The sequence below is a fragment of the Gordionus sp. m RMFG-2023 genome, chromosome 5 (genome assembly GCF_954871325.1).
Source record: "Gordionus sp. m RMFG-2023 chromosome 5, tfGorSpeb1-WG-v2, whole genome shotgun sequence".
In the NCBI taxonomy this organism is placed as follows: Eukaryota; Metazoa; Nematomorpha; class Gordioida; order Chordodea; family Parachordodidae; genus Gordionus; species Gordionus sp. m RMFG-2023.
The window spans coordinates 14,488,181-14,547,717 of NC_088779.1; the positions used below are offsets into that span (position 1 = coordinate 14,488,181).

At 28.1% G+C, this 59,537-nt stretch overlaps 2 protein-coding genes across 4 annotated transcripts; one reads left to right on the forward strand and one right to left on the reverse strand.

The window, feature by feature from the left end:
• Positions 1-2,952: 2,952 nt before the first annotated feature.
• On the forward strand, positions 2,953-38,173 carry LOC135929752 (hydroxysteroid dehydrogenase-like protein 2). The gene is made up of 7 exons (XM_065466457.1): positions 2,953-3,326; positions 3,370-3,468; positions 24,489-24,603; positions 24,646-24,746; positions 29,980-30,078; positions 37,045-37,247; positions 37,304-38,173. The coding sequence occupies exons 1-7, from the start codon at positions 3,164-3,166 to the stop codon at positions 37,337-37,339; spliced, it is 816 nt and encodes a 271-aa protein (XP_065322529.1). The 5' UTR covers positions 2,953-3,163; the 3' UTR covers positions 37,340-38,173.
• A 6,594-nt stretch (positions 38,174-44,767) lies between these two features.
• Positions 44,768-51,913, reverse strand: LOC135929756 (uncharacterized). 3 transcript variants are annotated; one of them, XM_065466464.1, is made up of 6 exons: positions 51,771-51,913; positions 51,656-51,725; positions 47,787-47,927; positions 47,638-47,742; positions 47,432-47,596; positions 44,768-45,375 (listed from the first exon to the last, which is right to left on the reverse strand). In XM_065466464.1, exons 3-6 carry the CDS (start codon positions 47,904-47,906, stop codon positions 45,343-45,345), a joined length of 423 nt encoding a protein of 140 aa, XP_065322536.1. In that variant the 5' UTR covers positions 47,907-47,927; positions 51,656-51,725; positions 51,771-51,913; the 3' UTR covers positions 44,768-45,342. The 3 variants fall into 3 exon arrangements, with proteins under 3 accessions (XP_065322536.1, XP_065322534.1, XP_065322535.1); XM_065466462.1 differs by having other exon boundaries at positions 51,576-51,725; XM_065466463.1 differs by lacking the exon at positions 47,787-47,927 and having other exon boundaries at positions 51,576-51,725.
• Positions 51,914-59,537: the final 7,624 nt, after the last annotated feature.

Here is a 59,537-nt window from a genome sequence, read left to right on the forward strand (position 1 = left end):
GGCATCATTCTAGCAGGTGACTTCAATGCTTCGGTAGGTAAATCTAAGAACTCTTCCTGCCTTGGAAACGCCACATTAATACAAAGCACGAACCCCAACGGTAAAAGGTTAATAGAAATCTGCGAGTTTTTCAACTTGAAAATTGGTAATACTTTCTTCAATCACCCAACTCATCCCATCATGACTTACAAGAGCCCTTCCTTTGGCACTACCTCACAGATAGATTTCTTTATAATTTCCACTAAGATTTTCAAATGGGTGAAAGACATCAGGGTAATCAGTAAACTTAACCTTACACTTTTTACTGATCATTATCCACTGGGCTGTGAACTCAAAATTAACAACAGTATCTTCCCAAACCACACTAGACAGAGCAGTCTCACCACTGTAAAATACATTGCTAGAAAAGACTTGGCACAACTAAATGACTTAGAGGTGAAAGAAGAGTTCGTCTCTAAATTAACATCATGGAGAAACTCAGCAAATGGCATGATAAACCCAAACCTGACCTGGAAGGACATTAAGCAGAATGTATTAGGTAGTATAACATCATGCTTAAGACCACGCACCAAGCGCAGAGAGTGGCTCACCCCTTCAACAATACAAATAATTAAGAATCTTACAACAAATATATCCCACCATCAATTCGCAAGACATCACAGGAGGTTCATTACCCACCGCATAAGAGCTGACAAAAGACTGTTCATTGCTAACTTATCGAATTCTATCCAATTCAATTTTGATAATAATAATATTTATAAGGCCTTCCAATCTCTAAAACTACTAACCACCTTTAAAACCAATCCTTTACCAAGACTACAATTAAACAACAAGATTATAACTGACCCTAAGGAACAATTAGACTTATGGATAGACCACTACATGAACCTCTACAAAACGAGATGGCCTAGACCTAGATGTGACTACCCCTTCCAATCACCCAATCAGAATTTGAACAAGTCTGATATAGTCGGTGCCATCAAATGTCTAAAAATGCATAAAGCAGCTGGAACGGATGGAATTTTTGCAGAACTCTGGAAGATAGAGGTAGACCTAAGTGCCAACTTACTACTTCCCCTCTTTAGGGAGATTTGGAATACGGGCAAGTTTCCTGATGAATGGATGACATCAATCATACTAAACTTCCCTAAAAATAAGTCCCCAAACTGCCTTAAAGATTACAGAGGTATTGCACTAATTCCAGTCACACTAAAAATGTTCACATACATCATATCAGTCAGGATTAAACCAATCATTAACAGATTCCTTTCTAATGCTATTACATCATACAGGAAGGGCAGAAATACTACGGAGTTGACCATGGCACTTAAGGTCATTCTGGAAAAGGCCAGAATGCATAAATCCCCCATTTTTGCCCTGATGATTGATTTAAGTCAAGCCTTTGACTCCATAATTCAGAATAAGATATGGCCCTTGCTGGAAAACATTGGAATAGATAAACATCTGATAGCGCTAATTAAGATAATTTACGACAATCATAGAGTAGTTCCTCAGCATTTAAATATGAAGTCGCAACCTTTTAAAGCAAATAGAGGCCTCAAACAAGGATGCATCCTTTCACCGATTATTTTTAATGTAATAATGAATGATATCCTAAATAAATCTTTTAAACAGGAATATGCACTCAACACATATTACAGTGAGCAACAACACCTCAATGATATGCACAACTCTTTAAACTTTCTATGTTATGCTGACGACGTATGTATTCTAGCCAACTCAGAATACAAATTAAGAAATATTTTATCATTATTTGTCAACAACTGTGATGGATATGGTCTAAGAGTAAACTACACAAAAACCAAACTAATCACCTCAAATACTGACGCGAGTCACTTAAACCCCTTTAACTTTGAGGGTAATACGATAGAATTAGTGTCTGATTTTAAATACCTAGGAACCAGGATAACGTCATTAGGCCTCACCTTTTTAGACACGAATTCGAGAACGAAGAATGCGAGACTCCGCTATCATCAACTGTCGAAGTTATGGTCATCCAACCAAATATCAACTAATTTAAAAATAAGACTCTTCAAATCCCTAATTGTACCCATTTTTACCTACGGCCTGGAGACTTGGCAAGACTCAAAAAGTAACATCAGCACAATTCAAACTTTTATAAACAAATGCCTTAGAAGAATCACCAAAACGTATTACCCATACAACACATCAAATACAACGCTCTGGAATAGATGCGACATCCTACCAATCAATCGTCTCATACCCATGAGGAGACTAGAATTACTAGGCCATAGCTTAAGACACTCGCAGGAAAATATGATATTCTCGTCCTTGAAATGGTGCCCTGACGGTAGGAGGAAAACCCCTAAATACTATTGGTTGGCGAAATGTTTGAAAGATATGGACCTGATTAACCTCTCGTTTGCAGATTTCATGGCACTTAGCAAAAACAAGAAACACCTAAAGGAACATTTACAATACATGCTAAAATATGGCCTAAATTAATATCGCAACCGTTTTTCACCTTTACGTTCTTGCAATAAATGGAACAAGTGTATTTGATAATGATAATAACCTGAACAACAACAACATAACCTAACTTCCTCTAATAACCCACGACCTTCCTTTCTGGACACACGATATCGGCGACGATAACGATAACAATTACGAAAATATTAGCTGTATAACAGGCAATGGGAAGATAAACTGGCTATAATAATAACGCAATAATCGGACGAACCCAAATACCATTGGCACAGAACATATAAGATCTACGGGACATACAATATTTTGGCACACCGAACAACAAACAAGAAAGAGACTCTACATGCAAACTTAACATAAACTCTCAATACTTAACAAGATATAAGGGTTATTTTTTTTGTTGCCTCACTAAATACCACTTAAGGACGCAGGTACATTTTTTTATATGACATTATTTCTTATTTTTTCCTTAACACTATTCTGCCGGAAACGGAACTAATACATCACCATTATTGTACTTCTTCCTTCTTCACTTTGCTAACGGGCTACATAGTGGTACCGTCCACTATAATAAAACGGGTAGACATCATGTATGGGATCTATATACTAGTGAAAATACATGATGCACGCTTCAACTCCTGGTTTGCAATTTCTGGCCTGGTAATGAATGAATGAATGAATTTCAATATTTATTAAAATGTATAAAAATTTTACCATTTTAATAACTGGAGCTTCTCGAGGCATTGGTGAAGAGATTGCTCTTAAATTTGCAAAAGAAAAATGCAAAATTATTTTATTAGCAAAAACATTAGATTTTCATCCAAAATTGCAAGGTTCATTAAATTCAGTTGCAGAAAAAAGTATATCTATAAATTTAATAGATTTTAATACAAAATTAATTAGTCAGAAGCCTAGGAAGTGACTGCTTACCTTTACAAACTGATATTCGAGATGAATTACAAGTTAAAAATAGTATTGAAAAAGCCATAAATAAATTTGGAGGTACAAAGTTAATCTATAATTGAAATCTTATAGGACTCCTCTGGCATGTCTTTAGATACAATTTTTAATAAAATTATATTTTTTTATAAAAAAAAGTTTACTATAAAGAAACTAATTTATGAAAAAAGTAGTCACAATATTTTATCAACTATTAATCCTTCTCAATTCAGGTGGGGGTATATGTCTCCCTACATCTTTTAAATTAGCAATAAAACAGTTATTCATGGATCATAACAAATATCTGTTCAGAAGAGAATAGCAGTTCTCTTTAAAAAATAATTTCAGTTTAATTGAATTAGGACCCTGCATCAAATATATTTTTCAGGTTCAGCCCTATCTGAGTAATTTTAAAATTGTCAGACCAATCTGATTCTTGAAATTTTTCCCCAAAGATTTGACCCTGGTCCAATTCAATATTTTTTTTTTATTGTTCTGTTGAAAAAACAATATATTTATACAAAATCATAAAAATTATGTGCATTTAAGGGTAATAAACAATTTTGTGGTTATTCTGAAAATAGTTTAACAAAAAAATTTTAAAAAAAATTAAGGTTCTAATTTGATCTGGCCTGAAATAAATTTTAAAATCAAAGTTTGAATTTGATAGCCCAAGAAAATGTTTATCCAAGTTTGACCAACTCAAGTTCAAAGTGACTGGACTTTCTGTTTATGTGGGACTCAATTATAACCCAAATTAAACTTTTTACATTATTAGAAATATATAAAGTGAAGCATATTTTAAATTTTTTTATCACTATTAGCAGTGATTTATCACTTTAAAATTTGGAGGGGTTGCTATAATGTTTTATATATTGTGATTAAATTCTTTATTTATATTATATTTTAAAAATAATGCTACAAATTAGGTCTTATCAATATCTTTTCAAATATAAATATGAATTAAAAGAATTTCCATAAATTTTTTTTTCTTTAGGCTGCATTCTTTTCCATATTTTGATATATTGATCTAGAATCCACTCCAATATCATAGGACCAATAATATTTATGAACATGAACATTTGCTCGTTTATCTGTCATGATTAACTTATAAGATGAAATCCTCTTTCACAATCTACACTATTCTAAGACAAGGTATCGACACAGTTAAGGAATTTTTTGCAATTTTCTTTAAAAAAGCCTTCATTGACATATTGTTGAATCCTAGCAATTGTTTTATATTAATTTGATTTGTATCTTTGGCAGATATTTTTTATTTACTTCTCGCCAGATTTTTTCATCTAGGTTCTTAGGCCAATTTTCTTTATGAATAAAGAATATATTGGTAAAATTTAATAAAAAAAAATTAGTTTTATTAAAATTATTCAAGTCACTTTGTATTAGTTTTCAATACTGTCCATTAAAAGGGACTGTATGATGATTTCTAGGGAATTTAATCTGTCTATTTTTAATTTTACCAATTTTGGGATTTTTTAATAGTAAATTTTTAAATAAAAGCTTAAATTCTGAATCTTCTAAATAATTTGAGTTAAAAATATAAATCAAATACAAGAAATAAATAAGGATAAAAAATTGAAATTATTTATTGAATAATTATCTTGACAATATTTTTAGGTCAAATTATTTGTTTATTCATAAATATTATAATTATTTTTAACTCATGATTTCATTTTTTTTAACCCTTTCGCTCCCAGCAAGATCATATGTCATCAAAAGATTACCTCAACATGTATTAAATCACATATGTAGATATTGAGAAGGATGAGGATTTTGAAAATGTCACAATAGCTGATCTAAATAACCTATGATATTTTACCAGGTTAGTTATTGAAGATAATGATAGTATCCCAAATAATAGGGAAACCCTTTGGCCAAATATGGAATTATATAAATATAATATACAGAATTTAAACAAGAATCCCCCCCCCCCCATAAATTTTGCTTTCGAATTTTAAAAAACTTATAGATGATAATATTTTTAACAATTTAGTAGAGAAAATTAATATTTATTCTTAATTATTTGGAAAATAAACAAATACTAATGAAATTACAAAATTCCTTGGAATTCAACTTTACATGGGCTGTTAAATTTCCATCAATAAGGCAACATTGGGCACTAGAGACAGTAAGTCCTCAAGTTCCTCAATACATGACAAGAATTAGATTCTTGGAACTGAGAAAATACTAAGGGTTCAGCCTAATTACGATATATCATGTTGTCCGCTTACTTGGATTACTTTTTGTTCTATCGATAGCTCCCTGTAAAATTCTAGTGTTTTAAGTACAATGAATATGTCCATAGAACATAATGTTTCGGCCAACAAATGTAGTGGTTGAGAGAATTTAGAGAATAAAATAAATAAATTAACTACTAATACTTTATTAATTGATATAAATACTAATTACATAATCATAATTAAAATAAGAAATTAAAATAATATAAAAAAAATTAAAAGATTAAAAATTAAGTTCGTAAAATCATAATTAATAACAAGTAAAATATACTCGATTATATATACTTATCTATCCTATTCATTTACATCGTCTTTACTCAAATATTCTAATAATTCGTTTCTTTTTTCTATTTATCAGTCGATTTGAATATTACTTTTTTTATTTATTTCAAAATAAATTTACATATTACAACACCCTTACACTTAAATTAGGCCCCACATCCTGCCAAATACCAATATTCGAGCATGTATCCAATTACTGTTTTATTTCCTTTGCTCACTTACATCACCGATAGATTCTGTTTCTTTTCTTAATCTGTTATTGATGAGCTCTTAGCACTGACAACTTGATTAACATACGATACACGATTGCTAGTCAACGATTATCGATACTATCTTAAATTCTCCTGATAAATTAATTTGGTCTTTTGCTCGTTTCTAACATTCTCTTGTAACTAATGATCATTGCTTTATCTCGGTCAACGATGTGCGATACTTGATCTACGATTAACGATTGTTTTCCCGAATTCTTGTTTTTAAGATTATCGATTTTGTATCCTATACTAAAGTTTTGATAAGCAATTGGCGATAATTGGTCAACGATTAACGATTCATCCTGGTCTTGACCACTTGTTCTACCTAGTCGCTTGTCAATATCTCAACTTCGTCTTAAGATCTCTTATACGATAAATATTTGTTTTATCTTTTGATCTCAAATAAAAATTCGATCTCTACGTGAGCTCGATTGCGGCATAAAATTTCTAATGACGAAAAGCCGTTTTTCTATATGAAGATTTTTGGTTAATCCACAACCTAATATTCTATAAAATGATTACTTGTACCTATAATGATCTCTTGTGACGAATACTTTTTAGCTAAACGACTAATTCTACGAATTACGACCATTAATATTGATACCATTGTTTTATTGCTCTCATTCTTTGTCTTAGTGTCGATAGTCATTTCATTCATCTCCTTCCCTCTTTATTTAGAATTTCTTTTCAGAGTTAATTAGACTGAATTGTAATTGCCCTGTCGCCTCCTCTCTCCAACACCATTGTAAAATTTTTTAATTTTTAGGATTGGGAAATTAGAACCGTTGTCAAATAAAGAAAAGTTACAACTAAATTATGATCCTAAATTTTCATTAAGCACTTAAATATAAAGTGAAAACATAATCAAAATAAAAGATAAAGAAAATTAATAAAAATTAAAAATTAAGTTCGTAAAATCATAAATAACACGTAAAATATCCTCGATTATATATACTTTTCTATCCTATTCATTTACATCGTCTTTACTCAAATAATCTAATAATTCATTTCGTTTTTCTATTTAACAGTCGATTTGAATATTACTTTTTTTTTATTTCAAAATAAATTTACATATTACAACACTCCCAAATCGGATTTAAGACAAAATTATACTAATTTTATTCATATCTTCAAATATTATTTAACACAAGATTATTATAAAATTTAAAGCGAATTATAATTTCGTGAACACCAAAAAAAATGAATTGAAAAAAATAATATAAGAATTGAAATTTACAATTTCGTTTCCCTTTTATAGGGAAGCGCATATAATTTTTAAATATCTAAAAATAACAAAAAAAATTAAATACATTTTCATAATGATTACGCTAAATTTAATTATTATATCTAAAAATAAAATATCAAAAAAAATCTAAATACACTTTCATGATGGTTTTGCTAAATTTAATTATTATAATAAACACGAAGATATATATCAGAGACCTGCAGAGGTACCATTTGCACGGCCCGGCCCGGTTTTAAATTTTTTAGGCCCGGCCCGGATATTTTTTGTCACAACGACAAGATTGTGCATCAAAACCTAAATATAAAAATAGAAAACAAATATATATAAAAAGGAAATTAATAATAATTAGAAATCACGAAATCCTAAAATCAGCTTTAATTCTTTATTCAAAATTATAATAGTAAACATCATAAAAAAATAAAATAAAATTAAAAAATTAAAAGTAAATTTTAGTTAAAATAATAATCCCTTTTCCGCCTCATAATTTCTCCATTATATATCCTTTTTCTTTAATCAACATTTACATAGTCTCCCTAGCGAATAATAAAAAGTTCTACATCCCACTTGTTAAAACTGTTAAAGTATGAAAAAATCTACAAATCTCACGCGTTTTTTTCTCATTTACATAGACGGGGATATTTTAATAAAACATTATTTTTGTTTACAATTTGCATAATGCATTTTTTTTGTAAAGTAAAACTGCAACACCCTTCCACTTAAGTTAGACCCACCAATCTGCGAATAATCCATCTTCTTTCGATCTCGACTTATTCTTCTTAATTTTTGCTGTCTTCTAAGTTCTAACGAAGGCTTTGTCGCTTGAAATTTTTGAATTCTATCTGTCGCTTGTCACCCTGTGAAACGATCAGCTTTTTATCTCTGTAGGCCACTGACGAACTTGATAAAGGCTTGTTTTCCACGATCCACGCTTGATGAACGATTATCGATGCCATCCAGTTTCATCGTAACTTGTTTTCTATCATTCTCTTGTAATCCACGATTAGCCTTTTATCTCGATAAACGATTGGTCTGCGATAAACGATGGTTTTCACGAATTCTTGTTCCTATGATTGTTGATTTTCGTATCTTAGACTAAAGTCTCGGTAATAATTGGCTATTATTGGTCCGCGATTAACGATTGCAGCATAACGTCTTGACCATCTTATCAAATCGCTTGTTTTCTACTTTTTCTTGTAATTGATTGGTTGCTGCCTCTAATTCTTGTAATCGTATCTATCTTTTAGACTTCCGGGTCTTCTACGACAGTCTGCCTTTGCTGAGATATCGACTTAATCTTAAGGTTTCAGGTAATCACATCTAATCTACTTCTACCTAAAATAATCTATTTAAATAACTTCTGAAATATTTTATCACTTTTTATATTTATTCTACAACATAAACTATCTAATCATATACTAATAAAATATATACATATACCAACTTTATCCTAATGTCTACATTTATCTCCTCTAAACTAATTCTGCCTTTAATAAATGGTGTAAATTATACTAAATCTTAAATTTATAATACGTAGCAAAAATATCTATAATAAATTATATAAATATATCAAATTCTATCACCCCTTTCCCCTTAATGAAGCCTAGACCCATATTTCCATTGAAAAATATACTTGTACTCATCCTTTAGCTATTGATCCTATCTTCTTTTCAGCCATGTCTATCCTAAATTTATATCTAAAAATACTTATCTACTATATATCAAAATCTTTCTTTTACTCAAGTTTTTTTTTTTAAAAAAAAACTGCTGAAATATATAAATCTCTTTTCATACATACGTTGTTGAGAAATCAATGACCTAATCATAAAAGTTTTCATACTTACGTTTATGAACAACCTCTTAATTCTAATCACTATGGCTTTCACCCCACGTCTTTGAATAACTTATGAACTCTAATCATTATAATTTTTCGCACAACCGTTGTTGAAAACTGATATGTATATTTCTAACGCATGTTTTTCTTTCTGTTATTATTAGAATAATGTTGCATAATTGATCTCAAATCTTATTTATGATTCAAAAAAAATAAATATCCGATCTCAAATTGAGCTCGATTGCGGCATAAATTTTCTAATGACGAAAAGCCGATTCTCTCTATGAAGATTTTTTGGTTAATCTACAACCTAATATACTAATTCACATTAATCCTTGAGGCTGTTTTATCTCTCGCAGCCCTTAAAATAAAAGTTAAACGTAAATCTTCAATAAGAATAAAATCAACTATTTCCTAACAATAAAGTTATATTCTAATCTTATTCACCGAATTTTTTAATTATTATATCTCAGCAACCTATTAGTTAAATATTAACTTTCGCAATTTATGTTTCTATTTCTTTGTCAAAGTTATTTCTAATGATCACTTGCTAATAATTCTAAAATCTAAAATATCATAGTCTTTATTAGTTTCAAAATTCCATTGGTTTTTAGTTTACCAGTAACTTCTAAATATAAAATTCCTAATGTCTTTAATTTTAGATTTTATATTCCTACATAAACATAATCTTAACAACATAATTTTTCCTTTTCATCTTTATTTACATATTTTTCTTACGTTCTTCTGGAATTTTTTTTTTTGTATTAGAATACAGTTTGACACATCTCCTTGTTGTCCCACCGGTCACAGACTGAAGGTTGTTAAGGGCCGGTCTCCTCCGCTCTTCGGCACCATTGTCACAACGACAAGATTGTCATTGTGCATCAAAACCTAAATATAAAAATAGAAAACAAATATATATATAAAAAGGAAATTAATAATAATTAGAAATCACGAAATCCTAAAATCAGCTTTAATTCTTTATTCAAAATTATAATAGTAAACATCATAAAAAAATAAAATAAAATTAAAAAATTAAAAGTAAATTTTAGTTAAAATAATAATCCCTTTTCCGCCTCATAATTTCTCCATTATATATCTTTTTTCTTTAATCAACATTTACATAGTCTCCCTAGCGAATAATAAAAAGTTCTACATCCCACTTGTTAAAACTGTTAAAGTATGAAAAAATCTACAAATCTCACGCGTTTTTTTCTCATTTACATAGACGGGGATATTTTAATAAAACATTATTTTTGTTTACAATTTGCATAATGCATTTTTTTTGTAAAGTAAAACTGCAACATTTTTTAAAAAAAAATTTTTACTGCCCGTCCCGGCCCGGATTTAAAAATTTCAGGCCCGGCTCGGAATTTTTTAAAATTATATTCGACCTGGTATATACAAAAATTCACCTATGAGGTATTTTACCATATTTTTCAGCGAGTATTATCGCTTATTATAAAAAATGCATGTAAAAAGCTAATATTTTGAGAATATTATATTGAATTTATAAAAATTATAAAACTGTTATTTATAAAAATGGATATTTTGAGCATATACTATATTTTATATTGCATTTATAAAAATAAAACTAATATTCATAAAAATGGTAATAATATTTGTCATATACTATATTTTATATTACATTTAAAAAAAATAAAACTAATATTTAATTTATAAAAATGGAAAATATTTTGAGAATATAATATATTGTATTTAATTTATAAAATAAAAATAAATCGCTATTTAAAAAAATGCATGTATAATAAATAGTATTTTGAAAATATAATCTAATTGCACAATATTAATATAATTTATTTTATAATATAAATTTTTAACAAAAGAAGATAATTGTATTATATAATATTGTAAAAAAAAATAATGAAAAATGTTGGATTAAAAACTTTCATGACTCAAGGTAAATATAATAAATGCAATAAATATTTGACAGTTTGCAAAGTAAAAAACCAGCATGATTGACGAAACCCTATACTCAAGAAAGATATTAAAAATTCACAAATTATCATGAAGAAAGAGAAGCATATCTACCTTGGTTGAAGATTACTTCTTCTTTCTTCAAGAATTCTCCCAGTAGTGGAAAATTTCCGCTCACGGCTAAAACTTAAAGCAGGAATTGCCAATTTTGCTAAAATTGGAAATTCGCTTTGATGAGCCGCCCACCACTCTAACAAATTATCCACCTTAAATGTTTTATCTATTATTTATGTAATTATAATATTCATCATCGGGTATTGACATATTACCAGAATTACCATCGCCCCATTTGTCATAATACGATTCAGTTTGTTTAACAACAGTCGTAATTTGACTGGTCGATGGTATTTCATTTACTTCTTGAGCCTCTTGTAATTTAATATAATCTTTTATATAGTTTTCCGTCATTTTGCGATCTGTCCCTGACTACATACGTAATTGCTTGAATTTGGGACAGAGAAAAAGAGAAATAAAATGATACTTGTAAAACAAATTTTTCAATTAAAAAATGCTTTATATTAAGTAAAATCAATTTTATTTCTCCTTTTCGCTTTGAAAGGTATTACAAACTTTAAGAAGTGATATTCCTTTATTTGATTGTTTTGGTAAAATATATTCTAAAAATTTAGATATGAATTATAAAAAAATATATTAATAATACTTGAATATTGGGGCTTATTTAAGATATTCCTTTATTTGATTGTTTTGGTAAAATATGTTGTAAAAATTTAGATATGAATTATAAAAAAATATATTAATACTTTGAATAAATTTGCAGGAAATTAATAATTAGATCGATCTGTGGGTTGTTAGGTAGTGTTAACCATCACCCAATATTATATTAATCATAACTATAATATAATATAATCTTATAACTATTAACTCATAATGTAAAAATTTTTATAAAAAATATTAAGGCCCGGCCCGGGTTTAACAATCTTAGGCCCGGCCCGGCCGGATATATTTTAAAAAAAATTTTTAGGCCCGGCCCGGATATGTTTAAAAAAAAATTTTAAGGCCCGGCCCGGATATATTTAAAAAATTTAAAATCCGGGCCGGGTTTAGGGCCGGGCCTGCAGGTCTCCGATATATATATACAAGACTCATTATTATTTTCAAAAATCATTAAATATGTATTGACGCCTTTCTTTTCCCAATGATTGACTTACTCATGACATCTCCCCCCCTATATCTGTCCTTGGGGACCCCAGTAACTGCCTATACTCATCTGGCTCCATCTGCAACTCCAACAACCCCTCCGACCTCCCTGGACCACGACCTTTTGCGTCTCGTCTTCTTTTTACCCCCTTCTCGACTCCCTGCACTTGCTCATATGTTGCCCTCGGACACCACCTTCGAATATGCCCCGGTTGCCCACACCCGTAACATAGATTCGAATCCTCCGCCTTCCCCATTATTCTATCATTAATTCCATTTGACAGCCGATTCCTTTTCCACCACCGTATTCCTCCTCCGCTACAGTATTCCTTATATAATTAATTTTTTTCCTTTTTTTTTTTACAAAAACTCAGAAAAACAACATTACTATATATATATATATTTTTTTTTTACGGTTAATCATACTTATGGAGTATTTTTATTTCATCCATGTATATTATTTTTTTTTTCTTTAGACATTATTTATCTCTATTTGATTCTTACTTAACGCAAGGTCTTTACCCCAATGAAGCTTTCAATACAATATAAATGATATACATTTTATAAAATAAAGTACCTGATTTTTTTTTACAATTTGGATTTACCTATACAATTTAATATTTAAACCAACGAAAAATTTTCCCCTTTTTTTATTTTTCCTATGAATTTACAATTTAATTCAAAAGGGACTAATTCATATACAATCAACTAATTATGAAACCAGAAAAATAAACAAAAATTTTTTTTTACAATTTGAATTTACCTATACAATTTAATATTTAAACCAAAGATAATTTTTCCCTTTTTACTACAAACTTATTTTTTTTTAAACATCCCCTTTACCATCCTCGGTGAGACAACCCCTTGACCCTCATCCGTGACCTTGACCCCATTTAAAAAAAATTTTTTTATTTATGTCCATCCGGCCCTAGCTTCATTGCTGCTCCGGGTCTACCCCTCTACGTAATTGGTCTTGATGCCGCATTCCCACTTTTCCATCCTAAAACCGGACCCTACTCAACTTCTTCCCCACGTTTTCCATCACTACTCCGGACTGCACTTTTTCCTTTCCCCATATACTCGGGCCCACACTGTTTGTCCCACTGTGAACTTCACTGTACTCTCATTTCGTTCCATCTCTGGACTATTGACCCCGGTTTTAAAGCATCTAACCTAATCCTCGTTCTGCGTCCTAAAAATTTCTCTGACGGCGACATCTCCTCTCCCTTCCTACTATTATTATAGTACGCCAGAGATACCCATACCTCTCCTTTCCCATACTTTGCCTTTCTTAACCAATTCTTCACTATTCCAACCATCCGCTCCGCCTGTCCATTGGAGCTCGGATGATAGGGAGGAGCTATAATATGCTTAATCTCATTTTCTCTGCAAAATCTTTCAAACTCCGCACTGCCAAACGCCGGTCCGTCATCCGAAACTATCACTTTCGCTACTCCGAACTTCGCCCATAAATTTTTCAACTTCCTAACCACAATTTTCGTGGTCAATCCGACCACATCTTAAACTCCACCCATTTAGAATACGCATCTACCACGAGAAAATACTCCTTCCTTTCAAATTCAAAGAAATCCACATGGATTCTTTTCCAGGGTCCTGATGCTTTCGGCCACGTACTTCCTTTATCCCTTGCTGACATATTACCCTAAGTATTGCACACTACGCATTTCCTCGCCAGCCTCTCAATCTCCTCATTCATCCCCGGCAACCATACAAATTCTCGCCTCCATTGTTTCATCCTTTCCACTCCCTGATGTCTCTCATGCAGCATTACCATTACTGCCTCTCTCAGTTTACACGGTACCACCGCTCTTCCCTCGCACTACACAATCGTCCATCACGGTCAATTCCTTGCCAACATTTTTATAAACTCTATCGCCTTCTTTCCAGGGTTATCGACCCATTATACCTTCCTTTATCCTACATAAATCTATGTTCTTTATCGTCGCAATCTGAATTTCTTCCCAATTTACCGGGCCACGTTTTAAAATTCTTGTCATCGCCCTCATCATGGCCATCTCCTTTTTTTCCTCCATTGTCCCACTTTTGTCTTCAACCTCCTCTCCGGCCCCACATCTTGACAAAATGTCTGGCAAGTAGTTCTCTCGTCCTCTTCGCTATTTTATCGTCAAATCAAAATTTCCTACCAACAACAATTACCTCTGCAACCGCGGAGACATAATTAACTCTTTGTTATCCTTCTTGAATAAATGTATCAAAGGTTTGTGATCCATATATACAATAAACCTTCGCCCAATCAAATATTCCCGGCACTTGGTCAGTCCAAAAATCACGGCCAAAGCCTCCTGTTCGATTACAGAGTCGTCTCCGCATCCCAGAATATCCTGGAGAAAAATAATACCGGCCTCTCTATTCCATCTATCTCATGTAACAACGCCCCTCCTACTCCTTTCCTGGACGCATCCACCGCTAGAATCACCTCCAACTCATTGTTGAAACATACCAAAATGGGCTCCTCTCCGATTCTCTTCTTCAGACCTTCAAACGCAGCATCCTGCTAATCTCCCCACTCAAATCTTACTCCTGTCTTCAGCAGTTTATACAACGGCGCTGCTATTTCTGCAAAATCTTTGACAAATCATAATTCATTCCCACAAAAGATTGTACCTCTGCCTTGCATTTCGGCCTTACCATACTTCCAATTCCAATCATATTTTTATCTAGTGGTCTCACTTCTACTCCATTAATCCGATGCCCCAATTATACAACCTCCATTACTCCTAAGACACTTTTCTCTCTACTCGCCCGTAATCTTTTTTCCCGGATCCTACTTCTCCCAATCTTCTATTGTGCTGCTCTGGCGTAACCCCCGTTATTAATACATCATCCATATAATAAAACACTGCCTCCAATCCCTTAAAAACTGCCGCCATCGTCCGTTGAAATATAGGCGCCGATACACTCAAACCAAATGGCAACCTTCTAAAAGCAAATAGGCCCTTCGGCGTTGTTATAGTTAACAACCTCTGCCTCTCCTTTTTCACCCGTAATTGTGAATACTTCGAAAAATCCACTTTCGAAAAATATCTGCTCCCCTTTAAACTGGCCAATATCTCCTCTATCCTGGGTAACGGATACTTCACCTCCACCACACATGGATTCAACGTTAACCGGAAATCCGCACACAACCTTAACTTCCCATTGGCCTTCTTTACGGGTACCAAAGACGTCGCCCATCGGACTCACGTTACCCTCCTTTACCCACCGATCCAACTCTTTCTCTACTTCCTGCCTCCATTCAAAAAGTACTCTACGCACAGCACAATATTTTATATCCCTCCTTCATCCGTATATCCACTTCATAGTCCTTCAAACAACCCAACTCTTCATCAAAAATTTCCTCATACTCTTGGGCTAATCTCTCTACTCCTTTCACAAATTCCAACTCTCCCATAGAATCCTCTGGTCTATTTACTTCTCTTCCTTGTTCTTGCAACTCCTCTCCTTTTAATTCTCCATTTTCTATACCTCGCATCCGCGGTCCAACTATTTCCTTTGTTACTGTTGAACATCCCATTTCCCTATTCATCAACATTTGACCTTCTCTCACCGCCTCTACACGATCCTCCATTGTCATCCCTTCACTTTCTCCCCAAAACATGGATATCACCATTTCTCCTGTAAATTTCTTCATCCTCCTCGACCATCTTTATAATATTTTCCCAGATGCCTTCTTTGACGGCCAGAAATACTCCCCACGGCGCAAATATTCCCCAAAAATTATACTCCGACTCAACACTCGTAATCCAGTCCCATCCAGGGTTGCCAGGTCAAAATTTTCAAATTGCGGGAGAAATTTAGTATTATGAGGGAGAAATATAAAAATTGCTAAAAAAATTTTTTGCGGGCTATCCGTCTATTTATAATTAATTTATATAAATACAAAGTCGGTAACTATTTTTCAAAATAAAATAACATCTTAATTTATTAAAATATATTAATTTATAAAAAAACCAACGATCTTTTTTAAATATAATAGAATGTAAACAAGATAAAATTTTATAAAAAAAACGATTTTAATTTTACAATTAAAAATATATTATTTGCGAATGTCCCGCAAAACTACCGCAATTGGAAAATCTACCATGTGTGAGTATAACATTATAGGGATAGGGGCTTAATTATCAATTATCAGGTTTAAATACATAATAAGGTACTCCAAAAAGAAATAATACAGATGCAACTACAGTGTTGTGATGATTTAAAGAAACATATTGACGATTAAATTAAAACCCATCCATATAAAATTATAATCTTTGCAAAAATAATTAAAATAACAAAAGGAATAATAAAAGAAATTTCAATAATGCTTTGTCTATATTTTAATTATTTTTGCAAAGATTATAATTTTATATGGATGGGTTTTAATTCGTCAATATGTTTCATTAAATCATCACAACACTGTATCTTGTAGTACAATGTTCACAGAGATACTTATCATCACAATGTTAGTAGAATCTTTTTCTTATAATATTTAACGACTCTAATATAAATGAAAACTATACTTGTAGAACAAAAATGAACAAGGCTATCATCAATGTTTTAGGATATAAATCCAGGAGGTCAATTCCTTGATCCTCCGCTATTTCTACAAAATTAAGGCCTTTCAATAAAAGTATTAAATTTATTCCCCTTAAATAGTGAAAAATCCAAAGACATAGCTAACCATATAATGGTAAATATAGCAAATTCGAGATTATCAATAAATTGCATGTCAGCTTTCTGATTTGATAATGCCTCAGTGTAAACAGAGTGTATTTATAGAATTGAGTCAGCACAATGTTGGTTGAAATATGTTCCTAATACCTGCCATCGTAGTATTTTAAAATTTTATAAACCGTTAAAATAATATTTCTTAAATAAAGATTATAAAAGCTGTCTTAACATTTTGAAATTTTTTTTCAATAATGAATGGCAGAGGTATATTTAGGAATGATTTCGCATGTAGGAAATCTACTACATGCTGTTAATGTGTAGTTGCAATTAGAAGAAACTTAACAAAGATTCACAAAATTATGATGCAGATGTGTTCATCTTTAAGTTAATAATTGACAATAAATTTTATGGCGTGATTAAAACTTAATTATATTTTATTTGAGATTTAAATAATAGAACTAAATTTACCGTCGTTATAGAGATATTTATAAAATTCCTGGCATGACATATTATATATTTGTTTAACCATTAGCTCGGCCTCTAATGTTGTCAAAGCAATCCGATTTCTCTCCTTTTTCCAGGCAGTCCTGATCAGGCTAAAAATGCGCTCGGATGAGGCAATAGAATGAGATAAGGAGAAGACATACTCGCATATTTTTTTCCTAGCATGGGGATTTATCGTTATTACGAAAAAATTCTACCCATTTCTCCTCTGCTTTTAGACCATCTAACTAAGTATTTTGACGAATCATAAAAAATAGAGAGAATTACAATCTCCTCAAAAAATTCATCAATGTCTTTCGGTATTTTTAATATATTTATTAAATTATAAAAACCATCAATTGATGGTTTCTGTTCCAAGGTCATAATATTTATACATTTGTAAATAGAGTTATTAAAATCAAATTTTGATTGTAAATATTCTAAAATTGTCTTAATAAAAATATCTGCTTCATTTAAGTATTAATTAGAGTATTATTTGAACATTTTAATATAATATTTTTTAGCAATAGCGCCTTAAATTTATCATCAATTTTTAACTGTAGAGATGAACAGAGCTGTAGCATGATTTTGTGAATCTTTTTTAATAAAGAATATTCTGATTGCAACTGAATATTAACGGCATGAAGAAAATTTCATACATGTGAAACGAATCCCAATCTGCCATTTCATACTCAAAAAAATTTTTCAAAATTTTAGGACAGCTTTTAAAATCTCAATTTATGAAGTATTTTTTTAAGGTAAAATTTTAAAATTCTATCGATGGCAGGTATTAATGATAACCACCTGATAGGTATATATCGCAACAACTCACACCATTCCAAGTCAGACCACTTCACAACTCTTTTAATTCATTAACTCTTTTAATTCATTAACTCTTTTAATTCATTAACTCTTTTAATTCATTAACTCTTTTAGTTGATAAACTAAATTCTTTAAAACATTTCATCACAATTATTTCGACATCCACAGATAGTACATTCATTGCCTTGCAAGAATTATGTAGTATATGATATATATAGCCTTGGTATTAATTCATTATTGTGCTGCCCCAATTCGGTAACTTTGGTTTTTACCAGGCATTATCAGCGCAGAAAGCTGACATGTAAATCATTGATAACCCTGAATTAGCTATATTTACCATTATGTGGCTTGCTACATTGTTGGATTTTTCACTATCCGAGGAAAAAATTTTAACAGTTTTATTGAAATGTTTTTATTCGTGTTGAAATAGCGAAGGATCGAGGGAAATGTTTTAATATTTCCCTTATTAGATGCATCTGTTAGAATTGCATATAGATGCCCAACTTTCAAATCGTCTAGAATTGACCTTTAGGATTCAGATACTAAAACACTTGTGCTAGCCTTGCTCATTTTTGTTCTGCCACAAGTAAGGTTTGCACTTATATTGGAGTCTTTAAATATCATTCGAAAAAGATTCGACCCACATTGTGATGATATAGCTCTGTGAAAAAAAATTTCGGGATTGCGGTAGGTTTTTGCGGGAAATTTCCAATTGCGGTAGTTTTGCGGGAGAGAGATGTCAGCGTGTAAACTAAAAAATTGCGGGAGTCTCCCGCTGATGGGGGGAGAGACATGGCAACCCAGGTCCCATCCCATCACTGGCTCTACTCTTCTATTAACTATCCACAAATCCAAAACTTGGCATCCGTCACTCCCTACATAGCCTATTTTCACTTTTCCCATCATCTCCATCTCGGATCCATCAAATTGCCTCACTTGAATCCTCTCCCGAATTATTGTACTATTCGGCCATAGTCTTCTAAAATCTTTATATCCCATTACCGAAATAGCCGCTCCCGTATCAAACAACATGGATATCATTTTTACATTTATATTAAACCACACTTTCGGACTCGGAAAATATACCTGTTCCTCTCTACCCTCCTCCCGCAACATTATCATAACCATCTCTCGCCCCTCTGTTCTTCCCTCCTTGGCCTGTATTCTCTTTTCCCCACAACCATATAGTCATCCCCTGTCGCAAACCGGGGCATATTCGAAGGTGATGTCCGAGAGCAACATATGAGCAAGTGCAGGGAGTCGAGAAGGGGGTGAAAAGAAGACGAGGCGCAGAAGGTCGTGGTCCAGGGATTTCTTCTACTACAACTTCCAGTAACCACAGTGCTCTTCTCTTTTTGTTTTCGGTTTGGTCACGGCACCAACTATCACGTTGTCCGCTTACTTGGATTACTTTTAGTTCTATCGATAGCTTCAAAATCGGATTTAACCCAAAATTATACTAATTTTAATCATATCTTCAAATATTATTTAACACAATATTATAAAATTTAAAGCGAATTATAATTTCGTGAACACCAAAAAAAATGAATTGAAAAAAAATATATATGAATTAAAATTCTAATTTTTAAATATCTAAAAATAAAATATAAAAAAAAATTTAAATACATTTTCATAATGATTTCGCTAAATTTAATTATTATATCTAAAAATAAAATATCAAAAAAAATCTAAATACACTTTCATGATGATTTTGCTAAATTTGATTATTATAATAAACTCGAAGATATATATATATATATATATACAAGACTCATTATTATTTTCAAAAATCATTAAATATGTATTGACGCCTTTCTTTTCCGAATAATTGACTTACTCATGACACGATAAACTTTTCAAACTAAGACCATTTATAGTGAACTTGAGAAAAATTAAATTGGAGGAGAAATTATCCATCGACGAAATGATAGTCCTCTCCAGAGGACGATGTGAATTTAAGCAATATATCGCCCAAAACCGCATAAATGGGGAATTTAAATTATCACCTTATGTGGATCATCTGGAATGCTATATAATTTCGAGATATATTTAGGAAAATCCACAAATATAAAATTAGCGGAGATATTATTATTCAACTAAACTGTTCCCCGATATAAAAATCATAAAATTTAGCTTTATCATATCGGGGACCCTTCGATCTAATCGATTAACGGAATGCCAGCTGGTTGATGACAAAATCTTTAAAAAAAGAAAGATGGTTCATTATAAGGTGATTATAATAAAATTTTCTTAAAATAAATAAACTTTTTTGTATATTTAAAACTACTTTGGTGGAAACGACAAGAAAGAGATATGCCAAAGCTATCAAGATTAGCAAGAAAAAATTGGCAATTACTGCAGCTTCTTCTGAATGAGGATTTAGCATTGGAAGGTTTTTAGAACAAAGAAGAACGTATTTGAATCCAGAAAATGTTGATTCATTATTTTTTTGCATTATAATTACATATTATCAATTTTATATTTATATTTTTTTCATAAATATTTTGTTTAATATAGTAATTTCCTAATTTATAAAACTTTTTGTAGAGGTTTAAAGCTGAATTTTTTTTATTAGATGCTTAAAAAATTGAAAGAATGGCCATAATTTAATTTTATAATAGCGGCTTGGGTTATTTTTTTTAATATCTTTTAAGAAAAAATTTAAGGAACGAGTAACATTTTGGGTTATCTTACTTAAAAAAGGAAACGCATTACCGTTACTCTTTACCTCTAGAAGAAGGTAACGAATGGCGTTTCTTTTCGTCAAAATAGGTAACGACGTTACTTTATAGCACTAAATGTAATATTAAAAAACAACTTGCTCATTCAATCATGTCAAACCCATCTTTCCTAAATAGTTTGATATTTGGAAAACGCAAAATCTTTTCCCAAAAAACATGTTGTGTTTGAAAGGATAAATTTATTAGACTGTATTTGTTTTTTTCTCGCTTCGAAAAATTTGTTTGGAAATGACTTTATGCATATATTCAAATAAAATTAAGAAATTCAACTTATTTTCTTTAATTTTAATTTGGTTTATTTTAGAAAAAAATTAAAATACATTTATTAGATGTCCACAAAATTATATATACAAATGATTAAAAAAAAATTCAAAACTTAATATAACCGGAATGAACAGAAAAGAACCAATATGATTTGTAAAGAACCGTAATATTAAAATCGTTTTGATATTTCAAACTAAGTTCCTTGAACCTTTTAGAAAAATTTTTAGCAAATTTTCATCGAGTATTACTCCTGATAATCATATTTATAATGATAAATTTCAGTATATAAAGTCTCCTTCCCCCGCTCTTATTTATGCCACTAGTTAGGGGTGGGACCAATACCAATATAATATTGGTTTACAATACCAATACCAATATAAACCAATATATATTTAAATATTGGTATTGCTTTTACAACCAATACCAATTACCTAAATATATTGGTTTTGATATATTGTTTAAATACAATTTTAACCAATCCCAATATTAAAAATAACATAATTATTTGGGTTTATCGTGGATAATTATATGGTGGTATTTTTTTACATTGCAAAAACTGATTACATCTGTTATTTCTTCCAAATACTACTGTGATATCAATATTTCTGTTATTTATAATTATAGTTTATTTTTATTATGGAAGTAAATTTTTTACATGATATCTATCAATTTTATCTATTTATTTAGGATATTATAATAAATGAAGACCAAATAGAGTTAATAAATATAGATGCTGTTGGTACTAATAATAATAGCGATAATGAACAAGAAGAATTATCAATATCTAATAAAAGACGAAATTCAGCAAAAATCTGGGAATTTTATACTACTTGTGATAATAAAAAAAAGGCAATTTGTAATAAATGTTAAAAAAAATATCACTTCCCAATTTTGGAACCTCAGGATTATGGACACATCTTAAATCCATCCACCCAACATTATATAAGAAATGTGAGCAAATAAATATTGGCATTAAAAAATTAAGACAATAAAATCATTTTTACTTAATAATATAAATAATAAAGCTAATTTAATTATAAACTTTTTCATTCAAAATAATTTAGCCTTTTCAATAGTTGAGGATATCACTTTTAAAAATTTAATAGCATATTGTAACCCTTCACTAACATTAGTTTCTAGAAAAACACTAAAAATAGAAATTATGAAACATTATCATAGTTCTTTTATCAATTTAAAATCTGTACTTTCTAACATTACATCTAAATTTTCTTTAACAATGGACATTTGGTCCTCTCCAAATAAAATACCCTTTATGGGCATAACATTCATTATATTTATAATGATTTTAAATTAAATAATCATTTATTAGATTTTATTCCTTTTAAATCAGCACATAATTCTATTAATATTTTTAATTCTGTATTAAAAGTAAAATTTGAAATTGATTTTTTTTGCATTACATTAGACAATGATTTAGCATTTCTAAAAATTTTAAAACAAAAAGATAATTTTGATAATGTGTGCAAATGCTTTTGCCATATTATACATTTGGCTGTCATGGCTGCATTGGAACCCTTAAATACAACTTTAAAAAAAAATAAAAAATTTTTTAACTTTCTATATCTAAATTTAATAAACTCGAAAAAATATATCTTGAAAAAAATCCACACTTAAAATTTCCTCACCCAATTTTGGATATACCAACATGTTGGAATTCAACATACCAAATGCTTGAAAGAGCAATATTGCTCAAACCCTATTTGACAACATATACCAATCATTTACAAAATACCAATCAATAAAATTATATTAGTGCCTTAGCCTGGATTAATATAGAAATATACCAAGAATTTCTGGAACCATTTAATTTTGCTACAGAGATGACCTCATGTGCTAATACTCCAACAATTTCAACAATTATTCCTTTATATTCCAGTATTTTTGAGCATGTGGAGAGTTATAATAATAATCCTAATGCTATTTTAAAGACAGCTTCTTTAGCTGCCTTAACAAAACTATACTATAATTTTAATAAACACCTCTTTATTATTTCAATGATTAACCCAAGATTTAAACTATCAAGTCATTTATTAAAGCATAATAATATGGAAACTCTTATTGGATATCTTACTAATGAATACAATATTTATAAAATAAATAATAACAATTCAGCGGAACTTACAAATGAAGCACAAAATAACAAAAAATTGTCCTTTTATGACAAAATTTATCAGGTGAAACCTCATAATAATAACAACTTAGAAATAAGTAAATACGTAGATGAAGCCACAATTTCCAATGATACAAATCCATTAGATTGGTGGAAATTAAATAAAAATAGATATCCAGTATTATAAAATTGCCAGAGATTATATAGCATTCCGGCCACCTCATCTAGTCTTAAAGGGCTTTTTCAGAAAGACGGTATGTTATAACAGACCAACGTTGTTCACTAGATGAGCATACTATACAAGCTTGCCTGTGCCTAAAAAGTTGGATGCGCATGCAAGATTCTTCCTAAATACATAAAATTATTTCCTCTTATTAAAATTATATCATTCTTTTGCATTATATTTTGTATAAATAGACAGTTATGTTACATTTTTAGTTTATTTTGCTATGTTCTTTGTGATAAATAAAATGGTTCAAAATCAATACGTTTATTATTGTTGATACAAAAAATACATGATTAAATCAAAATTTTTTATATTCACATCACCTAATAAATTCCTAGTTTAAAAAAAGAATTTGAATTCAGTAAAATTTTGAGAGTTGGTTCTTAGCCCTGATTTTATGGTATCTTGATTTTTTTTCCCATGTTTATTTAAAATTAGAAATTAAGGGTTTTATAATCACTATTTCTATACCAATATAAACCAATAGCAATACCAATACAAGAAATAGAAAATATTGTTTAAACCAATACCAATATTTTAGACCCAATACCAATACAATATTTTGTTAATATTGGGTTTTTACTATTGGTTCCCAGCCCTAGCCACTACCATGGTTAGACTAAACCATATACTCATTTTTATAAAATGTTTTAAGTTTATTTAATTTACAAAAGAAACTCATAATTTATTATCATTTTAGGATTGAATATCGTGATTAATAATGCTAGTGCCATTGAGCTTAAAGAAATGGAAACTATCTCAATAAAGAAGTTTGATCTTATACATGACCTTAACCTTAAAGGAACATATTCAATGTAAATATAAAAATATTAAATAATGTAATATATATTTTTAAGTATTAAATACACATTACCTTACTTATTGAAAAGTCAAGGCAATGTTTTGACAATTAGCCCTCCTTTAAATTTCAATCCTAAATGGTTCAAAAATTATGTTGGTAAGATTGTTAGTTATTTATATTAACTTATACTATATATATACGGCTGACTAAACTGCTGATGCCTAATTAAATGCTCGTGCTAAAAGTGCAAATTTTATTTGCAAAGTTATGCTTGACTTGGACTTTGTATTTAATTTACATTATGTTGAATTCCATATCTAATCAACTGAATATCCAACTGTACCTCTTTCAATATTTAAAAAAAATTCTATAATGATAGTATACACACTACGCATTAATTAATAACGGTATAAAATTTTAATTTCTAACTCGGTTTACTTCCTGAAACATGGCTACCTTTATAATTGAAAGCATTCCAAAATACACCCCATTTATTTTTCTCAAAAAATAATTTAGATAAAATCATGATTTAAATTTTATTATATAGCTTTATAATAGCCCTTTTATGATATAAAATTTAAAATGGCAAATTTAGCTTTATACCTAAAATCGGAAATGGTTGATAAAAAGATAACTGCCATTTTTTTCTTTCAATTTTTTTAAATATAAATGGCCACTATACTCCATGTTTGTACTTAATAAAACGAGCTAGACTCAACCTAATAACCTTTTGCATTATTCAATTTATGGTCTGATTTTTAATGACTTGATCTAGTGTTGTTAAATGGCTCGATTTGGGCCGATTTTTAAAAACGATTAAAAGACTGAAGATTTTGGTCATGGATGGCACAAAGGTTTGGACATCTATTAGCGGAATTTTGAGGCTTAGCCAATTCTGGCTAAATAGAGTTAGCCGTCTTTATCGGCTCAAATCGAGTGCGGCATTCATAGTTTAGTCAAATTCAAAATTTATTTATTTGAAATAAATAGAATTTAAAAATATATTAAGACTTCAATTTTAATATACTACGCATTAATTTCAAATTTATGCACTGACTGGACTCATGAACAGGGTTGCCAGGTCAAAATTCTCAAATTGTGGGAGAAATTCGGTATTTTGTGGGAGTAATATAAAAATTGTGGGAGAAATATGAAAATTGCTAAAAAAAAAAATTTTGCGGGCCGAAGGAGAATTGACTTAGTTATCCGCTTATTATTTTTTATAAATATAAAATCGAATCTATTTTCCAAAATAAAATAGGTAATTATTTTTCAAAATAAAATAGCCAACTATTTTTCAAAATAAAATAGCCAACTATTTAAAATAAAATAGCTTTTCAAAATAAAATAGCCAACTATTTTTCATAAAATATCCAACTCTTTTTCAAAATAAAATAGGTAACTATTTTCCAAAATAAAATACGCAACTATTTTTCAAAATAGGTAATTATAGTACGACACAAAATTTCTTAAATACTATCTTTATTATTAAAATAACATATTGATTTATTATAATATATTAATTTTGTTTAAAAATAATAACCAACGATCTTTTTTAAATACAAAAGAATGTAAACAAGATAAAATTTTATAAAAAAATTGTAATTTTACAATGTAAAAAAATATATTTTATGCTAATGTATAAATAAGATTTTATAAAAAAACAAACAATTTTAAATTTACAATGTAAAAAATAATTATAATCAATGCGGGGAAGTTGTTCTACAGTATTTAGTTAATACAATGGGGGAAGGGAATATGATATTTTGAGGCATCAAAAATCTTCAAAGCATAAATCAGTACAGGGCAGTCTATCAACATCTATTGCAAAACAAAAATATTCTTCAAAAATAAGAAATAATACAGATGCAACTACAGTTGCGGAAATGGTAAATACCTATCATGCAGTACAACATTCAGAGAGCTACTTAACATCACAATGTTCGTAGAATCTTTCCCCATAATATTTAACGACTAATATAAATGAAAAGTATACTTTGTAGAACACAAATGAGCAAGGCTATCATCAATGTTTTAGGATATAAATCCAGAAGGTCAATTCTTGACGTTTTGAAAGATGTGCAAACATATGCAATTCTAACAGATGCATCTAATAAGGAGATATTAAAACATTTCCCTTGATCCTCCCCTATTTCAACAAAATTAATGTCATTTCAATAAAACTATTAAAAAAATTTTCTCCAGATATGAAATATCCAAAGATAGCTAACCATATATAATGGTAAATATGGCAGATTTAACATTACCAATGAATTGCATGGCAGCTTTCTGATCTGATAATTCCTCAGTGAATTTGGCAAAAACCAGAGTGTATTTACAGAATTGAGTCAGCATAATGTTGGTTGACAGGTTCCTCCTAATACGCGCCATCGTAGAATTTTAAAATTTTACAAACCATTAAAAAATAAATAGATTATAAAAGCTGTCATAATATTTTGAAAAAAATTTTCAAAAATAAATGTCACAAGTATATTTAGGAATTTTACATATAGGAAATCTACTATATGCTGTTAATATGCAGTTGCAATCAGAAGAATATAATTTAATAAAGGTTCACTAAATTATGCTGCAGAAATACTAAAGTAAGAATATTATTACTATTATCGGATAATTATTAATAAGATTTAATATGATGTCATGTTTGAGGAGATTGTAATGCTTCTTTATTTTTATGATTTGCTAAAATATTCAAAATATTAATTTTACAATGTAAAAAATAAATTTATTTGATTTTATGCAAATGTATAAATAAGATTTTATAAAATACAGAAAGTCAAATAGTTATAGTTAATTATATTTTATTTGAGATTTAAATAATGGAACTAAACGTTTACCGTCGTTATTAAGATATTTATAAAACTCCTGGCATGACATTTTATAATTTTGTTTAACCATTAACTCGGCCTCTAATGTTGTTAAAGCAATTCGATTTCTCTCCTTTCTCCAGGTAGTCCTCATCAGGCTAAAAATGCCTCCGATGAGGCATTAGAATGAGGTAAGGAGAAAACATACTCGCAAATTTTTTCCAAGCATGGGGATTTATCGTTATTACGAAAAAATTCCACCCATTTCTCCTCTGCTTTTAGACCATCTAATTTTAAGTATTCTGGCGAATCATAAAAAATGGAAAAAATTACAATCTCTTCAAACAAGGCTTCAATGTCTAGCGGTAATTTTAATATATTTATTAAATTACAAAAACCATCAAATGATGGTTTCTGTTCCAAAGTCATAATATTTATACACTTGTAAATAGAGTTATTCAAATCAAATCTTGATTGTAAATATTCCAAAATTGTCTTAATAAAAATATTTGCTTCATTTAAAAATACGTTAATTATAGTAATATTTGAACATTTTAATATGATATTTTTAGCAATAGCGCCATAAAATTTATTATCTATTTTTAACTGTAGAGATGAACAGAGCTGTAGCATGATTTTGTGAATCTTTATCAATAAAGAATCTTCTGATTGCAACTGAATATTAACTACATGAAGTAGATTTCCTACATGTGAAACTAATCCCAAATATGCTTCTGACATTTCATCCTCGAAAAAATTTTTCTAGGACAGCTTTTAAAATCTTTATTTAAGAAGTATTTCTTTAAGGGTTCGTAAAATTTTAAAATTCTCTCGATGGCAGGTATTAATGATAACCACCTGATAGGTACATATCGCAACAACTCACACCATTCCAAATCAGACCACCAATTCTTTTAATTCAGTGACTCTTTTAGCTGATGAAATAAATTCGTTAAAACATTTCATCACAATTACTTCGACATCTACAGATAGTACATTCATTGCCTTCTTGCAAGAATTATGCAGTATATGGCATATACAGCCAATTGGTATTAATTCATTATTGTGCTGCCTCAATTCGGTAAATACACTTTGATTTTTGCCAAAATTAACAGAGGCATTATCAGCGCAGAAAGCTGACATGCAACTTATTGATAACCCTGAATCAGCTAAATTTACCATTATGTGGTTAGCTATATCGTTGGATTTTTCACTATCGGATGAAAAAAATTTCAATAGTTTTATAGAAATGCCCTTATTCTTATTGAAATAGCAAAGGATCAGGGGAAATGTTTTAATATTTTTCTTATTTGATGCGTCTGTTAAAATAGCATATGGATGTCCTTCTTTCAAATCGTCTAGAATTGACCTCTTGGAAGGTCCTGACACATTTGTGATAACCTTGCTCATTTTTGTCCTACCTCAAGTAAAGTTAGCACTTATTTTGGAGTCGTTAAATATTAAGGGAAAAGATTCGACCCACAGTGTGATGACAGATAGCTCTGTTAATGTTGAACTACATGATAATTTTGAAAATGTCGAGTGGATAATTTTATAAAAAATATATTTTAGAGCGGAAAAATAAAATAAAAGAACTAGACATATTTTTTGAATAAATATTTAAAATTTATTTTAATATAAAAATAATCAAATACTTTCTCTCAAAATTATTATTTATATATTAAAAACATTAAAATGTTAAAAAAAAAATTGTGGGAGAAATTAAAAAATTGTGGGAGCTTTTTGTGGGAGATTTCTAATTGTGGGAGTTTTGAGGGAGTAAGATGTATGTGGGTAAACTAAAAAATTGTGGGAGACTCCCACTGATGGGGGGAGACATGGCAACCCTGCTCATGAATATTTATTAAAAAACTTTTTTTTATAATGTTGAGTTTGTTTTGGCAAACCTCTTCAACCGGTCAGGCATGAATACTAGTTTTTGTTTTTTAATATAGGTAGGGTGTCAATTTTGATATATAACATAGTCTTATTAATATTGCCATTGTGATGTCTGGTCACAAATTTATGGTTTTTCTCACCCGATCCGAGAATTTTTATTTTAGAAATAGGTTTGATTCGATTAGTTTATTATTATATTAATCTGTTTAAAAGGTATCATATATAAAGAAATCGGAAAAATTATAACCATTGAAGAATATTAAACAATTTTGTGATATAATTGAAAAAATATTAGGAAAATAAAATTAAATTTTGTCAAAGTCCTGTCAGATCTGAAATAAACTTTAAAATTAAGTCCCGAATTCGTCTAAGTCAGAGGAAATGCTGTCATTAGTTTTAACCAACAAGTAATTCAATGAAAATTTAGTCCTTTTTTTAAAAAAAATAAAATACTAATCATGAATATGTCGAAATGTTTCTCTGTTGAATCTATACTTAGATTAGAAATAGATTTTGTAAATGAATGGCTCAAGATTAACTGGTGTTGCCATTAAATCAATAACCCATATCGTTTATACAAATTGGCTGGATTTTATTAAATTTATTATTTACTAATCCTATATAAAGGCTTTAAAACATGTAACTTTATTATATTTTATATCAAGCATATTCTCAATCAAAGTATTCAATGTCCTTATTAACATTAGGATTTTCTGAAGAGTTTAGGGACAAAATAAAATTTAATTCACTTTGGCCTAGAACAGGTTAATTTAGAAATTAAATGATTATATTTAGCTCTGGCCTAACATTTTAAACTTAGACACATTTTTTAAATCACTTAATATAATGTCAAATCAAACACCTCACAGTATACTCCTTTCAATTTCGATAAATATCTGTAAGCGTTCTAATATATCAAAAACAATTTTAGCTCCTGTGATAATGAGGATTAAATATATAAAAATCTGGTACCGATATTAAATAATTAGTATTTAATTAAACTGGTCAAATGGCCTTCCGCTACTTGGGATTACACGTGCATTGACTTTGCAACGAAGTCTAACTTCTCATTTTCTGCTAACGAAAGGTAAAAATTGTTAAAAAATAAATACCCCGGTCTAATAACTATTTTCATAGCCATAATCGCTAACCTCTTTCGGTTGTTCAGAAATGAAGCACTTAAACTCATCTCCTCGGCAAACTCATTACTGGTGACTTAAACGAGGGATTCTTTCTTCGCCAAGAGATTTCCATTGAAATCTGCTAATCTAATTTTTTAAGCATTTACTTTTCTTTACGATAACATATTCTTTTTTTTTAAAATTAGTATTATGGTTTTCTAATGTTTTTTATAAATATTCTCATATATATAAGTTTTAATTTTAACATTTTTTTTATTTAAAAATTTATATTATAAATTTTACTCTCATATGAAACAAAATATATCAATTTTAAAAAAAGTTTAAATATTGAATCTAATATTAATAAGTGAGTCAATAATAAACATCTGAATATATTTTTTTTAAATATGGGTCATTAAAAAATATTTATTCAAAAATAATATATATAATATAAAAACATTTAAAAAAAGAACATGTTATCCTAGGGAGCTGTGAATGCTTATGAAATTGAATTTGTAATGAGTCACCTTTTTTTGCCGATAGTTTTGATAAGATTGAGAGCCTTCCGAACATCCCTAGGGTGATACTGTTAGTGTAGAAAATAAAAACTGTGTTGTTGAAGCCGGTGTATTAACTTTATAAAGATTTCTACCTTTTTGATTGTGAATGAGAGGTTAGAGCTCGGTGCTAAGTCGATGCACGTGTAATGCCAGGTCAGCGGAAGACCATTTTATCAGTTTAATTAGATACTAATTATTTAAAATCGGTATCGAATTTTAAATATATAACTCATTATCTCAGCACATAATTGTTAATGAGCTAAAATTTTGTTTCTGATAAAACTAGAGCATATTTTAAAAGCCCACTACCGTAGTTCAAGAGCGGATGGGATGGATGTTAACTTTTTAGAGGGCTGTTGGGACTTGGGAGAATGTTGTTAAGATTTATGGTGAGTTTGACGCCCGCAGGAGAACTTGCAGAGCAATGAATGGTAGGAATTCGATTCGATGGGCACAATTGACGTAAATGGATGGTAAAACTGCAACAGGGGGCTGTGGGTAGGCGTAATTGTTGAGGAGGCTAAGATTAGAACCGGGTATGGTTTCTAACCACTCATACCCGAAGTTAGAATTTATAAATTATTTTAAAAAAATTCAATATGCATGATATTACTTTGCATTGGAACGTTCATATTAACGCTATCTATACGCTTTTAATACTATTCGCAATATTTTTTTAAAAAATTTCCCAATCACTAATTATTTGAGAAATTATTAGAAAAATAGTGAACTAATAATATTTAAAAAATATAGGAGCTTTTATTCATTTTGTAATTTTAATTTTAAATTTTCATCGGGTTATAAGATGTCCCATTTTTAAAAAAATTTATTCTTGAAATTTTCCACATAATTATGTTTTTTAGCTTAGTTATTAATATTAGATTCAATAATTTTCGAACTAAAACTAATATATTTAACATAGGTAATGGGTAAAAAGGCCACTTTTGTACCTTCAATCTTTCAGCTACTATTTCATTATGATATAATATCCCTATAAATATTATCGAAATTGAAGGGGTCTGCCGAAAATCTCAATTTTCTTGTTCATTTGACATGTAATGGTGATAGTTTTTTTTCAATTAATAATATTTAAAAATAGCTCAATTCAGATATAATTTTCAAAATAGTAGGGAATCTGATCAATCGGTCATTTCTTACTTTTGACTGAATAGCCTTAAATTCTAAATTAAATAAGGTTTTATTTTTATACTAAATATAATAAGGTACGACATTTGCCCATCTTCGACAAATATTGTTTATATTTATTATTAGGTAGCAATTTTTTTTTATAAAATCAAGATTGAAACTGGATCTAGGGTTGTCAGATGTCACGATTGGCCGTGATTCTTACTATTTAGTGTCAAATTTTTGACTCACGTCTTCTCATGTTTTTAGAACAAATTGAAAAATTACATCTTTTCTCACATTTTAGCCACGTTATTTAAAAATAGTCTAATCAACAAATCACATTTATTTATTAACATTTGAATTATTAAATGATAAACTTAACATAAACATATTTATCTAGTTGATTTAACACTATGGTATTTAAAAAATCCACCGCTCGACAAATTGGAAAAATTATCATTAATTATAATAACGAATATTCACATTTTTACTTACGAAGCCAAATTATGTATTTTCTTTCAAGTAATAACCTTCCTATTAAAGTCCATTATTATATTCTCAATTTCCGCCCAAATATATCATGCGAGAATATGTTTAATCTAAATCTAATGTGTACTACATGGTGAAAAGAATGCAATATATTGCACTGTATTGCAAGCAAATTATGGTTATGCAAAATTATAATTATTCGTGCAAAAAGCTTTCAGCTTATTTCTATAGCACATGGAAATTTATTTTCCCTCTTAAAATCATCCATAATTAAGACAATTAGCTAATTGAGCCACAACTACTTCGCTTTAATATTTCCTTTTGTTTAATTCACAGTAAAATCAATATTTATCGTAACCTCTTGGTCGAGCTAAGAGTTAGGGTTAAAAAGTCATAGAAATATGGATTACGGTTAATATATGTATATTAAAAATAATGGTTCCAATATCCACTTACCATAGTGGATATATATATTTTGAGAACAAGGTAAAATACTAAAGGCTTAAAAGGAGGCGCACAATTAGAAAAATATAATTGAGTCTCTAAAAGGGAGAAGTAGAATTCTTTTGTTTCCAATGTTTGGATTCGGATTTTCAGCCAACGTTTATATAATACCAGTGAAGGCAGAGAAAAGATTAAGGTCGGCAAAATGTCAATTAATTATTATAAAAGAAAAACTCACGCCTTTGAGGGAAAAATATCTGGGAACCCTAGTCGAAACCCATTTTCCAGACCGGAAATAAAATCCAAAAGATTTTTGATCATTTTTTATTTTTTCTTTATATCCCAACCATTTTTTTATTCGATGATAAATTTTGATTTAACAGAGATGATTATTATTAAATTATAATTTTTATTAAAAATTTCTAATAAATTTGATATTTAACCACTAATCTCACCACGCCGCTGTAGGTATATTTTTACCCCGTTGCCGAGCCCGCCACCGATTTTGCTTACCCACTTGGCTTATAAATTAAATAGATTCATGAAATTAAAATGAGACAAATAAATTTGTATTACACAATGCATTTCAACAAACGGGAAATCATGACATCCTGTAAATCGACTCAAATATAGCTACTTGGAATTTTGATAATCAGGATCTACTCCTTATAATCCAATAAAAACTTTCTGATATCATGAAAAAAACATTCAAAATTGATCCGAGTACTAGGATATATCTAAAGAAAGCTATAATGAAATTATATTACACGGGAATCATGAAGGTATCTTATAAATTCAATGTCTAATAAAGGCCTTTTTAAAAATGGGGATGTAACCAAATATTAAATTCAAATTAACGATTATTTAGGATAAATTTATGAACCGCTTTTATATTTTATATAAATTAATAAAACTAAAATAGTCCAAATTGAGTATTATTATTATAATCGCGAGCTTTATCAGTATCTCATGAATAATTTATGTAGTATCGGAATATTTCATTTCCAACTGGGAGAGGTAGACCAAAATGTTATCAGTAATAATTACACCAATGAGATTATACACTTAGAATATATAACCTTTTGAGTGTCTCTGAAGCATAAATTTATTTGTTATGATTTATAGTGGTTTATAACTCCTATATATCAAAAACTGGGTCTTTTGTAAGTTCATTTATGACTAAAAAACAGGCATAATAATTTGGATTGATAGTAGTGAAAAGATAAACAATTACACATAGGCGTAGCCAGGGGGGGGGCAAGGGGAAATTTCCTCCCCCCCCCCTTTAGAAATTTATCACTTTTTGTAAATATTATTTTTAGCTAATAAAAAATATCCCCCTTAGTCCTCCTTCCACTCCCTGACCCTCAAACATGTATGCATATATCTTAAATAATAATTTAAAAGAAAGAATGTAAAAGTTGATATTTTTTTATAAAACTATTCATCATAATTTATAGATTTTTGGGAAAATAAATTTATAAATATATAAAATGAACTAAAAATGTTTTTTAATAAATGGAATATAAGCCAAAGATAAGTCTTAAGACAGAAGTGAAATGTATTATAATTATTAATAATAGATCCATAAAATTAATAAATAATATAATATATCAAATATAATTTTTTATAAAGTGAGTAATTTTAATTTATTAATCTTAAAAGTTAAATATAATTTTAAAACTATTGATAAAATTAAATCATAAATTAAAAAAATATTAAAGCACAATACAAACAGTGGAATATTATATGTCGTAGATTTACAGTATATCTAATTATCAAATGACAATCAAGTAATTTTTACCTATATAGCTAATAATCTATTTTACAGATAACTATAAAATATTGATAAGGACATCAGAAAATATCTTTGGATGAATAATATGAAAATTAAATTTAAATATCATTTTTCTTAAAATAAATAGATGGGGTTAAATAATTGAATACAAATTGTTGCATATTTAATATCAAGAGCATTGATTAGTAAAATTTGTTAAATTATTAACTGTAATATATTCTCTAACTGTCAAATATGTCTGTAAAAGTGGAATTTTACCTAGTATTTTATAACTAATTCTATATAATAGAGTAAAATCAACTATATGTCTACTTACTTTTTATAAATAAATTACTTATAATTGTTTGGAATAAATTATTACCATGCTTTTATATTAAGGTATATACAATACAAGTAATTTATTATATTTTTATTTTACATAAACTAATAAAAATATATTTCATATAAACTAATAAAAATATATTTCATATAAACTAATAAAAATATATTTCATATAAACTAATAAAAAATATATTTCATATTTGTTCCAGGCTTATATTAAAATTTGTAAAAATATTTATGACTATATATAGACTAAAGTAACCCGGCCGAAGGCCCGCCCAAAATGGGGTCTGGGGGTGAAGCCCCCAGTAATTTTTTAATTCCCCCCCCTTATGAAAATCCTGGCTACGCCTATGCAATTACATAACTAAATCAAGATGATAATAGTACATTCAAATTATTAAAAAATATAAATATAGTATAATTTTTCCTTTTAATTTGAACATATTATATAATCTCTATGGTGAATTCCAAAACAAAAAGTTTTTTTAAAATCTGACTCTGGATATTTTAAAATTATATGCCGAATTTTTGAATACAAATATTTCTGTATAAGTAATTGAGTTAAAATATTTATTTTATTAGATTCAAATGGCATATTGCTCTTTATGATATAGAAATCTAATTGAGGAACAGAATATTAAGGGAAAACCGATAGTGGTTATAAAAATGAAATACTTTTTGTTTGAAAATAATGCATCGCATGCAATCTTTTGTTTGTACTTATTGAGACAGTTCTACCATTTTTAGAATTTTACATAGATGTTATTTTATTAAGGTTTGAAAGCCTATATTCAGACATCCTCTCAATTAAATATCATCTATCACTAAATTCTTAACTTTCTACATGTAGAATCGTTTTATCAATAAAAATTCTCAAATTGACTTTGTGAGGATCATTTTTTTCATTGCCTTAAGCATTTGCATACATACGCCAGATTAGAGACCTACAAAATCAAACATTTTCAGCCCATACTCGCCCGTGACCCGGTGTAGTTTTTTTAAATCTAAGGCTATCCCTTACCCCAAATTTTTATAGGCAAGAAATTTCATACTCAAAATATTTATTTTCTTTTTTAATGTTGTTATAAATATTTTGTAATAACTTTATTTAAATATTCAGTAATAACTTGATAATTTTATGTTATCAATTTAAATCTATTACAAAATATGAGAAAATGAATAATAAAATTTTCCACTTTCTGGTATTTTTTTAAATTCTTTTTATAATTGTGATATTTAATCAGGTAAAAAAAAGGCAGAACATAAAAATTTTGGAGCTACGGGATGGATCTTTATTTATTGATAATGTTACCGCCGGCCCTGCAGAACTTTAAGCAAGATAATAATATATCTAAATTTACGCCATATTTCTTTCAGCAAATTTAGTTATCATCAATAGCGTCACTAGGGGATGGGAGTGCAGGGGATCAAACCCCCTGAAAATCTTATTTTTTTTATACCACAAATAATAAAAGGTAATTTAGGATTATGTTAGCTAAAAGAAAAAAATGGCAATTTTAGATAATACTAGAAATTTTTTTTGAGCCTCCTGGGATTGTAAAGGCTAGTAGACGCCCGGGTTAGCATATTTACGTAATTTTTTATATCCAATCATTCCATGAAATATAAAGAGGAAAATATTTTCTTAGTTGAAATAGGACTTAATTATTTGTAAAATAGGTAACCTAATTTTATTACTTTGTTTGTAAATAATTATTTATTAATGTACCATTTTATACGATTTAGCTATTCGATCAAAAGTTATTATAACAGGTTGATATAATTCTTTACATTTTTATTTCAATGTAATTTTTATAATATCCTAGGATTTTGTAAAATTAAATTTGAAAAAAAATTAATATTTAGCCATTTATACTGCTGCTATGGAACTGTTAGCTGGTAAAGATTGTAAAGAATTATGTCGAAAACCATCTATTATGGCAGATGCTGCTTATTTAATACTAAACCCAAAATCTAAATCTTCCGGGATCTTTTATATTGATGAACAAGTTTTGAAAGACGAGGGAATTGATTCATTTACTAAATATTCTTATTGTCCTCCTGAAAAGATAAGTTGAATTTGTTCATAAATTTTAATATATTTTTTTTTATTTGATATTTATAAGAGTCTCAACTTATGCCCGATTTTTTCATTGACTGATCATCTACTTTAAAATAGCCAGAATATAATCTCAATTTATTATTACATAAATTGCACTTGATATATTGCTTTAATTATAACTGATGATATATAAAAAAATAATTTATCATATTATTTATGGTGCTATTTAAAAAATCTGAATTTACATTTGTTTGTCTGGATCGCCACTGCTACAGAGGTTATGATGCATAGTAATAAATTCTATTTTTCTCGAGAAACATGTGGCTCACGCTGATTGATGAATCACTATAATAAAACCAGGGTGGGAAAAAATATTTTTTAAATGTTTATTGCATTTAATAAAATTTGTGCTTTATTAAGAAAATTACTAATTGGCCCCGTTTAACATTACTTATTTAATGAGTTTAAATTAAGTTAACTGGAGGATTTGATCTTAACAAAAATCAGAAACCTGCAGGCCCGGGTACACGGGCGGGCCTTACTTTAATTTTTTTAAATACCCGGGCCGAGCCGTATATTTTAAATCGCCATTATAAGCTATAAAAATTAAAAATAAGTAGAATATATTTTTAAAAAAATCTCAGCCAAGCCGAAAAATTAATTTTTAAAAAGAAAAATCTGGGTCGGGTTATGCAAATGGTACCTCTGCAGGTCTCTCATATAAATTAATTTTTATAGTTTTTTTGAAATATTTTAAGATTGATTAAAGCCAGAGCACAGATACCACTTTTATACCGAAATATTGCCGGTAATCTGGCTGATATCGCTGATGCTTATTATATATATAAAAAAGGCAATAACCATTTATTGCTTCAATTCGTTTACTGATTTACTCAAATAAAGAAGCAATTGGGGGGATAAAAAATTTTAATTAAGACTATATGCAATAACATTATGATAAAATAAAAATTATCGATTCAAAAAATTTCCAATCTGATTTATCCAATACCGATTCGATATTTAGAATAATTTTTGTTTACCATTTATCTAGTGTTGCTAAAGTAACTAGTTAAAATTAACTAGTGTCGGGGCTTCCGTTATGGGTTGAATGGTTGGTGGCACGTCTCGATGATTGGTATGCGTCATTTTAGATTAATAAAAGCAACTACAGCAATTATATTTTAAATTTTATTTAAAAAAAGAAAATAATTAATTATAAATTATAATTTAAAGCAAATTTTAAAACCAAAAAAAATAAAGTGTGTCTTTAAATAAAAATTTGTCTCTTATATAGGGAAAATAAAAAGCACAATATAAAATAAAATTGGCCCAAAGTGAAAAAAAAAAACGTTTTTGCAAAACGGAGTTGTGTTAGTTTTATCTTACATAATTAGGGGTAAAACCTATCCCCCCCCTATACTTTCCGGATCTCTAATTATACCACTGGATGCAGGGCGATCTCCCGGACCTAAATATCTAACTTATATTTGCCGAACACCCTTTTAAAGACTCCAAAAGTAAGTAAACCCTAAGTAAAAAGAAAACACAAAAACTATATGTTGACCTTAAAAGTATTTAAATCAAAACAAAAGAAAACTTAATTTAATTTTTATGTATTTACGACAAGACAAAGGAAGGGCAAAAAAAAACTTTATTTAATTTTTAGGTATTGAAGACAACCATAGAGGGATAAGAGCAAACTATTTTTAATGGAAGTTTATAACACTCCTCCCTCATTAAATAGGCAACGGGGGGGGGGGGAGATAGTCCCGGTTTCGATTACTTTTGAAAAGAAAAATCCTATGATTATTGAGTTCCGAAAACGCTCAAAAATAAACTAATTACCAAGATAAAACTAACTGAAAGGTTTAATGCCAAAAAAAATAAATAATTAAAATACCAGAATAAACTAATAAAACACCTTTAAAAATATTATATACCTAAGCTATAAATAAATTCCCACTCCTCCCTTCCTAAATAAGTAACGGGGGGGGGGGGGGTATATTAAAAAAGAAGAAAAAAATATATATATATTTAAAGTTCGCATTTGATTATTCAAGGGATAGTAAAAAAATGACAAAAAAAGAGATAAAAAATATATTTAAAATTAGTGATTTGATTTTTCGAGGGATCTTCTTTTTCTGATTTGCTTATCGTGGAAAAATTGTACTTGTTCTGTTTTGATTTGATACAAGCGATTACCTAAGGTGTTTTTCGTCAACCCCCTTTTCCATCGAAGAGATTTTTTATGGGTGCGGACCCACATTTTTGCTTCTTTTCGTATCGGTTTCTTTTGGGCGGTTAGTTCTGGCTGTTTCGGGCTTAAATTGTTCGTTTAGACGGTCTAAAGGGTTTCGGAGTCGTCGACCTAAAAATACTATTGCTGGGGCCAACTTAGTTGTGGTGTGTTTTGTGTTGTTAAAATTATGTAAAAAATTTGTTAAAGAGGGTTCATACCTTGCATAGCGTTTTTGAAGGTTCGAACGAATCTTTCGGCCATTGCTCTGCGGCATGTAGAGTGCTGTGGTAAGATGCTTAATGTGATTTTTTTGCAGAACACTTGTAAATTTTCTCTAGTAAATTGAATGCCGTTGTCGGATACTGGTAGCAGGAAAACCAGTATATTTACATGTATTGGTTAAGGCTTTAATGACATTGATGGATGAGATCGATGGAAGGTTGGTGACGTCGGCCCATTTAGAAAAGGTGTCGATGATGATTAACCAGTATTTATTGAATATAGGACCAGCTATATCTATGTGGATTTTTTCAGCGACTTTCTGTGCACTTGGCCAAGGGGAGTCTTTTATCCGAAGTGTGTTTTCCTTGTATATATTGCAATGGCGACATAGTTCATACGCAGAATGAATATCTTTATTAATAGAGGGCCACCATACATAGGCACGGACTGCATCTTTCATCTGAATTATACTAGCGTGCCCTCGATGTAATTCGGTGAGAATCTCCGTTTGAGGGTCTGAGGAATTACTATGCGGTATTTCTTAAAAAATGGAGTTTTCAATTGTGAGTTCATGTTTTAGACGTTGATAAGGTAATATGTTAATATTTATTATTCTATCTGGCCGTTCGGTGGTTAAATATTTTACGATTTGCGATAGGATTGGATCGTTTTGTGTTTCCTGAGTCAAGTTTTTGGAATTAAAAGGTAATTGATGTATTTGATTGATTATCAAATGTTTTAAATCACTATCGTTTTTGTTAACGGAAATAGTTTCGGGTAACGGTAAGCAAGAGAGTGCATCGGCATTTTTATTATTTATCAACTAGTTACATTTTTGCTAAAAAATAATTGTAACTAGTTATATTTTTTGAAATGTAACTGTCAAAAGTAACTAGTTACTTCTAAAAATATATATATGTATAAATCTAATATATTCAAATATTTAATTTTATTTTTAATATGTAAATTGATTTATTAAAGAATATTAAAATTATAATTAATGTACTATTATAACTTTATAAAAATATATAATTAAAAGAAGAGAAATAAAAAATATATTTTAGGTTTGGTCAGCGGGGCTTAATGACCCATGTATAGATATACGGTTGGAACGACAAATTTATTGATATTCTTTGTCGTAGGTAGAAGCCTTTTGGATCACCAGTGATTAAACGTAATCTTTGCCCTAATTTTGAATAATTTTAGGGTTTGGAGTCCAAATAATCCACAGGGGTCTGAGACTACCCGAACAAACATAAGATTATTAAGGTGGATATATTTATTTTTGTATTTTCAGCTTTAGTGATGGAGCTAACAAAGTTCTGGCAAAACGATCTACACATGTATAATCCCTCGAGACGTAAACCTTGGTTCCAATGGACTATGTGCTAAATTAATTTAAAAATTTTATTTAAATGTCTGATTGTGTTCGCAAAAGATATGTCCAAATCGATTTTCTTTTCATAAATTGTTACATTACTAGGTTTTATAATTTTGTAACCAAATTCAAGTAATAAACCTATTTTTTAATATTATATTTCCCAAATTTAGCACAATATTTTTTGCCCTCAAGTTGCTGGCAAAATTTATACTCTGGAATTTCATAAGTTATAAATGTATTTTTTTTAAATTTTACTAAATTAGAGCATAAAACTTAGTATAAGGAAAGACAAAGATTTAGATTCTTTTGGAATTAAATAATTTTTGTATAAAATGCTAAATTAGTCATCATTACTTAGTAATAAGAAAAAACAAAGACTATGAAAGAAAAACAAAATATTATAATATAGATATCAAATATCATTTCCTTGAACAAAAATTAATCATATAAACTTCATTCTATAGGCTAATTTAATTGTTCAGGATTTTTTTGCCTTCTAAAAAAATAGATAAATTCTATGATCTAAAGTGTTTTCCAAATTTTACAATAGGATGCATGCATATATAATTAAATAAAAAATAAATTATCTAATACCCTTCCCTTATTATCACAATCTTCTAGACAAAAAAAACTCCAATATTATACAGTTTTATTTGAATTAACATTAAAATATATATATTTGCAATAAGTTTAAAATAAATATTTGCAACAACTGTATATATAAATATCATAGTAGCATATATTTGAGCGAAAAAATCAATCTTAATACATATGAAAAATATTTTCCATGAAAACTCTAACCTAACTGTTAAGAGTTAAAAAAAATTTCATCTGAACAGAACCTCTAACCCTGTGAACAGGTTTGAACCTATTGTATTTTAACTGATTAAAGATGTTTTGACTAATTCTATAAAGTAACGTCAAAAAAGAACGTCGTTACCTTTTTTGAAGAAAAGGATCATTCGTTACCTTCTTCTAGGGGTAACGCGTAAGCGTTTCTTTTTTTGAGTAACGATAACACAACGTTACTGGTTACTTTGAATTTTTTCTTATAAAATATGGGAAAAACATTTTACTGTATTATAAAATTATTTTTATTTAATTATTAAGCCGAATTTTTAAGTCAGATCGACCACTAAATTCCTTTATTTTTAATTTCAAAATAAAAATGAAGGGTACAAATCTACAAAATTTGCTTATAGGGGTTTTATTATAATAATGTAAAATTGTGTCCCAACTCAATATGGAATAAGAATGGGCAGTCTCGAAACTGCACATTATTAAATAGGTGAGATATCTAATTAAACCGGTTATAACTTATTACTCCGTGAAATTAGTAGTCTCATTAAGGAGAATGAACAATTTGACGAATCTTGTGATAATTGCAGAGATTTTCAGATAATACAAGTCGTTCTTAGATATATTGTATAGTTGGCGTTAATTATAAAATATATGTATGTGTTACAGCTCTTACGATTTTAGAACATTTGGAATATCTCACTCCCACAACTATTATATTAAAACTAAAATTGCTTTAAATAATTTCGAGTTTTGTAAGCCAAATGTCCTGCAAGACATTGATAAGTATTACAGTTATAATATTGTTTCGAATTTATATTCATTTTTTATAGATTCTAACATATCTTTCAAGATGAATATATATTATCAGGAGTATTCACTCGCTATTTAAATTTGATTAGCCTTGAAAATTATGGATCAACGAAGGTAGAAAGCTTGAACTTATTTCCATTGTGAGAAATTATCTTGATTTAAAAATAGTTTGATTACATTAAAAAACACCACATACCAGATTATTTTCTGATAAAGATTTTAAAAAATGATGAGGATCTAAATGAAGATTCTCGAAGAGATCTATTAAGCTTTTTCAAAATAAGGACAATTTTTTTAACCTGTTTTACGTGATATGTTGAGCACTCTTGTTTATCTATCAAAATTTTGAAAATAAATTGTTATAAATAAAAAAAATATATTATCTTATAACATCTTATTTTGTATAATGTTATTTATATTATATAGGAATTTTTTTAATTTTTCAAGTAACGAGTAACGCATACTTATGAATAGCCTTTTTTAAGGTAACGAGTACAGGTTAAGCGTTCCTTTTTTTAATGTAACGAATAACACATTTATTTTTTGAAGTAATGTTTACAGCACCGATAATCAATAATTATATTTAAATTTTCTTGAGTTATAAAAATTTATTTTTACTTCATATAGATATAATTTGACAGAAGAGAATCTTGAAAATATTTAAATTGCATGGCACAATATTATTTATTAAAGAATGGCGATAAAATTTTAAAAAATATTCTTTTCTTGAACCTTGAATTGCTTTTCTGAACCTTAATCCGAACCGTTTTTGCTTTTGGTTTGGATCCCTGATTTTCTATGGAAAAAAATTAACTATCTGTACACTATAAACCAAACACTTCGAAATTTTGCATTTCTCATGGTCAAGTGAAATTTAGTGGATTATCATGATTATTTTTTTATTTCTCAATTGTTAATCATTTCACTTACATGGGTAAAAGTTTGCCTCATTAAATATTTTTAAATCTAGTGCAAATATAATCAATTTTTAGGTACCTTTTTTTTAAATTGATTTTTTTTTTAAAAACTTTACAAATATTGAATTTCGGTTCTATTTATTTATTATTAAGAAATTATGTATAAAATAAAAAATATATTTATTGTACATTCATAAAATAACCAGGAACATATCGGATCGTTTTTTTTAAATGGTAGATATCGGTACAGCCCTACTTATTTTTTTTTAGATTGTAAATAAGTTTCTTACTTTAAAAAGGTTTCAGTCATGGCGGAAAATATACAATAAAATTTCTTAGAAGAGGAAGAAAAGATTTACAAAAAATAAAATGTGTATCTAAAAAAACAAAACTTAAATTATTATAAAATAAAAAACACTATAGATTTTAAAACTATTTATTTTCCAAGAAAAATAAATTTTTTTAAACTAATTTCATCGAAAAATTATTCAAATAACTTCTGAAAAATAAAAGGTATCGCCCTATGCGATATATGCATCGGATCTCTGTTTAAAGGTCTACTATGGATTTATATCTTTTTATACCTAATACCTTCTTTTTTTCTGCTTAAAGTTAAGTGGATTTGTTTACAATTTAATTTTAATATGAGATAGAAGAGAAAATTTTATTTGAAAAAAATTATATTATCCTTTTTACTTTATTTTCTGAAAAATGAAAATAAATGATGGTTTTTTTTGTAAAAGATATCAGTTTTTAGGACATATTCTAGGTCGGCTGCTATTTAGTATCGGCTAAATCACCAAAAAGGCAAAAGAAAAAATTTCAAAAAAACGAATAAACACCCAAAAAAACGAGAATAGAATACGAAAAATAACTGTCACATACCATATCATATTCTAAAACCCATGTTATATTTTTATGAATTCCATAACAATAACATAGTAAAAAAAATGTTCACATCGAAAATATAATTACAAAACGTCCATAAATGCCAATTATAAATTAACATATACAACAATAATAATGCCACAAAATACTTAAAACAAACAAATATAGGATGTCCTTGTTCAAAAACGTTTTAGCCTATACTAAAAAACAATTAAGTATCCAAATTGACCTAGGTCACAACCTTAATATATTTTCAGATATTCTAAAAATATTGAAATATTATTTATTTCGAAAGAAAATTACATATCCTGATAAAAATAAAAATAGACAGATTACACCTGTCTTCTAAAATTATAAATTAGATAAAATAATATCATTTGAATTTTTTAGTCAATATTAAAGTTTTTAAAAAAAATTCACGAGTGATCTTTTCCGAACACACCGACCAGTGGGTTGAATCTGGTTATGTAAAAATTTTATTTCAGGTTAGATCTTGTCAGAGGATTTCTTTCAAGCTAGTCAGATTGGTTTTGGAAATATTAATGTTATTATTTTGAATTTTATCATGGTTTAATTAAATATTATATTATTTTACAATTTTGTTCATTCCTTACCAGAAAAATAAATATTTTGATTTTATGTTCGGGTTGGTTTATCCCTTTGGTCTAGTTGAAAATTTGCCTTGCAGATCCATAATTCCCATCAACTTAAATTTTAGGTATTAGGATATTACCTCATATTAAATTTTTTTTAATATTATAAAAAACGAAATTTAGTGTAAAAACAATCATTTTTATCTAAAAACTGTAAATTTATTATATTAGCTGGCTTTCAGGTATTGAATTTAGGAAGCCTTGGGTTTTTTATTTTCTGATACCTATTATAGAAATAAAATATAAAAAGATTTAATTATGAATATAAAATAATAATTTTCATGCCGACCCGCGTATTTACAAAAGATATGAACTAGCTTATTTACCATATGCAAGATAGGACAAGTTTTATTTTTTAAGATTATCAATCCGATATGGACTACGATGTTTGGTAGAAAATATCTTTATTGAGAGTGTATACAGGTCTGAAATACCTATATATTGTATTTTAATTTAATCATCATAAGCATTCTTAACCCTTATTGTTTTATTATTCATAAACTATTTTTTTTTATTCGTATCCTAATTTAAAATTATAAAAATAGCATGTAAAAAAATATTAAAAAGTTGTATAAATAATTATGGATTTAACAATTGTGTTCTAAAGGAACCGTAATCATATTTAAAAATTTCGATTTTTATTTTCTGTAATATAAAAAGGTAAGTTTATCAATCTATCATGTCGCTGATATTTACTTAGGCTTAAATTGCTATCCTTTATTCTGTTATATATATGATTATATTCTATGCAATTAATACATAGTAAGAAAGTGTCACAGTAGATCCTCCATATCAATCAGTTATTAACCATAAAAAAATTCCCAAATCCTTATAAACCTACCGACATACTATCAAATCCTCTCTTCGATTCGACGTAACTCCTCCCCTTTGACTACAGACTAGGTGGTCATGAATGGTGAGGTCCTCCCTTGCCAAAACCTTAGTAATCTCTTATCAAATGAACAATTGAGAATAGCAATAGGTAACGACTAGGTTGTGACATTGTCCAGCCACATAATTTGATTGCAACACTTTGGTCATCTCTATGGGGAAGCATGGACTCAACTGTTAGTTAAGGTCGACACCAACTTCAAATTAATAGTATAAGTTGGCTTAAAGGGTGCTCACATCCCAAAAATTCTTGAACCTACCAATTTACCATCAGAGGCTAGTCTGAGGCTATGCGGATTGTCTACAATCCCCTGGGAGCCAAATAAATCTTTTAAGATTCACATGTGTCTCCTTCCCTTCAATTAAAAATTCCAACTCTTTACCAACAGTCGAAACAAGGAAAATAAAGATTATAAAACTACATGTTCACTTTTCCCCTTTGCAAACAAATTTTTAAAACTTTTATGTGCAAAAATATAGAATTTTTTTTATGGCAAAAAATGCAAATGTATATGTTCAAATATAATTAGAGCTCCTTTTTTGGAACCCAATTAAAAAATAATTGGTCATTTTTATCCATTTATAACAAAATTTTTATATTATTATGTTTTTAAATTATAGGTGTAGTAATAAAATTATTCTTCATAAAATAAAAAAAATTACATAATGCATTTGTTTGTAAAAAAAATTTGTACTTGTTTTATTTATAAATTATATATGTGATCATCAATCTCTAAAATAATTGAAGAAAATAGTGGTCATTTTCTAGTATAGTAACACTTATGTTTTGTAAATACGCGACCTGGCCCCTTATTTTAAATTATAAAGGCGCTGAGCTGGACCGGTAAATTTTTGACAAATGAGGATCAGGACCATTTTTTTACTACTGAATTGATCGATCCTTTTGAAAAAAATTTATTTTTAAAATATATTACAAAATAAATTGAAATCTTTATTAATTTTCAAAATCTATACTATCACATCCACATTCTAATAAGTGTTCCTGTGGAGTGATTGTTTAGTTAAGATAAACATATTTTTAATGAAAGATGTGGAAGAGATATTATTTTGAAAAATGTTATTACAAATTTAGAAAATATTAGTCTCGATTCCTCAGGCATTAAGAATGGGTAAACGAAATTATAATTTGCATCAGTTGCAACACATAAGAAACCAAAATGAATTGGAAAAATGCGTATTTTTTCTATAGGGGTTTTTTTTAAAGTTTCGATGCCGTTTTTTAAAAAAAATAGAGATCGTGTTTCATTGAAACCAATCGCTTAGCAAGCCAATTTATTCAGCAAAAGGGCAGACAAATTTGGTTGGCAAATCGGTAATCAAAAGGTAATAAGTAATTTAATAAAAATTTACATCTATATTTTATTTTACCTGATTATTTACTTCTTCCAACTTTTTAATCCCATCGAAAATAATTCCTTTATATGATTCGATGAAATTGGAATTAAATAGATGTATAAATGAAGTCACTTCAGGAAAATTATTAAATATTAATTGAGTATTATTAAAATGTTGCTCGTGTATAGTTGATAAATCCTTTTTTAAAACAATATTAATAAAATCATTATAGTGTTAACTTTAATATTTTCAAGAAATGGTTTAAAGGTTTGACTCATTTGTATATCCTCCAAATTTTGATTATCTATATCGTCTGTGTATTTTTTATGAGAATGATAATGAACCTACAAAATATTAATTAAAAAATAGTATTTAAATATTATTGAACTTCATCAGTTAAAAAAACAAAATCTATAGCGCCTGTACTGAATAATTGATACAATATATATAATGTATCGTGATGATGTTGAGTTACTAATTTTTCAATAAAATTTGGTAAAATTTGCATATGTTGTAAAGTAAATCTAAGCTAATTTGAAAAAAAATGGATATAATAAATATTTTACCCTAGTTTGTAAAAGCTAATAATAATAATTTATTATAATTTTGGGGAAATAATTTTATAAAATCAAAATGAAGACACATTTTTAAAAAATTGATTTTTATTATTTAACTCATATTTTTTTAAAGTAAAATTTGGGAATGAACAAATATTATCAAATTTTTCACCAGTCCGATCCAATTTTACTATAAAACAGATTTGATAACCAATAATTAAATTGATTTTATTTACCATCTATCTTAGAATCTGTTATAAAAAAATCATCATTTTCCATTCAAAACAAAGCCAACTAAACGAATGATTAAAAGTATTTTGTTTTTTATTCTAAAAGGTTAATTATCTTATTTAAAATATTGCCAATATTATGGCTGAACAATTTTTAAAAACATCTAAATCAAGATTTTAATTAAAATATTATCTGAGTCTTAAAATCGACAGTAGTGTTCAAACCTTTCTGCCAATGTAGGCAAAATTTTCAAGTTGGATAATTTACTTTTGTCTAAAATCTTGAGTTATAAATTAAAAATCGGCTAAACTGAGTCGTTTAAAACAACACTAGCTTAATGTAACTCGTTAGACATTTTAAAATCCTTTTCTTGTCGCAGTTAAAGCCCTACAAATAATTTTTTTATTAAAATTATTTTGGAATTTGAGTTTAAATATTATAATATATAAGGAAAAATTATGTGTATTTATTCATATTATTGCCAACTTAAATAAAAGTATATTTAACCCCCATAAATAGGCTATTATCAATCTAGGATCAGACTACTTATTAAAGCCCGACCTGAGTCCGAGAAAAAACTCCTGAATGCCTGAGGCTCGGTCAGGCTTAGGGGAACCCGTGCATTGCAGATAATATAACAAAAGAAAAAACAAATTTTAGCTACTCTATCCATTAAAAAAATCCGATTTTTTTTAAACATTACAAATAAATTGAATTTTGGTTCTTTCAATTTATTATTATGAAATTATGTATAAAATTAAAGATATTAATTACACAATAATAATATAACTAAAAACAATAAAATATAGGATCTATTTTTTAAAAAATATCGGAATCGGTCCTAATTCTTTATTTAATATCGGCTGAGCCCGAATTATATAGTTTAGTTAACAAAAATAAAAAGTCATTCCAAATTTATTATAACTAAAAGTATTAAACAAAATGAATGACTTAAAAAAATAAATAAAAGATGATAATTCTAAGAATAAAATACTGTGTAATAAATATATGGATAAATATCTTTAACAGAAACAAAGAGAGAATATATGTTAGGAATTTTCTCATATTATAATGTTAAAATAGACAGTAAAAATTGTTGGAGTATGGTTTAAAAAATTTAATAGATTCAATTCTTGATCTAACTAGTAGAGGTGGGGGCGGGTCGAGTGTGAATAAATTTTAAATAATTAGGCGTGACTGGGCGTGATGGTCCTTCCCAAATATTCTAGATAGTCAATGCCAACTATTATTTATAACTTTCTTAATTCATCCTACACTCATAAAAAACCGTATATTCTAAATGAAAAATTTAGAGAATTTTTCGAGGATTCTGATGAAGCATCAACATCTACCGATGAAAGATGTGAGGATGAACTTAAAAGATTCATCGCTCATAAGACAAATAACAAGACAATATTTTGAAGTTTTGGAAGCAGGAATATTCATTTCCTCTTTAGAGAAAATTAACGAGTAAAATTTTGTCAGCTCCGGCCAGTTTGGCTTTTAGTGAAAGGTTATTTTCTGTAGCCAATCTCTTATTATAGGAGAGGCGTACACAATTGAAATAAAAAAAGATGGACATTCTTCTTTTTCTAAATAAAAATTTCGATTTGTAGATTATATTTATTTTTTGTTATTAATATGGATTATGAAATTAGAAAAATAAATAGAATAAATTCAAAAAAGTGTAAATTATAGCAATAATTTTGAAAAGTTTAAAAACACCGTATTTTCGGGCGTTAATCAAAATATTGCCTTTCGTGAGCGGGAGGGTCGGGTCGAAAATTTTTTAGTTGTAAGCGTGAATAGGCGTAAATATTTTTATAGCCGCAGAAAAAATTAGGCCCGCGCCCACCTTTATTAACTACCTCCAAAAAAGTGTTTTAAATCAATAATTTATTTTATTAATTGATAGTTTAAATCTAATTATTTTTTTATTTCCTCCATATCTTGAATATTTGTGACAAAAATATTGTTTCTGTAAGAAAGTGAGGAATTGTGTAAAAAAATTTTATTTGTTCAATAATCATCATGGAATATAAGGAAAAAATTAAAGTAATACCTACAAAAAATATGACAAAAATGTCAAACATACAGCAAGTGTTTCTTTTTTGTAATGATAAACTATAATTGTTTCGAAGAAATAATTTAAGAAGCTTCCAAATTTTCCATAAAAATTGATCTTACATTCCAAAAAAATATATTAAAAAAAAGAAGAATGTGTGATTATATATTTTGTTAACTATTAATATTATAAAACCAATTAAAAATTCAAAGTAAAATATTTATTCTCATATGAATACTACAAGAAATTCTATTCCACTTAAAAATACCAAATTTATAATATAATAATTATTTTAGAAAATGCCGTCAATTTAGAGGTACATTTTAGAAATGAACTTACTGATAAATAAATAAATTTTAACCTTTTTGTCTCAAAAATGTCACCCATTTAATTTTATAAAGAAAGATATGAATTAGAATATTGCAATAATGTGGCTATGATCCCTATTTTGATAGCAACAATTAAACGTTTTCCCCAAATTAAAGTTATTTAAGATTGATTTTATAAGTCAACAGTATTTATTAGAGATCTGCAAAACATACCTGGCCCAAACTATTTTTAAAAAAATCGGGTTCAGGCCAGGTCAGGTCTAATATTTTTTGAAAAAATTGGGCCAGGTTTGGTCGGGCCTTAGAAATTTTTTTTAAATATATCTAAACTTATCAATTTTATATTGAATTTTTTATGTAAAATAAAAATATTTGATTTTATTTATAGAAACTAGATGCCATATAACATATGTCTTTTATTTTGAGTAATTATAAAAATTAATTTCTATATTTAAATAAATTTGGGCCAGGTTGGCCAATAAATTTTTTTTAAAAAAAATTGCTAGTTTGGGCCAGCAAAACTTTTTAAAAAAATTTAGGGTTCAAACAAAGTTGGCAAAACTTTTTTAAAAAAAAAATTTTGGGCTGGGCTGGATTTGAAAAATTAGGCTTAATGCAGATCACTAGTATTTATATCAAAGATGATAAAGAATTAAATAATATAATTTAAATTTAAAAGTGATAAAAAAATCTAAAAAGGAAATAAAAATTTAAACAAGCAATTTAATTTGTAAAATGTTTAACATAAATCAGAGTATTATTTAATGAGAAAGTGAGTAAATTTGTTATTCACTCATATAATATATTATGTTTGGTACTCTTAGTAAAATTATTATCTATGATTGATTTTATAATATGGAAGTAATTAATTTATTTGAATTACTAACTAGATATAATTTTAGTATAATAAAAAATGGGTATTTAAACCAATTCTAGTCATATTACTAGGCAAAAAATTTGAATCATATTATATTATGTAAATTATTTGTTCATGCCTTTAATTTTGGCGTTTGTGTTTGACAATTGTACAAACAATATGATAAATAGAGTCCAGAAATTTGAGTTTGAAAGTTACCTTGATTAAGAAAAAATTCCAATGAAATTTTAAGACATTCTTCAATAAATTTAAGCTTCTCTCTCAAACTCTAAACAATTTAATGTTATTTTATTTCGTATATAAATGATTTCACTTCTCTTCCATCGAAAATTTTATAAAACTTTCTATCATTCCATAACTGTAAAAATATTGCGAATCTTATGTTCATCTGATTCATAAATTGTTTAATTATATCCAAAAAATCTTTCCTTATACAATTTTTTAATCGATCCATAATGGCCGAGGATAGGTGTGATTGTAATCAGCTGTAGCGCCATTTTGTAGTTTGGTTTGGTTATCCATTTTTTGTCAGCAAGTAATATTATTATATAATATTGCTAAAACAAGTCTACTAAGATAATTTAATTAGAAAGGATTCAATTTTTATAGTTTCTTTTATTCTTTAAATATTATGATAAGATTTTTATTTGTTTTAATTATTTCTTGGTCTAATGAATTTTTATGAAGGTGAAATAGCTGATTACACTTAAAAAATGATTCTCTGACTAATCATTTATTATTTTATTTAGATAATGGGAGTTTGCTGTGTTCATAATTGTAATAAAACAAATAAAATAGAATATAATAGCCATATTTCTTATCACAAATATATTCTATTTATTATTTTTTATAATTAATTAATATAAAATTATATCAAAAATATATGAATAATATAAATTCTACATTTTTAAACATTAAAAGCTATATCTCCTTCTATATTAATATTTTGGTTTAATATTTTGATATAAAATGGAACAAACCTTAAACTTGAATGTAATATTTATTTTAATTTATTATGCTTAGATTAAAAATAATGAGGATAATTATAATTTGTGCCAAAATTTTATTAAAAAAAATTTTTTTTAAATATTAAATTGAAAAAATATTTTTTCTAACATATCATTAATTCATTATTTTTATATTTATTCTTCAATATAAAACAAGATTTACACTAATATATTCAAACATAAAAAAAATATAAGACCTTGTATGTTAATTTTGATTATCACATAAAGTATTAATCAATGGCATTAATATGCTCCAAACATAATTTTTTTCCCATATTTGAAAAAATATTTTGTTTTATCTTTAATGCTAGGACAAATAATGCACCTTCGCCTTGAGTAGGTAAGATTTCTATTTTGAACTTTGCCTAATATATTGCAAATAGATTCCTTCAAAAGTCAGAACAATCTGATAATTTTTGTTGTACTTGTAAATATGGCTTAATAACTTCTATTAATAATTTTATATATGAATTTACTCCTTCTGGATATTTTTGTGTTTGCTATATTATGTGGTCTGTAAAAGACCTTATTAAAATTGTATCATTTTTTGTCATTCAATACACCATATCTAACCTACCTTTAGTCATATTATAAAATGTTATAATTCCAGGCTTGTTTGTATCATTTGTATCAATATTTTAATTATGGTGGAAAGTTGATAGCATTATAACATCCTTTTCTTTCGTTGGATATGAAAATAATGTTATTTTTTCATATTCAACTCAAATATATATATTAAATGATATTATATTTACTTTCAGAATCACCGAAAGTCATAATAAATGTTAAAAAATAATTTGAAAAATGAGATCATTTTAATAATTTTATATAAAATTTATTCATAAAATTACATATATTCTGCTAGAGTCTCACAAACCTCAATCAGTCAAATGCTTATATCTTAAAAGCTACTTAACCAAAATATATGAAATTTGGAATATAGATCCTAATATATATTTGATGAAGCTACTGAAGATTATCATAATAATAAACCTTTTTTATGTAATATCAATTCTAGGCCTGTGGTCTCATATACCCCACCAGAGTATAGAAGGGTTAAAAAGTTTTTTTAAAATATTTGTATGAAATATGAAAACATTACCTGACATTATTTTGTAAAGATTAAATGCCATTTATATATAAAATAATTAGGGCTGTGGCGATCCACAAATTTTCACCGATCCGATATTACTAAAAACCGATATAATATTTATACTGATTTTTATTTACTATCTATCTTTGTATCAATGTCATAAATATATCAATATTTTTGACTTTAAATAAACCAACTAACTTTCACGAAAGATTAAGTGTTTTTTATTTTTCATAAGTTAATATTCTTATTTAAAATATTTGCATAATTTTTGTGTGAATGTAGTGTTGGTAAACAGCCCCATTTAGTCGATTTTTAAAAAGGGCCAAATCAAAATTTTAACCAAAATGTTAATGCATATGAAATATAACCAATAGAAGTCCAAACCTTTCTGATATCTGTGGGAAAAATTAATAAGCAAGGGTAATTTACTCTTGTCCATATTTTGAGTTAATCGTTTTTAAAATTGGCTAAATCAAACCGTTTATCAACACTATCTGAATACGACTAGTTGGATGTTTTAAAATTCTTTTCTTTTTGTTTTGCAGATAACAAAAATAATATAAAATTTTTGAATAATTTTTTTAAACATTATAATAAATAAACTGTATATTAGTTCCTTTCATTAATCTATTATTATGAAATTCTTATAAAAATAAATATTCAAAGGTAACTAATTATTAGATTTAATACAATTTTTCTAAAAGATATTAAATATTAGATTTTTGCAGACTCAAAAAACCAGGAATTAAGAACTGGTATGCGACAAACAAAACAATACAATTTAATAATCAATAAGTCATATAAATTATTATATCTTTCCATTATATTTTAAAAATTTTATTGTGCAAAGAACGGGCCAGATATTAGGCATGTTATAAAAATTTTGATCTTATATATTATCTATGCTAATGTACATTAAATTTTTAATAGGTGATCTAATCAAAAAGGATAAAAATTTATAATCAAAAATTATATGAATGCGAAGCGTCACAATGTTAAATATATCTTTTGTTTTTCAAGGCATTCAATATTTATATCTTTATATATTTATTGTATATACTTAAAATAAATGATTAATATAATATAATTTATACTCATATAAAGAATGATATTATTACAATATTTATTTCTTAGTTTGGCTTTTCTTATTTAGCTTTTAATTCTTTTTATTACCTTTTATTTTCTTTATTAAATCTCCCGATAATAAAAGAAAAGCGAATACATCAAAAACAACAGTAAATTTATTTATTGAAACAAAAAAAAAATACAAGATTTTTACAAAATAAATAATAATTTTTATTGATTTTCTATTTTCGAATAATTTGCACAAAATCATAAATCGAAAATATAAAATAAAATTTCACAAATAAGGAAAAGTTAATTTAATTAAGAAAAAAAGGTTAATGAATATTATTTCCTTTTTAGGGTTTTTTTATTTTTTAGAATTTAACAAATAAATATAAATTTATTAATATTCAAATAAAAATATTTTTTTACGATAATTATGACTCACTAAAATAACAATATTAATATCGATAACGATAAGATGACTCAATAAGATAACAATATTAATATCGATGATTCAATAAAATAATATTATTAATTTTGATGACTTGACACAGGTCCGTGAAGTTAGCGGAACGATGCGAGGATCAATAACAAAACCTAGGCCAATATTTAGAGTTTTAATTGATCATCAAACCAAACATCAGCAGAATCAAAGGTTAATATGTTATAAGCAAAATAAGGAAAGTGTTAAATTTTGAAGCTCGCGGAACGATTTGAGGATCAATTACCAAAACCTATACCATTGTGTAGCTCGTTAATTGATCCAAATTGATCTTCTATCCGGAAAGCAGCGGAATAAACCACTGAGTTATGAGCAAAATAAGAAAGTGTTGGCACTTTGCCAGATCCGAAAATATAAAAGATAATGACCTGAAACGTGACAATTATGTAGTATTCAATATGTATGTTAATAATTATCAAGCTGTCAGTATCACTAACCGCAAGCAAGTTATAACCGTTTTAAAAGCGTGAAGTTATCGAAGTTTTTTTAAAAAGTGAGGATCAATTACCAAATACCAACCTCCAGAATCTTTAAACCGCATACCAGCGGAATAAACCGTTGGTGAGTTATAGGCAAAATAGAAAGATTTTGGCATTTTGCCAAAATTTAAAATTCGAGCAATCATTTTTTAGTTAAAGCCAATATTTTGTGCCTTAATTGATCCTCCAAATTCTTCAAACGGAATTTCAGAAAAATTAAAGGAAAGTGAGATATCAACAAAATAAGGAAAGTGTGAATTTTGAGGCGGAACGACTTGAGGATCAATTACCAAAATTTATACCATTGTGTAGCCCATTAATTGATCTTCTATTTGGAAAGCAGCGAATAAACCGTTACTGAGTTATGAGCAAAATAAGAAAGTGTTGGCACTTTGTCGAAACCGAAAATAAAAAATATCATGTTCTGAAACTTGGCAATTATGTAGTATTCAATATGTACGTTAATAATCTTCAAACCGGATATCAGTATCTTTAACCATAACCGAGTTGTAACCGTTTTTAAAAGGTGAAGATAGTGAAATTATTTTTAGAAAGTGAGGATTAATTACCGAAAATTATGCCAATGTGCAGCCTGTTATCCTCCATAATCTTTCGTGAGTTATAGGCAAAATAAAAAAAATTTTTTGTCATTTTGCCAAAATTTAAAATTTGAGCAATCATTTTTTAGTTAAAGCTAATATTTTGTGCCTTAATTGATCCTCCGTTTTCTTTAAACGGAATGTCAAAAAATTAAAGGATAGTGAGTTATCAACAATAAATATTTTAAGGTCAAATTTAGATCTGACAAATTATGGATGCATTAAATATGAAACTTACATTTTTAGTGCTCCATTGATATAAAAAAAATAAAAAGATATCATGCTTAAGAATTATCGGGCTACACAATTAAATAGGTTTCGGTAATTGATCCTCAAATCGTTCCACCAGCTTAAATAATTCCGCCAACTTCACATTTTTGAAACTTTTATATCTCGGTTACGGTTAGTGATACAGATATGCGGTTTGGAGATTATTAACGTACATATTAAATACTACATAATTGCCAAGTTACAGAACCTGTTCTTTTTTATTTTCGGTTTTGGCAAAGTGCCAAGACTTTCTTATTTTGCTCATAACTCAGTAACGGTTTATTCCGCTGCTTTCCGGATAGAAGATCAATTAAGGGGCTTCACAATGGTATAGGTTTCGGTAATTTCCGCCAGCTTAAATAATTCCGCCAACTTCACATTTTAAAACGGTTATAGGTCGGTTAGGGTTAGTGATAGATTTGGAGATTATTAACGTACATATTGAATACTACATAATTGCCAAGTTTCAGAACATGATCTTTTTTATTTACGGTTTTGGCAAAGTGCCAACACTTTCTTATTTTGCTCATAATTCAATAACGGTTCATTCCGCCGCTTTCTGGATAAAAGATCAATTAGGATCAATTAATGGGCTACACAATGGTATAAGTTTCGGTAATTGATCCTCAAATCGTTCCGCCAGCTTAAATAATTCCACTAACTTCGCCTTTTAAAAACGGTTATAACTCGGTTATGGTTAGAGATACTGATATCCGGTTTGAAGATTAATAACTTACATTTTGAATACTACAAAATTGACAAGTTTCAGAACATGATCGATGATCCTTTTTATTTTCGCTTTTGGAAAAGCGTCAACACTTTATTATTTTGCTCATAACTCAGTAATGGTTCATTCCGCGGATTTTCGGATAGGAGATCAATTAGGATCAATTAACGGGCTACACAATTGTATAAGTTCCGGTAATTGATCCTCAAGTCGTTTCGCCAGTCAAAATTTACACTTTCCTTTATTTTTTAGACATTCCGTTTGAAGAATTTGGAGGATCAATTAAGGCACTATATATTGGCTTTAACTAAAAAAATGATTGCTCGAATTTTAAATTTTGGCAAAATGCCAAAACCTTTCTATTTTGCCTATAACTCACGAATGGTTTATTCCGCTGGTATGCAGTTGAAAGATTCTGGAGGATCAATGCTCTACACTTTGCCATTCGGTAATTGATCTTCACTTTTTAAAAAAATTCCGCTAACTTCAGGTTTATAAAACGGTTATAACTTGGTTTAGGTTAGTGATACCGATATCCAGCTTGATGATTATTAACGTACATATTAAATACTACATAATTATCACGTTTCAGATCATTATCTTTTATATTTTCGGTTTTGGCAAAGTGCCAACACTTTCTTATTTTGCTCATAACTCAGTAACTTGTCATTCTACTGCTTTCCGGATAGAAGATCAATTAGGATCAATTAACGGGCTACACAATGGTATAGGTTTTGGAAATTGGTCCTCAAATCTTTCCGCCAGCTTCAAAATTTCACACTTTCCTTATTTTGCTTATAACTCATTACCCTTTAATTCCGCTGATGTTTGGTTCGAAGATCAATTAAGACTTTAAATATTGGCATAGGTTTTGTTGATTGATCCTTACATCGTTTGGCCAACTTCATGGACCTCATCTTAATTCAAAATTACTTTTAATTGAAAGGATATTATTTTTATAAAATCTCCTTTTCTTTACATTATTTTTTGATTATCAATTTAAGATTAATATATACTTTTAGAGTATATCTTTTGCTAAATTAATAAAACAAAATAAAAATAAGTTAAAAAAAATAAGAAAAAAATTAACAGCACCTTCTTATTAGTAACAAAATTTGTAGATTTTATTTAATTTTATCTATACAGGTCTTATAAATTATGAGTGAATGTTATTTTAAGGTAAAAGCCACTATATTACATAAAATTAAAAGTACAAGTTGTCATAATTGGGAGACTTTGATTTGTAAAATTTGATTTTTGGTAAAGTCAGTATGTATTGCATTTGATGAGTCATTTTTATTTTTATAATTTTATGTTTTAGTTAAATTGGTGAGTCATTGTTATTTGTATAATTTTATGTTTTAGTTTAATCGCGTTAACATTTTATTTTTAGATTTATAAAAGTTAATTATTGTAAAGTCATTATGATGAGGGGATTTAATTATTTATTTGTGATGATTATCGCTTCCCTATAAAAGGGAAGCGAAAATTGTAAATAATCAATTCATTTTTTTTTTGAATTCATTTTTTTAAAATTAATTAATTTTTTTTTAACGATTATGTTTTTTTTGGTTTCTTTTAATTGTAAAATTATATATTTTTTTTTGGTTGTAAAATTATATTTGGTTTGCAAAATAAAATAGTCTCTATATTATTCGTTTTAATATTAGTTTAAATTAATTTAAGCGGTACAAAGTTTAAAGTAGTATGTTATTCGTTCTAATATTAATTCAAGCGACACAAGCGGCACAACGTAATAGTTGGTGCCGTGACTAAATAACAAAAGTAAAAACAATTATTTTTATAAATTATTTTTGGGAAAATATTTTTGTGGAGCGCTGTGGTGGATAAGACCGTCAATTTGTGAGAGCAAGAATCGTCAAGAGCAAGTACCGTCAAGAACAAGTACCGTCAAGGACAAGTACCGTGTGTAATAAGGGACCGTTTGAGTTAAGGATCCGTCAAGAACAAGTACCGTCAAAAGAGGTGACCGTCAAGTGAAAATTTTCAAAAGACGTAAAGTACACGGAAGTGCTGCCCAAATTTTTGCCTATATAAATCTAAGAAGAAATTCCAAAAAATATATTAAAAAAGTAGAGTACACGGAAGTGCTGCCCAAATTTTTGACTATATAAATCTATTAGAAGAAAATTCGAAAAAATTTATTAGAAGGCAAGTTACACGGAAGTGCTGCCGATTTTTTTTTTCAAAAGACGTCAATACACGGAAGAGATTAAAGATTGGCTGAAAGTATTGATTTTTTTTTTGAAATTGATAAATGTATATGTGTATTATTGGAGTTTTTACCTTATTGATTTTATCTTATTGTCTG

Bases quoted from the DNA above. Each gene is read 5' to 3' on its own strand.
- LOC135929752 (XM_065466457.1), top strand. From the start codon at position 3,164: ATGTATAAAAATTTTACCATTTTAATAACTGGAGCTTCTCGAGGCATT. The intron at 3,327-3,369 runs GTATATCTATAA...AAAATTAATTAG, and splicing joins AAATTCAGTTGCAGAAAAAA to TCAGAAGCCTAGGAAGTGAC. The intron at 3,469-24,488 runs GTACAAAGTTAA...TTATCATTTTAG, and splicing joins AGCCATAAATAAATTTGGAG to GATTGAATATCGTGATTAAT.
- LOC135929756 (XM_065466462.1), bottom strand. From the start codon at position 51,911: ATGGATCGATTAAAAAATTGTATAAGGAAAGATTTTTTGGATATAATT. The intron at 47,597-47,637 runs GTTAACACTATA...GTTTTAAAAAAG, and splicing joins CATTTCTTGAAAATATTAAA to GATTTATCAACTATACACGA. The intron at 45,376-47,431 runs GTAAAATAAAAT...TTTCTATAATAG, and splicing joins TGGAAGAAGTAAATAATCAG to GTATCAGAAAATAAAAAACC.